Source organism: Myotis nattereri (assembly GCF_964212035.1).
Source record: "Myotis nattereri genome assembly, chromosome: 3".
NCBI lineage: Eukaryota > Metazoa > Chordata > Mammalia > Chiroptera > Vespertilionidae > Myotis > Myotis nattereri.
Genome location: NC_138077.1, coordinates 88,122,714 through 88,194,802, shown reverse-complemented (window position 1 = coordinate 88,194,802; position 72,089 = coordinate 88,122,714). Strand labels below are relative to the sequence as shown.

The window sequence follows — 72,089 nt, the reverse complement described above, 5'->3', positions numbered from 1 at the left end:
CAGTAGCAACAGTTATGAAGTAGCAACAAAAATAATTTTATGGTTGGGGGTCACCACAACATGAGGAACTGTATTAAAGGGTTGCGGCATTAGGAAGGTTGAGAACCACTGCTCTAGATAGAGGCCTATTATACAGAGTCCTGACCTAATTACGCACATATTATGGTGATATTGTGTTTATTCTAGAAGACAACGGACTCTTTCTATGTAAACATGTAAAATAGAATTAAAATCAACAACCAACGAAAACTAAAGAAATATTCCTACATAGGAAAATAGTGAAAGTAGCCCAGAAGTCTTATTTAATGGCTTAAGAAACCTGATAATAATGGAAATTCCACCCTGGCCAGCATTGCTCAGTGGTTAGAGTATAGGCCTGCACACCAGAGAGTCTTGGGGTTCACTTCCCGGTCCAGAGCTCTTGTTGGGGTTGCAGGTTTGATCCCCACCTCCAGTCAGGGCACATGTGGGAGTCAACCAATCAATCACTGTGTCTCTCACATTGAGGTTTTTCTCTCTCCTCTTTCTCTCTGCCCCCACCCCTTTCCCCCTTCCTTCCACTCTCTCTAAAAATCAATGGAAATAATATCCTCACTCCTCCGGTGAGGATTTTAAAATAACAGTAATAGAAATTCCTTTGCAATCTAAGAGATGCTGTCATTTTTACCATCAATGGCTTCAAAGGAGAAAAAGAGCAGCAGATACAGACCTTTAAATTTATAACCGTTTCCCCATAGTTTTATGCTATGGGGCCCTTGTAGCAGAAACACTCCAGGGTCTCAACTACTGTGTTTTTCAATTACTGATACTATTCTGTCCTGATAGATAAAAAGTGACAAAACAGCACGTAAGAAATCATTTTTCATAACCCTTCAGAGCCCAATCTAGCCTCAACCCTGCTTCTCTTGCCATCCTTCATGCTGTGGAAACTGAGTTTTAGTGGATTCTACAGCCTCAGAGTGGAATCACTTCACATATTTTTCAGCAGATTAGTCCCTGGAGTGTTTCTCTCTTACTCTCAGAGTCTGGTAAAACAGAGTATAGCCTATAAGCATTCCCGCGGAGAAGACATAAATATCAAACAAAATATTAAAACAACCTTGGTTTTCAATATTTCAGATAATGTATTTTCTTTTAATAAAATCCCAGCATTTTCCCAAGTAGTTGAAGAAATATGAAAAAATCAGATGAGGCATTCAGTACATAAAATCCCAATTGACTTATATACCAGAAATTATGAAGTTTCTTTGCTTAAGAGAGAGTTGAATATCCAAGAAAATTAAATTGCAACTTGCCATAAAATAATGTCCCCTTTCAAAGAAGAGGATCAATAATATATCAAATTCTTATAAATTAATGTAGTCCATTTAAATTGGCTTCACTTTTGAGGTTAATAGGTATTAACTTTCATTTTTATAAAATATTTCCATCTGAATGACTCCAAGATCTATTGTGCTAAGGATTTTCAGGAGGCACCGGAAGCGAAGGTTGAAAGCAATTAAGGGTGCGTAAATTCCTTTACAAGCCTATTATAAGCCAATATTCAATCAAAACAATCATTGCTAGCCATTTAAAAAATCTACTAAGTATCAAGGGTAATAACTCTTGCATGTTATTAATGGGAATTCTGCAAAGCAAAAGGCTTTTGTATTGGTGTTTGCAAAGACTTTAATTTATTTGACATCCTTGGGAGAGAAAAAAAAGAAACACAAAGAAGAAAAAAAAACACTGCAGTTCAACCAGAAGAAAAAAAAAGATTAGTTTTGTCCCCATTATCTCGAAACAAAAAGTGTCAGGCAGCTTCAGGCTAGAATTAACATGAGATAGGCTATTACAGTTGTAAGAGCATTTAGCAGCCTTCCCTACTGACTTCAGGGTGATAATATATTCAAGCCCTGTGTAATCTCTCTTTTGCTGCTTCTTCATTCCTCTCTCCTCCTCTCCTTTCCTAATATACATGCTTTATTGTGAAGCATGATAGGAAGTAAGCAGCAGCATTTTTCTACTAAAGTGACATTATTAGTTGGCATTTTACCCTTGGCAAAGTCATGTAAAGAATCACTGCTTTGCTTATAGGTCACCATTTTTTAAAAGCCAAACACAACATTCAAGTAAGTATAGGGATATTCCATGGCTTATGCACAGTCTAGAAAGTAAGCTATATCTGGTATTCTTTCCACTAGAAAAGTTGTTTCACATATTGTTACTTTGCACAAATAAGGGATGCAAACAGATTCAAATTAAAGTTTAAGGGAAAAAATTGTTTAAAATGTGGTATCATACCTCAAAAATAAAATGCAGTAATGTTAACAAAAGGTGAATAATGTATCTTGAAGGTTCATACTAGCTATAATTATTACTGTAAATAATAATAGCTACCTAGAACTGAATATTATCCAAAGCACATTTAAACCAAGGTAGCCCCTTTCTTGAAACATACAACTCAAAAGATATAGAAAGTGATATTTGAGCATTTCTAGTTACTGAATTTCTCCAGGTGTTTGTTTAATTTTCTTTAAATCACTATTAATCCTCTTTACATTAAAAATGCAATGCAAAATAAAAACTACACAAATATATCATTTAACATTTGTTAAAACTTGGGCATTACAAAATATAATAAACTAGAGGCCCAGTGCACGAAATTAATGTACTGGTAGGGACCCTAGCGGCTGCCGGGTGCCAGCCGAGTACTCCCTCCCTTCCCCCGGCCAGCCCACCCCCTGGTCAAACTCCCAGAAAAACTCCAGTTGAGGGGATAATTTGCATACTATGCTTTTATTATATAGGATAACTAGAGGCCGGGTGCACAAAAATTTGTGCACTCAGGGGGAGAGGCCGCCCTTGACACTCCTACTGTGTGCTCTCGCAGTCTGGGACCCCTCGGGAGATAACGACCTGCTGGCTTAGGCCTGCTCCTGGGTGGCAGAGGGCAGGCCCAATCCCTAGGTGCAGCCCCTGGTCGGGCTCAGACCAGGGCCGATTGGGGGGTTGGGGCACCGCCCCCTGTAACACTCAAGGCAGGGTCGAGGGGCAGGTTGCGGCGCCACCCCCTGTCACGCACAGAGCAGGGCCAATCAGGGGGTTGGGGCACTTCCCCCTGTCACACACAGAGCAGGGCCCATCAAGGGGGTTTGGGCTCCGTACCCTGTCACGCACAGAGCAGGATCGATCAGGGGGTTGGGAAGCTCTCCCCTGTCACCCACAGAGCAGGGCCAATCAGGGGATGAGGAACTCCCCCATGTCACTCACAGAGTAGGGCCGATAGGGGAGTTTGGGCACCGCCCCCTGTCACACACAGAGCAGGGCGGATCAGGGGGTTGGGGTGCCGCCACTGTCACACTCAGGGCAGGGCTGATGGGGAGGTTATGGCTCTACCCCATCACACACAGAGCAGAGCCCATGGGGGTACGGGTTGGGGCACCGCCCTCTATCACCCACAGAGCAGGGCCGAGTAGGAGGTTGGGGTGCCACCACTGTCACACTCAGGGCAGGGTCGATGGGGAGGTTATGGCTCTACCCCGTCACACACAGAGCAGGGCCTGTGGGGGGGGGGGGGTTGGGGTGCTGCACCCTGTCACACACAGAGCCGCAGGGCGATCAGGGGGTTGGGGAGCTCCCCCCTATCAGGCACAGAGCAGGGCTGATCAGGGGAGCAGGGCTGATCAGGGGGTCGGGGCGCCTTCCCCTGTCATGAACAGAGCAGGGCAGATAAGGAGGTTGTGGCCCCGCCCCCTGTAACACACAGAGCCGCAGAGCGATCAGGGGGTTGGGGAGCTCCCCCTATCAGGCACAGAGCAGGGCTGATCAGGGGGCTAGGGCGCCGCCCCCTGTCACACACAGAGCCGGGCTGATCAGGGTGTTGGGGCGCCGCACCCTGTCACACACAGAGCCGCAGGGCGATCAGGGGGTTAGGGAGCTCCCCCCATCAAGCACAGAGCAGGGCTGATCAGGGGGTTGGGGCGCCTTCTCCTGTCACGAACAGAGCAGGGCAGATAGGGAGGATGTGGCCCCGCCCCCTGTCACACACAGAGCTGCAGGGCAATCAAGGGGTTTGGGCGCTGCCCCCTGTCACGCTGATCCCGGTGCCAGGAGGCCTGGTGACTCTGCTGATCCTGGTGCTGGGAGGCATATTACCCTTTTACTATATAGGATAGAGGCCTGGTGCACGGGTGGGGGCTGGCTGGTTTGCCCTGAAGGGTGTCCTGGATCAGGGTGGGGGTCCCCACTGGGGTGTCTGGCCAGCCTGGATGAGGGGATGATGGCTGTTTGCAGCTGGTAACACACCCTTCAGGGTGGTGGTCCCCACTGGGGTGCCTAGCCAGTCTGGGTGAGGGGCTGAGGGCTGTTTTCAGGCTGGCGGGTGACTGAAGCTCCCAACTGCTCCTTTTTTTCTTTTGTTTTTTATTCTGGGCCAGCTTTAGCTCTGACTCCAGCTCTGAGGCCTCTGCTGCTGAAAGAAGGTATCCGGTTTGTTTGTGTTCTATAATCGAAACATTGTATCAACTCCAGCTCTGAGATCCCAGCTCGCTGAAAGCAGGTTTCTGGGGTTTTGTTTAGCTTCTATATTTGTAACTATGTTTCAAACTGCAAGCTCAGAGGCCGGCAAGGCAGGCGGGGAATGTTGGATTCCTCCGTCACTGAAGCAAGCAAGCTTCATGTTAGTTTCAAGCTGCCTGGCTGCGGACCGCCATCATGGCTGGCAGTTAATTTGCATATCCCCCTGATTAGCCAATGGGAAGGGTAGTGAATGTATGGCTAATTACCATGTTTCTCTTTTATTAGATAGGATAGGGTATAACAAGTTAGCATAAGATGAAATTTATTTTCCTACCAACATTCTTTTTAAGGCAGGTGGTTTCAAACTTGGCACTATTAACATTTAAAGCAACATAATTCTTGCCGTAGCCAGTTTTGCTCAGTGATTAGAGAGTTGGCCCGCACACTGAAGTGTCTCAGGTTTGATTGCTGGTCAATGACATGTACCTCGGTTGCAGGTCCCCCACCCCACTAGTGGTGTGTGCAGGAGGCAACTAATCAATGAGTCTTTCTCACCTCAATGTTTCTCTCTTTCTCTCTCTCTCTCTCCCTCCCTCACACACTTACACTCTCTCTAGAAATCAATTGGAAAAAGATCTTAGGGTGAGGATTAAAAATAATTATTATTATTACTTGTTACAGGGGACCATTCCCTATATTGTGGGGTGTTTAGCAGCATCCCTGGCTTCTATCCATTAGATTTTATTAGCATTGTACACCCCATCCCACCTGCACATCATGAGTTCTGGTAACCAAAATATAATCTCCTGCAGATTGGGGAGAGCTTTCTAATTGAGAACCACTGCTCTAAATAGAAGACACTCTAAATTTGGCAGTGTTTATTTACATCATTGACATTGGAAAAAGGAACCGTCAACAAAGTCTCAGTTGCAAAACTTATTTAAGAAAATCAAATACTAGCTATGGCAAGATAGAGCTGAGCTTCATGTACATTTCTTATTTGCATTCTTGGAAATTGAAATATTAAGAATCTATGAGAAGCTTAAGATTCAAAAACTGGGAAAATTGTTAAATACCATTGTCTTAGTCTGTCTGGGCTGCCATAACAAAATACCATAGACTGAGCTGTTTAAACAACAGAAATTATTTCTTGTAGTTCTGGAAGTGGAAGTTTGCGAGCCGGATGCCAGTGTGGTCAGGTTCTGGTGAGAGATCTTTTTCTGGTTTTGGATGGCAGCCTTCTCACTGTGCAACTCACCTGACCTCCTCTGCATGTACAAAGTGAGAGAGTGAAAGCAAGTTTTCTCTGGTGTCTGTTCTTATAAGAGCACTAATCCCCCCATGAGGACCTAAATCCTCAACCTCATCCAAACCTAATTACCTCATGGAGTCCCCACCCCCCAAATGCCACCACAGGGGTTAGGGCTTCAACATATGAGTTTGGGGGGTGGGGGACACAGGAACATGCAGTCCATAACAACCATTCCATTTTTAACTTTGAAACTGCTTGTTGGCTCAGATAAAATGTAAAAATATCTGTTTCTCTGTTTCTGAAAGATAAACAATTGTCAGTTATTTTTTAGTATTTTGTATATATACTCAGTCTGTGTTCAAATTAGATAAGCATTATTAACACTACTTGGCACTTTTATTGGTATTGTTTAATTTGAATTACTGTAGGTCTTGAACTTGTCATCATTTGTGTTTTATTCATACATACATAAAATAAAGAGAAAAAAATAAAAAGGTACAAATTCATTTATCCCAAAGTTACATGGAACCACAAAAACTAAATAAAGTTGTTTCATAGTATTTACTACAAAAATAATCTATAACATTAACATCTGTATGTGGTTCCTTTTGGACGAGGGGAAGGAACAGTAACTCTGAGAGGCCTTGAGGATAGGACTGAGGGGCCTCTCTGACAAGTAACAGAATGATTCTGGTGGACCATTTCATGACAAAAGCTGGGAACACTTAATGACTCATCAAGTTGAATACTTAGGAACTGTACAATTTTTATAAAGTTTATACTGTAACAAAAATGTTTAAAAGCTTGTTAAATCCTATGTAATTAAAAAATGTTTTTGAATTACATAAAATCTGAGTCACACATTTATTGTGTTTGTAGATTCAAAGGTAAATAAGACCGCCTCCATCTTCAAATGGGTAAAAGTCTAAAGAAAGATTTAGACCTGTAAACAGTGATGAATGACATATATGAGCAGAGTTGTTTCAGAACACAGACAAGGAAGTAATTAACTGTACCTGGGAAATCAGGAAAGATTTTGTAATAAGTAGCATTTGAACAGGGTCAGAATGATAAAAGCCCATATTGCTGCATATTAATTATCATAAAGTAAGCTACCTTTAATGAAAATGTATAAATACAGGTTAGCTGGTTATACATAGATTTCAGTATTCAGGTAGTTTCTATATGCTTGATTAAAACAAAAAATATGAACTTGAGCCTGCCAGAGTGGCTCAGTTGGTTGAGCATCATCCTGTGCACCAAAAGGTTGCTGGTTCAATTCCCAGTCAGGGCACATGACTGGGTTGTTGGTTCGATCCCTGTTTGGGGTACATATGGAAGGCAGCCTGTCAATGTTTCTCTCTCTCTCTCTCTCTCTCTCTCTCTCTCTCTCTCTCTCTCTTTCTCTTTAAGCATATCCTTGGATGAGGATAAGAAAAAAATACACACACACACACACACACACATACACACACACACACACACTAGAGGCCTGGTGGATGAAATTTGTGCACGGGTATGGTCCCTAGGCCTGGCCTGTAATCAGAGCCATCTTCCCCAGCTGCCTGCAGCCAGCCCTGCACCCTGCTACCACCCACCCCTGCTTCCCCGTTTGTCATCAGGCAATCAGAGCCTGACATCCAGGGGAAGGGACCAAGAGGTCAGACATTTCCACTTGCTCACCGGCCCCACCCCCACCACAGGTCACCCTCTGTGTGTGGGGCAACCAGCAGGGTGGGAGCCTTGGCCTGGTGCTACCTGCATCCCCTTCCCCACCACCCACCCCCATTTCCCTGTTCACCATCGGACAATTGGAGCCTGTCAGCCAGGGAAAGGAACTGAGAGGTGGTCAGTACGCCTCATAGTGACTGGTTAAGTGGTTGCTCTGGTCATTCTGCCGTTAGGGTCAATTTGCATATTACCCTTTTATTATATAGGATAGAGGCCCAGTGCACAGGTAGGGGCTGGCTGGCCTGCCCTGATGGGGGCCCCAGATTGGGGTGGAGGTTCCCACTGGGGGGCTGGGCTTGTCGGGGCAAGGGGCCGCAGGCAGTTTGCAGGCCAGCCACACCCCTGATCACGGTGGAGGTCATGCTGGGGGGAGGGACTGGCCACGGTCATTCTGATCTCTGGTCGTTCTGCCATTTCAGTCACTGGGTTTTTATTATATAGGATGAACTTGATGAAACTCAGACAATTCAGAAAGAAATCTCTTGCCTTATTACCCAGAACATTATTTAAATAGTAAAACAGTACAGTAGTAGGCATGGGTATTTGTTTACACTCTATTTTAGGGGGCCTTTGTCATTGAAGTAAACTTTGCTTGTTACCATGTAACAATTAAAAACAAAGGGTGAAGAAGACAATACAAGAGATGAAATAATAAAATGTCACATAAATGCTGATGGAGAACATTATGCAAATTTATACTATGCAAATGCTTAAGCATGATCTTAGTAATAAAGAGATACAAAACATGAGCAAATTGCCTAAAAAATAATTGCCAATCATCAGTGACTGATCATGAATACAAAAATTGACCCTTGAGGAAGGTTTCATTCTCATAGATTCAAGTTTTACCCTTGAGGGAATTGAAGGTTTCTAGAAGTAGAGCAGAAGCAGTAACCACATTAACCAGAACTTGGGGTCAGAGAGTTGTGAGAAAAAGAGCTAATTTTTATTTTCATGAAATCCTATGTAGGCATAGGAATTTCTGTGTTTTTGTTGCTAGTGTATTTCTGAGAATCACTTTTCTTTCAGAATTATACTTTTGACAGCCACCATTGAATGATATTGCTGGAAAATTTGCTCAACTAGGGGTAAAACTCAAATTACTTAAAATCCCTATTTACTTTACTAACATGATTTTAATTTGGTGATTTCCCTCTTCTCCTTTATGCAAAATTCTTTCAAGATGGAATAGTGGAGGTGGTCGACTCTTGGGAGTGCTTCTGAAAGCTTAAACTCTGAAAATAAGCTATTCTTCCTACAACCACATATTATTTCATATTTATCAGTCTCTTTTTCTACACTACACTTCTGCTTTAATCCCAGCTGGAAATGCTATGATTAGCCCCACCCTTCTCTAGCAGCTCTGTGTGGATTTCACCATAATAACATTTTCACCACGTTCCTGAATTATCTCATTTTCTCATCTTTCTATTTCCCCCTCTGAACCAGTCATTGTCCATGGAGCTATACAGGAACAACCTTCAGTTCTCTTTTATTATCAATGCCTAACACACTGGTAAAAGTGAATCAAGTAGCAATGTATATTGGCATCCACACAAAGTTATGGCTTCTAATTTAAACCTTACCATTAAAGTGTTTACTGTTAAAATTCTCTTTTCCAGTTCCTTCAGGCATTTGGTGTAGATGTTTATTATACTCTTTAAATGCCCAGCTATATCCTACACTGTTAGAAAAGATGCATGTCAGTCAAAAAATTCATAACTTCCCTGCCATATTCAGTTATCTATATAGAATGCTAAACGTGCTTCTTTTCTTCTGTCTTTGAGATCAGATTCCTCTTATTCCCAGAGTAAACCTCTGGCCCATGAACTGGAACTTTTATTCTCTTTCCTTCTTTGGGCTCTCATTCTACTAGTTATCCTCTTTCTCTTTTGCATTATTGAAACTCTATTTTACTTACCTAATTAAAATAATTCAAGTCTTCTTCAGTCTAAAACAATTCCACCTCCCATGCCCATTACCCTCAAAAAACTTATTTCAATATTATATTACTGCCTCCTCCAATTCCAAGCTTATCTCCTTTCCTCCACTTGGTCAAACTTCTTGAAAGAATACTTTAGACTTACATTTGTAAATATCCTAATTTTCCATTTACTTCTCATCAATCCTATATAATAAAAGGCTAATATGCAAATAGACCAAACGGCCGAATGACCAGTAGCTATGATGCGCACTGACCACCAGGGGGCAGATGCTCAACACAGGAGCTTCCCCCTGGTGGTCGTGAGCTCCCACAGTGGGAGCACCACTCAGCCAGAAGTCTGGCAAGTGCAGCAGTGGTGGCGGGAGCCTCTCTTGCCTCCACAGCAGTGCTAAGGATGTCCAACTGCCGCCTTAAGCCTGCTCCCCATGGGCCTAAGCCAGCAGTTGGACATCCTCCGAGGGTTTCAGATTGCAAGAGGGTGCAGGCCAGGCTGAGGGACCACCCTCCCCCCGCCAAGTGCACTATTTCATGCACCAGGCCTCTAGTGGAATATAAAGTAGTGTGACCTGGCTTTAAAAAGCTATATATTGTTGGGCAAGTTATATTAGCTTTTCTAAGTCTTTAAAATTTTAATACCTACTGTGAAAAGTTAGTAGGGGAAATAAATGGCATAATGTTACATAATGCTCGCACAATGCCTGGCATTGTGTAAGTGTTTCATAACTATTATCTATCATTACTCTTATTCTTTCAGATTCCTATTGTGTCTGTTGTTCTTCTCTAACCCACTATAATCCAGTTTCTCCCCATAATATCAACAATGCTAAGGAACTGCCCTTGCTAGAGTCACCAAAGACCTCCTGATTGTCAAATCTAACTATTTTAAAAGCTTTATCCTGTTTGTATATGCGTATTTGATGCTTTTCAATATTCCCGCCCCTTGAAAAACTTTTCTTACTTAATGTTACAGTGGCCTTTTAACTTAGCTCCTGTTGCTGTTTCTTTTATGCTATCCTTTATTGACTTTTTCTTAGTGAGCTCTTAATGCTGAGTCTCATCAAGGCTTCATCCTTGAAACTGTTTTCTTCAGTTCCCTGCATGTTCCTTAGGAGAGTTCACTTCAACCAGGCTAATGGCTCTAGCTCCACATCTCTGAACTCTGAACTTATTTGTCCAACTGTGTACTGGAGGGCTTCCCACAGATGTCTCATATACATAACATGTCTACAACAGAGCTCATTTGTATTTCCCTCAGATAATCCTCCTGGAAACTTTATTTTAATTGTCCTAATATACTAGTCTCCGATTCTAATTATGGCCCTATTATATCAATTGAAATGTTCAATTCATCTTTTTTTCTAGTGGTTTGCACTCCAGTTTATCTGCCACAGAATTATCCTCTCAAAAATCAAATGTTGGCCACACAACGTGAGTGTACTTGCTACTACTGAACTGTACACTTAAAAATGGTTAAAATGGTCAATTTTATCTCACTTATATTTTACCATGATAAAAAGAAATTTAAAAATCAAATGCATCATATCCTGGGAAAAATTCTTCAGTGATTCCCATCACTACAATCTCCTCATTGCAGACAAGATACTTCAAATTCTGGTTCCAATTTACCCATCTAAGTTCTTCTGCTACCAGTGTTTCTGTCACCCTGTTCTTCACACTATTTGTTGAATATTCTGGGATGCTTCATTACCACTGACATTTTGTATATACCTTTACAATAGTGCTTATCACCTTATAGTGTAATTTATTTCTATTTTTATCCCCAACTAGACTGTGAACACATTAATCATAAGACTATGCCTCATTAGCCTTTTTATCCCTAGTTTTTAGTGCAATTCCTAGAACAAAGTTGTTACTTATAATAGGTTGCACAAATGCATGAATGAATGAGAGTGCATAGGAAGAAAAGTCCATAGATATAACAGTATAAAATTCCTGTTGCAGTACTTTATTTAATCTAAGATGCCATCAATCCCCAGAAGCACCATTATGTTACATGTGAATGAGAAGAAAAAAATTCTGCCAATTAAACTATGACATAATGCTTTTCTAGAACTTATATCTTTAAGTTTTTCATATTTATTTAAAAAGCTCGTTTAGACTTATTTAGACATGCAAAAGTTATTAAATATTATTTTATGCATACATATACATATACTAGCAAACTATATCACTTTTCTATCTCAATTTATTGGTCATAGAATTCCTAAAATATATTCACTTTGAGCCCACTATTTTGAAACTTTTTATTCATCAATAACCATGTTTTCATACTAATTATCATCGTCTGTGCTAAGTATGTTGTTGATGCATAGTTATTTCTTACATCTTCACTATTTTCTTCAAGATTTTTATATAGACTTTTGACTTCGATTTGGCAATTTTTGATCTCTAGCACTTTATCAAATTTTCTAGCAGGTATCAATAGAGAGATTTCTTTCAATATGGGCTCAGGCCCTTCGTTAAATGGTGCTTAAATTGTTGGTTGCTTGAAAATTATGAGGTTGTAGCTATCCCTTCAAATAGTAGGATAGACAACTAAGTCATTATAGTTTGGGGTAAGCTTATTTTTAAACTAGTCAAGTGCATTTCCACTAACTAGAATCAAGAAGTAAAATATTGACACTTGTGAAGAAAAATTTCTAAGTGCCTCCTTTAGAACACATTTATGCAGTTAATCGGTTCAGCCATTCTTCACCGTCTGTGTGGGTATATAGTCTGTATGTGTGCGTGTATGCACATGTGCACCCATTCATGTGCACACAAACACAGAATAACATTCTGAGGAGGTATTCTTTAGAAATATATATTTTTGAGGTTAGAATTCAACATGAAGGAACCACTTGGCCATTGGTAGTCATGTGCAGCTTCATGGTGATACATTGCCTTTTTTCATTCATGTTCATGATCTTCATCTTTTTGGTGCTTTTTTATTGACAATATAATTTGGGGGCATTCAAAGAGCTCCAGGATTCCTCAGCTTATCTGACTACACCTGTATTTATTCGGTTGTTTTCAACTGAATCACTTGTTGCTGGAAGTGAAGGATTTCTGTTCAATTCACTGAAATTTTCTGACCAAAGGATGTCAAATACCTTAAAGATAATCCTATGCTACAAACATCTCAGTAATAAATATTTGCATAGCTTATATTATTGGATCTCATGAAAGCTTTTGGTTGTTTTTTCTGCAAGAAATTACAGAATCGTGTTCATCCCCCTCTGATGAATACTGGGTTCATCAATATCAAATTCATGCTCCACTGCTCTTGTTTCCATGTTTCTCAGAGTGCAAAATAACCTATTATTTCAATGTTGAATCATAGAGAAATCTTTTTATGACATTTGCAACAATGCACATAACTCAATTTAAGTGAAAATATGAATTGCCATAAGCAAGTTCCCATATGTAGCGAAAATAGAAGTTACATCAAGACTGAGCCAGCATTGATTTTAAGTTGCCATGAGCTGTTATAATGTTGAAGGGTGGGGGGGGGGGTGCCTTATAAGCAACAAAGCATGGTTGATTCCTAAGGAATTCAGCACAGTTACCATTCCAAAACGTCTTTATGTTTTCTCCACTCACAATTCCAATCATTTACTTCTTGCTCAGTACATAACCCCACTTTCTACATTACTTAGGGAAATGGGGGGTGTGATAAGTAAGCTATTTATGTGAGCACTTGTCCACTTTTCCATAAAGCTCATCCAGCTCCTTCCCCTTTGTTTAAACTCAGAGGCAAAGACATCCCTTTTCCTTTCCAAAGATGAACTCTCTTTTGCTCTATGCCTGACAAATCTGTGACAGAGATAAGTACTCCAGGTGATGTAGGTAGTCTTCAAATCGGTTTGATAAATAGTGGGCCACTGTCTTTCATCTCTACATCTCCACTGGGAGCTCTCATGTTGTTACACGTATATTCATGGGAAGGTGTTTTCTGTTCCCTTTAACATGTCCTTCCTTTAAGGTGGTCTACATTATAAAGTTATAGAGAAATGTTTGCTTTTTAGATGTTGCTGTCAAAAGAATCCAGATGCTCTAATCTATTCTAAACCGAGGACAGAATGAAACCCCAAAACAATATTAGTTGTTGACTGCAAGATACGCTATTGACCTTGATCCCTTGAAGGTGAGAATAAGGATAAAAAAAAAAGAGAAAAGCGATGAGTGATTAAAAAGGTAAAGGTGCTTGTGGGCACCCATTCAAGGCTGATAGGGCATGAAATACAGGAGGTCCTGGACAAAACATAAACACATTTCTCACCTTCTTCTATAAGCATGTTTGGGTCCAGAAATTAAAGAGTTTTCCTAGAGGTTGTATTTCAAATGTCTTGGCAATAATCTACTCCTTTTTATTTAACTCAGAATTTTAAAGTGTATTTTATACTTGCTGACTTCACTTCCTTCCTTGCCATCACTTGCTCTTCAAAGTATTTTGACCTCCTGCTTCTACACTAATGAAACTGCATTTCTGAAGGTCACTAATGATCATCACAAAATAAAATGGCCTTTCTCCCCTTTACAATTCATCCACTGTGCATGATTTTAACAATTTTGACTACTATCCATCCTTGAAATTCTCTTTCCTCCTGACTTTCCTTACATTGAACCAGAGTTCTTAACTTAATTAGCATTTTTTATTTCATTTTTCTTGTAAGAAGCTCAAATTTCATAAAAGGAAGAAGCTCAGGAAAGTTGGTAAGAGAAACTGCTATGTTGAAAGCAAAATGCTACCAGAAAGTCACATAAAGAAAGAAATTTGAAAACACAACTTCCAACTCTGCATTTCCAAACTTGGGTGTTTTTTTTTTTTTTTCTAGGAGAGTAAAGGAGTTAAGACACAAAGGTGTTTACTGGGCAATAGATGGTAGGAAATGTTCTCTTAAGCATGAAGAGAAGAAAGTGCAAGTGTTATCTTTCTCTCATATACCAAAGGATTACTAAAATTTAGTAACATGCTTTTAGAAGTCACCACCTGGCGTGCTTTCTTGGATCACATGATTTTTCTTATATCTGGTGATAGTCTGTTATTAAGCAAAAATGGGAGTTTAGTGACCACATGGGCACTCTAACCTCTCTATTCTGAATGTACCTGAATATGCAGGGGTAGACATCTGACCAAATTGGGTATAAAGATTTGGTATCCTTGGAATTCAAATTTAATTTTTGTAAATCCTCACTCGACGATATTTTTCCATTGATTTTTAGAGGAAGTGGGAGGGAAAGGGAGAGACAGAGAGAGTCATCAATGTGAGAGACACACAAGGATTGGTTGCCACCCACACGGCCAGGACCAGGGCAAGCCTGCAACTCAGGTACTTACCCTTGGTTAGAATCCAACCGGGGAACCCTCAGTCTGCAGGTTGGTGCTCTATCCACTGAGCAAAACCAGCTAGGACTAGGATTAAAATTTAGAAGGCCATTTACTTGTTTCATTTAATAGATGTCAATACCTGGAACAAAAAGGCATTCCTTTGCCTCCTAACAATTGTCCCAGTCCCTGCTCTTCAGACATAGTCTATTTTTCAATCCTTCAATTAAAGGTGTGATTTAAAATGAGAAACTAAGCAGGTTTATAGTGAGAGTCTACCATTAGCTAATCCCCTCAAGAAAGAGATACAAAACATCTAGCGTCAAGGTGTGCTTTCTCCTTTGTTATCCCTCATAGACTTTGAAGCAAAATTCTAAGTCCAAATCATGCATTTTTTGTGAATGAAATTAAGTTATATGAAAATTTTGGTAGGTAAACATTGTTAGAAAATGTGTATTGCTGTGTGTTTTTTTTAAATCAGGTTAAGTGTGATAGAGTGTTATTGGAAAGTTCAACCCATTTGCTTTGTATCTCTTAACCATTTGTTTTCCTTACAGTCTGGACTCTGAGCATGGTTGTATGTTCAGAATTACTTTTTTTGTCTTTTCTTTACAACACACCTGTGAGTTAGTGAAATAAGATTATTCATACTGTACAGATGGTGGGACTAAGGTATAATGCCATCTGAAAGCTGAATAGCTGAGTCGGAACCAGAATTTATGATTCCCCAAACCTCGTGTACAGCAGTATTTCCTGTGATATGCCTGCCCTCTCTTTAATGTTTCTGAACAAAAGGCTGCATATAATCGCAATCTCTAATCAAGATGCCAGCTTTTTCAGAATGTGTTTGGCTCTTTCACTTTAATGCAAAAATGTAGTATGTTAAAATAGAGATAATGTTAGCAGTAGTAATCAGAGATCTTACCTGGTATAGAAGTTCCAGTTTTCTAAGTTTGGTCATAAACATAATGTCAATTCATTCTCATATCATCTTATATATTTTTACAATTAGTTATTTGCCTTCTTTGAAGATTGCATCAGAAACATAAATTTTAGCTGATTTTGGAAAACATTACATTCTGTGTTATGCATAACTTTCATTTCTTCCTCATTTGATTTCTTACTTAGGGCATGTTTATTAAAGCAAGTACTGCTCTCTGGTGAAAAAAAAAAAAGTGTTGTTGAAAATAGCATGAAGCTAAGCATGCACCAGGTTTGGAAACCTGCCAGCTTAGGACAAATCACATTTATGTCAAGAAATATAAAAAGTCACACTAACCTTATTTTACTACTGGTAAAGAAAGGAAGGACAGAGAGAGAAAAATAATGTGAACTGATAAACGTTTTATATTATTTATAAAGCAGCTATCCATCAATATTTTTAAAAAAAGGTTTTTCTCCTTCTAAGTCTAGGTAAGGGAGGAAAGATATCCCCCTAACCTAGTCTGTATTTTTCCTATTCCTTTTCTTCGGGGGTAATTTTGGAGTAACTAGATTAATTGAATATGGAGGAAAATCACAATTGATTTTCTATAATGCAGAAGTCAAAATAAATGTTGATTATACTTAATATCTACATAATCTATTAAAGTTAAAATTAGTTTTAACTTTACTATTCAAGTTAAAATTTCTGAAAGGGTTTTCAAAGTTTAGTTTACCATCCATGTTATTCAGACCTTTTTTCTGTAAGTCAATGAAGCACAGTGGCTCACCCAATTCATATGATTCCCATCTGTCATCAGGCAGCAGTGAGGAAGCCAAAAATGAAATTCCATTCTTCATTTAATTCCCATAGCTTGCTATCCGCCAGGTAATCAAGCACAACTCCTGGGCTCCTGTGTTTTCAGATGCAGAAACGCAGGTCAAGTGACTTGCCCTGGGTCACACAGCAAGACATCGCAAGGACAGGGAGAAGGCCATGGCCTCGGACTTTCTCAGACATTGCCGAGACCATCGAACCATGCTACCTTCTCAGGTAATTGCCTTCTCTGATATCAAGTGGGTCAATTTTATTGCCTCTATTTTTCTTTTTTTCAACAGAATCCTTTGCTTTTTTTCCTTCTCCTTCTTCCTTCTTTTTCTTCTTTTAAACAGGCATTTAGAAATGCTATTCTCCACTTAGTGTTTCTGGTAATTATCTTCAAGGAAACCAGAATACAAATTTAAAGCACTCATTAACATGCTGATTAGAAATGTCTCTCAAAGACTCAAAAGGCTGGAAGAGACCCCCAGAGATCATCTGATCCAGCCCCTTACTTCAGGCATGTTTTACCTAAACAGTTTCCAGCAGATGGAAAACTGTATTTATGACCCCCAAGGAGAGAGTCCCCAACCTCCCTTGGTAACACAACCCTGCTCTTTGATCTGCTTTACTATGTAATGGGTAATGGGCATAATGTACAAAAAGAAAGCCCTCCCTGGCAATGTCAGTTATCGCTAAAATAACTAAGATTAACCACAATTTATATGTATATTCATTTTATTTATCTGACCAACACTTCTGATTATATTTTTAAAAGTCTTCCTTGTCACTAGGCAATCTTTTGTCATAAAACCTCTTGTAATTTATTCTTCAATTTAATACATGTCCTTTAAGATATGGCATCTCTGTAATGTTAATTGAGTTAAAACATTTGCCCTTTACATTGTTATGCTTTTTGCTTCTGCAATGCGGAATGTATCCCACAGAAATACTAGTACTTTCTCTCAATCTATACCCAACCAACCCAAATCAGGATAACCTTAGGCTGGGCTTGAGGTGACTATGAGAATTAAGAACTGTTTCTGAGCCCAGCCATTGTGGCTCAATGGTTGAGCTTCGACCTATGAACCAGGAGGTCAGGGCACATGCCAGGTTGCTGGCTCGATGACCCCAGTGGAGGGCATGCAGGAGGCAGCTGATCAATGATTCTCTCTCATTATTAATGTTTCTATCTCTTTCTCCCTCTCCCTTCCTCTCTAAAAGCAATTAAAATTTTTTTTTAAAAGAACTGTTTCTGATGGCTTAGAAATTGAGTGATGATCTAGATGCTTGTGTGCATCCTGACTTGTTCATGGGAACTGCTGTCACAGTTCTGTAAATATCACAGCTTCCTAATTTCCTTAGCAGACTGTAGATAGGGCCAGTGTGGCTCAGTAGGCTGGAGCATTCAATTACCTATCAAGATGCCTGTGGGGATGTTTTTCTCTAACACTGATGTTTCTCTCTCTCTCTCTTTCAGTCTCTTACCCTCTCTCTCTTTCTCTCCCTTCCTCTCTTTTTTCTCTCCATAAATCAATTAAAAAATAATAAAAAGTTCAAAAACATCTCAATTCCATTTTTGCATCATTCCTTTCAGGTACTGATTCTATATCTGCCCATTCATGCTTCTAACCTAAAATAATATATTTTTCTTTATTAAAATCAGAATATCTTTATAAAAATATTAATGGGTTCTCAACTGAATCTCCATATTAAATTGCAGAAATAATTTGCTGAAAGGAAACATTTCCTAGCTCAAATGTACCTAAGAGAATGAGAAGCTTATCCAAAGATTTTCCCTCTCATATTTTACAACCAGCCTCTATAAACTATAAACATAATTATATCCTGGCCAATGAAGGTGGTGGGAATATCTTGTCATTTCATCATAAGTCAAATATTTAAATGTATCAGCCATGACTGCAGATTTCTCAAAGAGTACCTTTCAGATCTACTCTCCACTTCTTTATTCTGTGTTTTTGTGTGCATTTTTGTTTGTTTTTATTAAGGCAGATCTATAGGACAGGTCAAGTATTGGTTTGAGAGTTGGGTCATTTAGGTTCCTCATTGTAGAACTTCCAGGGACCAACAGTGAGGTTCAGTAACACTTTGTCATGGGTTCTGATATGTCTATTTGTAAAATGAAGAGTTTATAATAGATAACCTCTCAGATCTCTTTCACCTCTAGATTGTAGCATAAGTGAATGAGCAAATGTAGAAATGAATGACAATAAAATTATCAAGCACTGTAATCTAGCTCTGAATAGTTTGTCCTTATAATAAAATTGAGTGATAGTTTTCAAATATGTATGTTTGAAATGTATTTAAATTCTAAGGTAAATGTTAATTGAATATTGTTGACTTAATATAACAAATATTTATTGGGCCCTATGTGTCAGATATATGTAGCGGATAAAAGAAAAAGGCAGTCAGTTATTTAAAAAATTAAATATGTTGATGGTTAATTCTTTGAATGAAGCTTGAGTCAAAAATTAAATATCAATTAAATTTTTTTATTAAATACTAATGCACTATGTTGATAGGACTGAATTTGAAACAAAGTATTAAACCAAGTCTATTTCAATGAAAAATTTCATGTCAGGATTTGTCCATGTATATTTTACTTTCTTTTCTAGAAATCTGTTAGTGCTGATGTGAAAAAACATCAAGAAGACTCTTGCCAAATGAAGGCTGGATAGGTTAGCATTTTGAACACAGGTAACCATGATGCCCAACAGTAGCAAAGAATAGCATATTCATATCAGTAAGATCAACAGTGCTTTTTGTAACATATGGGAGGTGTTAGGTGCCATTGGGAAAACAATCCACAAATGGAATAAGCCAATATTTTGTAGAACCAATGATACCTTGTTTTAAAAGTCTCCCCTGAGGTAAGCAGAATGCTATCTCCCAAAGATGTCCACATTCTAATGCCTGGGACCTGTGGAACATGGCAAAGGGGAGTTAAGATTGCAGATGAAATAAAGGCTGCTCATCAGCTGACTTTAAGATGAGGCGGGCCCAGTGTAGCAGTGACTTTAAATGTGGAGGAAGGGCAGAAGCGTGGGAGTCAAAGACAGATTTGAGGATGCCACATTGCTGGCTTTGAAAATGGAGGAAGAGCAAGGAGCCAAAGACCCCAGGCAGCCTCTAAAACCTGGAAAGGCACAAAGCAGATTTGCCCTCTGAGCTTCCAGGAGGAATACAGCCCTGATGATAGTTAAATTTTAATCCAGTGAGACCCATTTTGGATTTCTGGCCTCCATAGCTTTTAATAATACATTTGAGTTGTTTTAAGTCACCAAGTTTATGATCCCTGGTTATGGCAGCATTAGGACACTCACACCGCATCCTTCTGGTAGTAAAAGCAAGGACAGACTTCCAAGGAAGAGATCAGGAGAAAACAACTTCTGAACAGGCTCCCTTACAATTCAGTATCCTATGCCAACGAACCTCAGAATTGTGCCCTCCACATCTCCAATGGTAGCAGCTGTTGTCAGAAAAACCGTTTTAACCTATAAAGTCTCTTCTGACATAACAAATCAACCTGCTATTGTGCATGACAAATTTAAGCCTGTAATAGAAGTTACTTTGCTTGTGAGCTAGTCATCATCATCCAAAATAGAGTATTCTTAATAGGCACAGATCCTACCTTAATTCACCTTTATATCTCTTTACACCATGTATAGAATAGGCAATCACTAAACGTGATTATTGATGGTATTGTCATAAAAACTTTGTAAATGTTACCCCCCCAAAACTGGCCTAAATACACAGTATCAACAAAATTTCAGCAAACTGAATGCACAGGTCTTTATTTATAATATAAAGGTAATAGTAAAATTTTAATCTTTTTATTGTTTTGAAATGATGGTTTGTAGCCTAAATTATAATTCCCACAAATCAAGGAGAAATCAAAAGATTGAAGGTAAGCAATTCTAATATTAAATTGTGAAAATAATACAATATTCTCCCAGAGTCTGAATAATATATACATTCAGATATTATTTATCATTACTATTAAGTTTATCAATCAGTTCAGATTTATACATTTTGGAGATTTGTATATTTTTGCATCAAAAATATATAAAATTATTTTCAAGATTGTTTATATTTTTCATCCATTCTTAGGCATCTTAAGCTTCTGAATCACTTCCTTTCACATAAGAGAAACAAGTTGAAGAGTAGACATTTTTAAAGTGAGAATTTTTTCTAAATGCTATATATTGGGGTCAGTCCAACTATCTAAAAGCATCAGGTTTATAGTCATAAAGTCAATGACTTACGCAATTTTATTAGTAATCCCAAGTTTTACAGCCATATAGTGTGCCTTGTTACTTCATTTTTATATACCTCTAATGACTTTACCTGACTTTAACTTCTTTAGCTTATTTTTGCTCCCACAGAAATTACTAATTAGAATCACATATTTCATATAGGAAGTGCTCTGTAAGTATTTGTTACATGACTTAATAAAGCAATGGGAAAAAGGCCAATTAAATGCAGCTCGAAATAGATATCATTATAAAAGGGCCACTTTTTTTCTATAGAAAATGCAATGCCATTGTTTTAGTAAATTATTCATACTTAGTAATTTACCAAAATCTAACATGCAGGGCATATCTTTATTCTTATTCATTTGAAATAGAAATAAGATAGCTATTAAGGTTGCTTTTATTGAAGAACCAAATCCATTACCCATGTATTGAGGTTTATTTTTATTTTGTATGCTAGTAGTTCTGCACTCTAGAGCCCTTATTGGAATGAAAAGCGAATATATACATATGTTCTGTTGCGCCAGAGGGCACAAGCTCTGTCTTGATTTACTCATGTGCAACTACTATTAACACTGTGAGGAATTCAGGGCAAAGTTTAGTTTATTTTTCAAAAAGGATCATATTGTTACATATTCCAAATAACACATGAACTCTTTTAGACTATAAAACCAATGATGTGCAGCCACACACATTTAGGGTACTCATTTAGTTTTTTCATTGACTAAATGTCTGACTAGTCTGATTCATGCTTTATGGCTATATCTTTAAAAGCAAGATTTGACAAAGAGAGACATGAGGTGAATTTCTGGAGCATGAATGCAGAAACTGTAGTAAAAAATCTAAATTTTAACACTAAAACATGCTGAGCATGCTGAAACATGGGGAAATGTTGCATACATGATTTAGCTTGAAATGTACAAAAATTGTCCAGGAGTTTGAGATCATCTCATTTGAGTGTTATACTTGAGTCAGGTAGAGTAAGCGCTGCCTCTCTGCTCTGGATTTGGAGAAGTTGGAAGTATGAAGAAGTGTAGATGTAGGGCACTCAGAAGAGTTGGGAGCCAGGGAGGAAAGGCACAACAGGAGATCTTTCTCTAGCTTATGGTTTCCTGAAGTCAAACCTTGTATTCCACTGTGAGTGAATGTTGGAAGTAGCACCTTAGACAGTCCACACATTTTGCTGTCCTTGATGATTCAGTATGAATGAATCCATAGATAGCTACAATGTCTCAAGTGTGCTTATAATTTGCCCTAGTCGGTGTTGCTCAATGGTTAGAGCCCTGGCCTGCACAAGCAAGGGTCAAAGGTTCAATTCTTGTCAAGGGAATGTATGCATGTATCTGAGTTGCAGGTTTGTTCCCATCCAGGTTGGGGCACATGCAGGAGGCAATTAATCAATGTGTCTCTTTCACACTGACGTTTCTCTCTCTCTCTCTCTCTCTCTCTCTCTCTCTCTCTCTCTCTCTTTCTCTCTCTCTCTTTCTCTCTCTCTCTTTCACTCTCTCCCTCTCTCCCACCCTTTTCCCACTCTTCCACTCTCTCTAAAAATCAATGGAAACAATATCCTTTGATGAGGATTAACCAAAAAAAAGTGCTTATAAATTAATCAATACAAAAACGAATGGATGTCTCTAGTGATGCATGACAAGTTCTGTGTTTGAGTTAAAATTGTCTATCAATCAACTACAGAAAGGGGAAGACTGAGTAGGAATTTATATATTTTTTAAAAGTGTAAAAATTTTACTTGACTAAACATTTAGATGATTCAAAGAATATGATAATACAATCAAAGAGAGTGCTGTCAGAAATAGTGTACAGAACAAGGAAGGTAATAGAAGGCATACTTCTGTGATAAAATCTAAACAGTTATGTTCCACCTGAGACACATAATGAAGGGACATAATTAGGTGAGCAACCTGGATGGTAAAAATTTGGACATTTAATTGATGAACAACAGAAGTTTAATCTGGAGAACAGATGTGTGTGTGTATGAGTGTGCACACAGGTGTGTGTGGTCCAGACATAAGTATAGACAATATGTTGGTTTTTTTTTTTTTGAGAAACAGAATAACATGATCTGGTTCACATTTAACAGGGTTGCTCTCCTCACCAGAGTGGAGTGGGGAAAGAATGGAAGCATGAGAGGCGAGAAAGAATGATCCAGATGAGAGATAGTTACTAAATCAGGACAATTCAAAATGGTGAAATGCTATATCTTTTTGGCTTTATCATATCTTTAAAGATGAAGCCAACATGATTTGATAGTATTATCTGTAGGGTGTGAAAGGCTATACACCAAGGTATTTGGCCTGAGCTATATATATAATCATAATAAAATTCCAGACTTTAAAGGAACCTTAGAAACCTTCCAATCAAGCCTTTGACTCTTTTTTTAAAAACAATCTTTATTGTTCAAGGTATTACATATGTCTCATTTTTCCCCCATTGACCTCTCCTGGCCCACTCCCTCCCCCCAGCAAATGCCCTCACCCTCCTACTGTCTGTGTCCATTGGTTATGCTTATATGCATGCATACACGTCCTTTGGTTGATCTCTTACCTCCCCCCTGCTTTCCCTCTGAGGCTGTACAGTCTGTTCGATGCTTCCACATCTCTGGATCTATTTTTGTTCATCAGTTTATGTTGTTCATTATATCCCACAAACGAGTGATATCAAAGGAATCCTGTCTACAACAACCTGCTCCTACTTGAACTCTTTCTTGACAAGGAGCTCACTATCTCACGCAGCACACATCCCATTTAAGAATAGCTCTGGTTTTAAAAGCGCTTTTTCTTTCTCTTCAAAAGTATTATTATATTAATAATATTATTATTTTAATTGACATACAATATTATATGAGTTTCAGGCATACAACAAAGTGATTCAATATTTATATATATTGTGAAAAGGTCACCACAATAAGTCTAATTATCATCTGTCACTATCCAGGGTTAATACAGTATTATTGACTATAGTCCCCATGTTGTACATCACATCCCTGTGATTTAGTGATTTTATAACTAAACCTTTTTTTTTTTCTTACACTAAGCCAAAGCCTGCTTCTCTGTGATGGACAAGTGTAATATTGTGATTTACAATAAGAAATATACATTTGGTCTTTGTCCCCATTTCTAGCAGAGCTCCTAAAATTCTTGGAATTTCTTAAGCTATGGGAGCTATAAGGGTGCCTTGACTTCATAACAAACCCCTTTCAACCATACCTCAGGGGACTTTGTAAAGTACCTAAGGATGGGGGCTGGTCACCTGGGGAACCAATCACATGATAAGAGGGTTAGGATTCTCAGTCGCATCTCCCCATCCGCTGGAGAAGGGAGAGCAACTGCAATTCAGTTAAGACCCCACTGGCTAATGATTTAATCACTCGTGCAATGTAATGAAAACCCAAAAAACAGGGCTCCTGGAGCTTCCAGGTAGGAGAACCAGAAGGCTTCATGCGCCATCATGCCTGGGCTGCAAATTCCAAGGGACACAGAAACTCTGCATTCAGGACCTTGCCCTATGTATCTCTTTTTCTGGCTGTTGATTTTTACCCTTTAATATCTTTCGTAATAAGCCAGTAATCTAGCGAGTAAAGTGGGTTCCTGAGTTCTGTGAACTGACCTAACAAATTAATGAAAACCAAGGATGGGGTGACGGGAACCTCGGATTTATAGCCGATCTGTCAGGTGACAACCTGGACTTGCTATTGGCATCTGAAGTCGGGGGTCTTTTGGGACTTTACCTTTAACCTGCGGAATCTGAAACCATCTCCAGGTAGATAGTGTCAGAATTGATTTGAATTCTACAACACCCCACTAGGGTCTGAGATCATTTGGTGTGGGGAGATAAAAATAACACCTTGGAATTGGTGTAAGAATTGTACAAGTAAATGAGAAAAGATGAAAAGCCTGTTAGGAAGGTGGGTAAGAGAAAAAAGGGGGAAGAAACTGTATTTGTGTTTTCACTGCTATGTCCACAGAATAGCATGGTATGTGTCATTAGGTATGCAATAAATATTTTCCACTGTCTGAGCCATTTGGAAGAAGAGTGTTGGATCATAATGATGTGATCATAGTATATTAGTTAATTATTTCTTAATGAGATTTAAAAAGAGTGACATTACAATGTTTTCTCTTTCCACTATGCTTATTATGTATCTTGTTGATTTAGTGAGTTTGTATGGGCAAATGGTGATTTTAAACAAATAAAAAATATATTGTTTGTAGTTTATGGCTTCTTGGTGTCTTAAATCTCAGTTATATTTAAATGTACATGCCTTTCACATAAGAAGTGATGTACATATCAAAGATGCAGCACTGGAGTTTGGCCGACAGTCTCCGGCAGATCAGCTTAAATGTCAGCCTATTTCCAACTATGGGAGAACCAAGCTGGGTTTACACACCACATATTTCTATTTTATCTTTATTGTAATGAACAAGCCCTGTCTTTAGCTCCTGCTGTGCACTTTTGGAGGGTCTTCCATATGGTTGCTGTTAAGTATGTTGGCATTTTCCCAACTGTTACAATTGGGTCAGTGGGGGGGAATCTGTAGGAGCAATAAAACCAGGGTGACTGCAGCAGGGAGGAGTCTGATTACCACACTCACACAGCTCATCGCTGCTCAAGCATCCAAGCACAGCTCAGCGCCATCCATTACCGCAGGCAGCCAGGGAAACCGCCTTTCGGCCAGAGCTGACTCCAGGAAAGACCAGGTCTTGGGTGCCCAGATGAAGTCCCCTCAGCGTTTTCCCCGTTTCCTCACTTTTTCACCTTCCCATCGTATCTGGAATGACCTGAGGAGTAATGCAGGTTCACCTTGCCTATTATTGTCATTCTGAGCAAGTTTTTATGAGCAAACTCTTAGGTAAATTTTAGTAGGAACCGCAGGGTTGTCCGTGACCCTGAAGGCTTTCATACCTAAGGGGGGGGGGGGGGCAGGGACACGGGTAGGGGAGATTGGGAAGGGAAGTCTGAATACCACAAATACTTAAAAATCCTTGAGACACGATTCAGATAGCTAGAGGTGACTGCTAATATTGACACGATTATTGGAGTGTCTTTCCTAACAGAAAACACATCTACGTAAAAATATAGGCCATTATTATTTTTATCCTGTGGAAGGCAGTGTTGCTCAAAGCACTAATAAATACATTGGGAGGGGAAAGTTCAAAGCAAATAAGATTCTAAATAGTGAAATAATACATTAAACTGAAATATGTGTACACATCAACACACACACACACACAATGAAGTAAAACAATGACCTGAAAGACCTGATCCAAAGATTGTATTTCCCATATTTATATACACAAGGATTCTTTAAATTACTTTAACATGATGGGGGGGGGGTGCCTTTCCCCCCCCCCCCCCCACAGCAAAAACAATGTACCGTTATACGGCATTCTAATAGGTTCACATTATAGCCATGAATTTTTCTTGAGCAAACGATATATTTTTTAAAATAGGGTTGGCGGTGTTTTGTTGTTCATGTTTCCAGTTGAGAACATGAAAGTGTTGCATTGAGAAAGTTGCTCCCCAGTTCCTTCCTCCCCGCCCTCGCCCAGCCTGGAAGCCGCATCACCGGAGGCGACCCGGGTCCGAGCCCCGCGCCCAGGGCCGCCGGCTGGCGCTTCGTCCCGGCCCCGGCGGGAGCGGCTGGGCAGCTGGGGCGGAAGGGAGCGCGCGCTCCCTCCGGGGCGGACACCGCGGGGCGCACCGCAGCGTGGCCGCCGGGCCTGCCCTTAGCGCGGTGTTGACAGGACAGCTGCGGGACGACCGTAAATCCCCCGGTTCCGGACCACCCACGCGGGCCCCAGGACGGCGGGGACCCCTCCTTCCCGGCGAAGGGGCAGGGGCTGAGCAAGGCTCCTCTCTGCCGGCGCTCAGCACGGGGCCCGCGTACAAGAAGGCCCCCGAGCCGGCCCGCGGTCCCCACGATCCGCTACCTCCGCAAGCCCCCGCGGGGTCGCGGCGCCCGGACCCCGAACGCGGGAGGACCGGGCGGCAGCCGAGGTGAGGGCAGCGGCGGCGGCTTCAGGCGCCTCAGTGCGCAGGCGCGGCGGACAGCGCGCAGGCGCCGCCCAGAAGTGACTTCTCAAAAAGTGTCTTAGTTCGCAGTCACCTGAGCACCGGCGAGTCGGCGGCGGGAGGCTGCGCGGATACCGCCCTCTGCGGTCCTGCCTGGAGACCCTGCCCTCTCCTCCGGCCCTGCGGTCTTTCGGCCTCGCCTCCCCGAACCCTCCCAGGGCCTGTCCTTTCCCCTGTTCTCTCCCGGTCGCGCACCGGGCCGGGCCGAACCGGGCCGCCTGGGAGCGGTGCCTGACCATGGCGTCCTTCTTCAAGAAGAAAACCGTGGATGGTGAGTTCCGGCCGGCCCGGGGGGGCCCGGCGCAGTGTTTCCCAGGCGGGTTTGGGGGCTTCGGGCCGCGGTGCTCGCGGCAGCCCCTGGGGGCGGGGCTGGCTCCGTGGCCCCACAGGTGACCGCCCTGGTGCGTCACTTTTCTGCTTCCTCCTCCTCTCGGACGCGCACCCAGTCTCACCCCTGGGCAGCCTGGCTCCCTCCTCCTGGTGACACCGCCCCCCGCCCTGTTTTTTCCTTTAGCCGAATCCTGAGCCTTTGGAGGAGGCAGGATGCTGCTGGCTCCTGAGTGTCATTAGACTTGGTGATTTAATGAATTTCTCGTTAGTTTCGTCCGTTGGGCTCCTTCTCCAGTTTGGATTTGTACTACTTCTAGGCATGCAGACCAGAAACTTGTACCTGCGGAAGGGGAAGGGGTGTGTGTGTGTGTGTGGGGGGGGGGGCGGTAAACGGGCTCCAGTTACCAAGATGAACTTGGGTCTGGGTTGGTCTTGTCCTAAGAACACCCCATCCGTACAGATGTGAAACAGTTCTTGACTGACAGCAACAGAAAAGAGAAAAGGAACCCAAGGGAAGTGCCTGGATTTAGTTTCATAATGGATTTTTCTCCCTTGTGTTTATCTTCTGCTACCTAAAGTAAGAGATGTGGTGTCTGTTATCTACATAGAAGTTCACATTTTAAGGTACTTTCATTGTTTCAAACGTTTAGCTCAGTGTTATCCAAAGAGAAAGAAAAGTGGATGTACAGGAATGTGCAAATTGGTGTGTATAAGCAGTGTTTGTCATGTATGTTCATATCACACTGATTATGGATAGTCTTGATACTTTCATTAACGGCCACCAGGAATCAAATTCATTCATGTGTTTCTCATTGCATATTGAGTCTAGGTTGCCGCTGGTTCAACCAGAGAATCACTTCTTTGTAAGGGTCTAACTCTGCCACAAAAGGAGCAGCAGCAGCTAGACAGTGATTGGTACAAACAGGATGCTCAGCCCAGACCTGGGTAACTCCTTCATTCTTGGTATGGACTATGCCAATCCAAGCAAAATTATTTTGGGGAGGATAACAAAGACATCATTTTTACTCTGCCACTCTACCCTTCACTTCAACATGTAATGTCATCTTACCCCTAATAATAAATTTTTACTTACCATAAGTGGGTGAAAAGATATATATATATATATATATATATATATATATATATATATATATATATATATATATAATTTCTAGATTTTTTAATTAACTGAGACTTTTTATTAACCATTTACAATACCAGAGTAACTACCAAGTTGCCTTAGGATGCAATACAATGATGTGAAGTGGGTTTTATGTGTGTTACTCCTGAGAATGTTATTTATTTAATCTTTAACGTGGCACTTTATTTTTGCAGTGTTCCAGTACTACTATTGTGATGTTCAGGTATTATATAGTACTCCAGGGTAGGAAAAAAAGGTTTATTTCTTTGTTTCAGTTTTATATAGTGAGAATTTTACTAAGCAGAGGAAAGGGGTTGCATCTTTCTTACTGTGGTGTTAAAAATTAATTTTTTTTAAAAAAATTTAACATTAAAAGCCAAACTTGTTAGCTTTAATTGCTTAATATCTGTCAAATGTCAGTTCTGTATTCTCATGGCTGTGCTTCCGGGTGCTTTTAGCAATCTGATGACTATTGTGCTTGAAGTATAGTGCTGAATAAAAATAAAGACAATGAGTGTGTGCACTGAGGGTGTTTAAGTGTATCCTCACTTGCAGTTGGGTTAATTCATCCAAGAAATAATGTTTTTTGCTAATTAGACTTATTGGGGGTGGGGGAGAAAGTCTTAAAGATTTTTGCTAGAAACTATGGTACTGACTTAAAGATCTGTATATGAAATTTCTGAATGTAAATTTGCCCATCATCTGCATCTACTATAACTACCAAACTACATACTTGATGGGGTGTTTTTTTTTTAAATTATCATGTCAATTCAAATCACTTGATGACATCTTAATTCTAGAACTATACTTTTATAATTTTGATGCAGAGCTTTACTGAGGACTTTACTCCTTTTTTTATTAAATAGTTGGTTTTTTGTTTGTTTAAAAGGTGATGGTATTCTTAGCAGTAATGAGGCTATATATTATGAAATGTATTTTTATACATTTCTCCCATATTTTTGGACTTGTTGACTACTGATCATAAGATCTTTTACTATTTGCTGTCTTTTTATCTGTTTCAGCAGTAATGAAATTCTGATATATAAGGAAGTATGTAACTGCTTATAGATCTGGAAAATAATTGAATCTTTTTGTCTCCTTGGATTGGCTGGAAGAGTTGCATGCTATATCATTAAAGATTACTGCACATGTAAATTAAAAAGGGAGACAACATACAGCACTTATTACTATTCAGAGTTATGTTTAATTCATTCTTGACACAGAGATGAACAAGTCCCTGCACTGTATATTTTGTTATAGAAATTAATGAGACCTGTACCTCAGTGCCATATAAGAGAAAGATTCTTTTGAATTTGAAATTACAATTGATTCCTTGTTTTTCCTTTTCCTGATTTATAAGATATATGCAAATTTATTAGGGTAAAGTGTTTACAGTGTGTTGTTTTTCCTTAAGTAGATGAATGGTGACCTATTTATTGGAGCTAATTATGAACCTGTAAATCAGAATGCCATGAGGACTTGTCATAAATGCACAACTTAATATCCTCTTAAAAAGTGGAGTTCTTTATGCACTATGTAGTTTTTGTCTGTTATACTAAACTAGAGGCCCAGTGCACGGATTTGTGCACCAGCGAAGTCCCTTAGCCTGGCCTGTGCCCTCTCGCAATCCGGGACCCCTTGGGGGATGTAGTAGTGTGCAAAGCAGCAGGTGGCCAGGGAGGAGCCCGAGCATTCCGGCCCTGCGGCACCTGTTGCTGCAGCTCAGTAGTGCTGCCGCAAAAGCGGGAGAGATTTGTGCTGCTGCAACAGCCCTCCGCAGCCGTGAGCCTGGTGTCTGGCTCCTGTCAGTCAGCTGAGCAGCACTCCCGCTGTGGGAGCGCACTGACCACCGGGGGCAGTTCCTGTGTTGAGCATCTGCCCTCTGGTGGTCAGTGCACATCATAGTGACCGGTTGACTGGTCATTCGATCATTCAGTTGCTTAGGCTTTTATATATATACTAGAGGCCCGGTGCACAAAAATTTGTGCACTCGAGGGGGAGGGGGGGTCTCTCAGCCCGGCCTGTGCCCTCTTGCATTCTGGGACTTCACAGGGGATGACCACCTGCTGGCTTAGGCCCGCTCCCCGGGGGATTGGGCCTAAGATGGCAATCAAACATCCCTCTGGCAGCCTGGCAGCCCTCAGGGGATGTCCACTTGCCAGCAGGGAGCAGGCCTAAACTGCAGTCGGACATCCTTAGCACTGCTGAGGAGGCAGGAGAGGCTCCCACCACCACTGCTGTACTGGAAGCCATCAGCTTGGCTTGTGGCTGAGCAGAGCTCCCCCCTGTGAGAGCACACTGACCACCAGAGGGCAGCGCCTGCATTGAACGTCTGGCCCCTGGTAGTTAGTGTGTGTCATAGTGACCAGTCATTCCCAGTGGTTCTGCTGTTAGGGTCAGTTTGCATATTACCCTTTTACTATATAGGATAGAGGCCTGGTGCATGGGTGGGGGCCGGTTGGTTTGCCCTGAATGGTGTCCCGGATCAGCGTGGGGGTCCCGCTCGGGTGCCTGGCCAGCCTGGATGAGGGGATGATGGCTGTTTGCAGCTGGTTGCACCCCCTTCATGGTGGGGGTCCCCACTGGGGTGCCTGGCCAGTCTGGGTGAGGGGCTGAGGGTCGTTTTCAGGCTGGTGGGTGACTGAAGCTCCCAACCTCTCCTTTTTTTCTTTTTCTTTTTTTATTCTGGGATTTATTTACCTTCTGTGGCTGTCACTGGAGCTGAGAGTCGGCTTTAGCTCTGAGGCTCTGCTCCAGCTCTGAGACCTCGCCTGCTGAAAGCAGGTATCTGGGTTTGTTTGGCTTCTATAATTGAAACACTGTTGCAGCTCCAGCTCTGACGACTGAAAGCAGGTTTCTGGGGTTTGTTTAGCTTCTATAATTGCAACATTGTTTCTTAGAGTACAAGCTCAGAGCCCAGAAGCGGCAGGTGGGGAACCTTGGCTTCCTCCTTCACTGGAGCAAGCAAGCCTCCTGTTTGCTTTAGCTGCCTGGCTGTCGGCCGCTATCTTGGTTGGCAGTTAATTTGCATATCTCGCTGATTAGCCAATGGGAAGGGTAGCGAAGTTATGGTTAATTACCATGTTTCTCTATTATTAGATAAGGATAGATATTGACAAATTTGAGGTCCTACACTAAGCCAGCACCAAGTTAGCATTTTGTATGCAGCATCTTATAATTCTCACAACACCTGTAAGTACTGTTATTATCCCCACTTTGAAGATGAGGAAATTGAGAGGCAAAGGATGAAGTAATTTGTCCAAAGTTACACAACTACTAAGTGGCAGAGCCAGGGCCTAATCTTTTTGAATATTATCAATGTTATTTTTTTTTAATAAATAATCCTATGGCACAGTTTAATTTTGCTGTTCTTGCTAAGTAATTGGAATTCTCAACTTTTGTTAGTTATCATGTAATGTTACCTTTTGTCTGTGAGCCAGACTGTTCTCTCAGAGTGAGTGGTAGAACTTTAGTATCTAATGACGATAGAACTGGAAACAACTCTCCTTTTCCTGATTCTCTCTTGACCCAGTATTTCTTAGGCAGCATTGTCCTACCTCTTTTTGCTCTTCGTCTTAACCTCTTGCAGGAATAGTGATGGCTCCTATCTCCACCTCTTTATTTCTCAGATGCTCCCCATTTTACAGCAGTTTGCCTTACATCTCATGAAATGAGATTTTGTTAAGATCATCAGTTACTGATAGATCACCAAATCCAATAGCCATTTGTTAATGATCATCTCTTGGGCCTATGTTTTACATTTGAATCTGGTAAAAATTTCTTCCTTAAAACTCTCTTGGCTCCCATGACATAATTTTCCTCATATTCCTCTTTTTCTTTCTCCTTTCAGGTTTTTGTTTTCTTTTTCTTCCTTCTTCCCTCCCATCCCTCCCTCCCTCCCTTCTCCCTTCCTTCCTTCCTCTAACTTACTCCTTAAATGTTAGTGTTCTGTTGGTTCCACCTTGGGCTACCATTATGCTAATTGTACATTCTCTATCTGCATGATCTTATTCAGACTCTTATTATTTTAATTTTAACCTAAATCTTGATGTATCCCAAATTTGGTTTTCTAGGTATATTTTTCTAAGAGTTAGATCAAAATATGCAGTAGTGTGTGAAATTAAAGAGATCCCCAAAAGAAATCATCACCATCTCTTTTAAGCCACTTCCTTTCCTGGTTCTCCTCCTCCAGTGTTTGGGAGTTCTTGATTTTGTCCTCTGCCTTCAGTTAATTACCAAGTCTGCTCCTTTTGCTTCTTAAATATTTGACACATATGATCTTCCTCTGCATTTCTTCAAATCCTTATTGTCATTCATATCCCATTTATCCTGCACTTTACTGTGTCACCTGTTTTTCTTTGCTATAGCTTCACAGCCTTTAAATCGTTCACCTAGGATGATGGGTGTTCCCTTAGTGCTTGTTATTTTGAGTATTTAAAAACTCAGATTGTACTTTCTATTTGGCTCCTACTTCTTGGCATACTAAAATACTATTATTATTATTATTATTATTATTATTATTATTGTTATTGCTTGTGGGATTCAGGAGCACAGTACAGTCTTCCTAGCATTTTTTCTGAGCAAAGGTCTCCATGCTTTTAGAATGGATATTTCTAGAAAATGTTTCCCTGTGTATTTCTCCATCCCTATCATGATACCAAAGACTGGTATTTCTTTTCGTGCTACTATTACCTACCTTCAAGTCCAGGTGTCTGTGAGGCAGATGATCTTTCCCTCTCATTTCCCTATTTATTTAAGTTGAAAAATGACCTTGGGCCATTTTCTGAAGCTGTTCTTCTTGAAAGCAGGGCCAGAGCCTGTGTCTTTAAGAACCAAATGTAACCTATAGTTGGCCCATCTAAATACTTCCCTTCAGCTCTCCAAAAACTGATATTTTAATAATAGTAATAAATTCGTTTCAATGAATTCCTCAGGGCTTGAGTGACTTTTGAGAGTTTACTGGTGAGGGAAAAATACAACACTGTCCTTTTTACTTCCTTCTATGCCACCGTAGGGCTACATTCTCCTGTCCTCTCTTTAGTGTTGTCTTTCCAAACAAGTTCTGAGTTTTCTAACTTCAGCCTGGTTCTTAAGTGGATCCTTGACTACCTGGACCATATGTAGAGTAAAGCTGTTGGCATGATCTTCCACTGTCCTTTCTGTTTTCCATAGTTGTTTTTCTTTTTTTTTTCTTTTTTTTACCATGTATCAAAACTGGTTCATTAAGTTGATAGCATTTCTCCCTGATTTCTGAGATACCATTTCCAAAGCCTGAAAAACGAATTTACTTTGCATATGAAATTCTAATTTCTCCTCACCTACTCTCTCATTGTCATTTTCCTTCTGGCTTTGAATAAATTTGGTTCCTAGAGCCCGCATTTTGTAGGTTCTGACCTTTCTTACCCCTTACCCTTTGAGCTGGTAACATTTTTGCAGCGCCCCACCCCCCCATCTACAGAAGAAGATTGCACATCCCCACATAGTCAGGACTACTTTCTACCTTATTGTTCTTCGGTGAGCTCCACCATGCCTGTTTTTGCTGAACTCACCCTCTTGGCTCTTGTTTTTACTGTCATAATCAGGGTTTCTCAAATACTCATTATCCCACTATACGAGTGCCACTCTACCCACTATTTCCAGTGGTACCAGCTGATGCAGAGCTTGCAGATCAATCTAAAGGGGGAGTTCCCTCCCCTCTTGGGATCTGGGTACCAAAAGCCAATTAACAGAAATGGTAAAGCAGGATATGGAACATTTTGTGCTCCTATCTCAATGCATGTGATGGTTAGATTCAAGATAATTGATAGAAGTAAAGTTGCATAAATCAAAATGATTTTTCCTAAAGAATGCATTTAAAAGCAGAAAATATGATATATTAGATTTAAAAGTCTATCATGACTTTAAAGAACAACACCCAGTATGTGGTAGAGTAGATGCTGTCTAGTAGACCAGGTGACATCCCACTGAGTGGTACAATCTGCATGTCGTGCCTCATGCTCATGAGACAGTAATCCTGAACTGCCCTGCAAGCTTGAGACAGCCCCCCCCTCTCTCATAAGATAGGCACTTAAAACAATATTCTCCGCAGATTAATGAATGTCCATATTTACAGTTGATAATTACTTTTTTTTCTTTAATCCTCAAATGTGCAAATTGTATGTAAATGAGCATGGTCTAAAAGGACAGCCATAATTCAAGTTGGGCCTTGGCCTCAGACCTCACTAGGGAGGCCCTTTTAGATTTGTTTTGAATTTTCAGCTTTCTTTTTTCCTTTTCTGTAAGCAGATAGACCTTACTGACTTGGAGTCAAAGAAAGCAGAAGGACCTTATCTGTCTGTGTCTTCCTACGTCCAAAATTTAAATAAAATCTAAGACCTAATTACTCTAGTGCATGCATTTGTTATCTGGTTCAGTACTAAAAGTCTTAAAGGCTTGAGACAGGCTTTTATTGCCAAGAGTGGCCTGAGTGGTTTTCTCTAAGTGTTGTGCTGGGTATAGGTCAGAGAGGGTGGTGGTAGGGACAGCCCCAGACCCTTTTTACCTCATCAAATGGTAACAGAGAGAACACACCATAGGTGTCCTTTTGACATTTGCAGTTTAAGTTTTCTATTACGACGTACTGTGAAGTGCTTCACAACAGCCCACAAGGTGTAGATGAAGTGCTGGAGTGTAAGGATTCAGGGCATGCTCTTTTACCTGGGGAGGGAAGCAAAGGGTCAGCAGGGGAGCAGGATGGACAGGAGCCAAGCTCCTAGATGTCAGCAGTACCCTGTACATGTTGCTGTCATTGTCCGGACTCAGTGAAAAGAGGGGAAAGCATTAATTACTTAAATGCTCCATTTTTTCTGTTGTAGAACAATATCTGTCATAGTTCAGATTTACTATTAATATCAACCTTCTTCCTTGATAGCCAGTATATTTTATTATACATTTTAAAGGAATATGTTTAATTATTTTACATTTCAGTATATATGTTTATACTCCTTTAGGTCACTGTTAATTAACATATTGGGATAATAGTTGGCATGAAGTAAGGTGGAAATACAAATGGATAAATAAATAAAATACATGCATTCCCTCCTCTTAAAGAGCTTGTAATTTGGGAAAGAAATCAGACCTATTAAGAAATAAATATAGCTGAAACCGGTTTGGCTCAGTGGATAGAGCATCAGCCTGTGGACTGAAGGGTCCCAGGTTCGATTCCGGTCAAGGGCATGTACCTGGGTTGCAGGCACATTCCCAGTGGGAGGTGTGCAGGAGGCAGCTGATCGATGTTTCTCTCTCCTCGATGTTTCTAACTCTCTATCTCTCTCCCTTCCTCTCTGTAAAAAATCAATAAAATATATTTAAAAAATAAATAAATAAATATAATGGAAAATAAACTTGGCCTTAAAAACATTGAAAGTGCCTTAAAACCTTTCCTCATGTTATTCCTTCTGAATTATCTAGAAGACAAAATCATTAAATGTGGGTTTAGTATAGAGATTATTTTTTAAAAATTAAAGAGCAATTTGTTTGTTTTATAGGATATACCTATCATTTCATATGAAAATATTTTACTACCTTTTTCTACTTACCATAATGTGTTTTAAAATATTATGACTGTGTTTTAGTGTATAACATTATATGCTTTCAGTTTATAGCTTAGAAATGTTTAAATATTAATAGGTCTATTAACAATAGGCTGTGGAATTTGCAGTAGTTAATTTTCTTTATTTTCCTTCTCTAATATACAGTGACAGTTATGGTACACATATTTACATAAAATTAAGAAAGGGGAAGTAAAACTATTTGATTGAATTATGTTTTGTTAAAATTTCATGTCATGAAACTATTTTGTTTTTATTACTGACACAATAGTCCCCCATTTCCACCCCACTTTGCCCACTTCATAATACTTGGTTTTTTAACAAAGATATCTATAACCTTTACTCTGATTCTTTTTACACTAACTGGGTGTATCCAACAGTTCAGTTAAATTGTAACACTATCTATCTGGAGTTAGCAGAGACTCTACAGGTTAAGGGCTCAGTCCCACAAGACTGTCCTCACTTAATATTCCAGGAACAAGTCCCAGGTTGCTACCATTACTTCTGACCAACTTGTTATAAATTCAGGTGTCACCACAACTCCCTCCTCACATTTGAGAATCATTAGAAAAACTCTCAGAACTCAGGAAAGTGCTTTACTTACTATTACTGGTTTGTTATATGGAGAAAACTCAATAATAATTGGTCAAATGGAACGAAGGTATTGAGGGGGTGGGAGAAAGAGCTTCCATGCTCTCTCTGGGCATGCCATCTTCCCAGCCTGTCCATTTGTTTACCAACCCAGAAGCTCTACCAATCTCTTTGTTCAAGAGTTTTAATAACCCAGTCTTCACTCATTCCCATCTCCTGAGGGGTGAGACTGAAAGTTCCCATCCTCTAATCAAGTATTTGATCTGGTAACCAGCCCCATCCTGACCTTGTCTAAACCCCCCCACCCCCCACCCCTTCCTGAGTCAAAAGACATTTCTCTCACTCAGGAAATTCCAAGGATTATGTGAGCTCTGTTCCAGGAACTCAGGAGATATCTACACTAATAAAAGAGAAAAATGGTAATTGGCGTACGACGATACCCTTTTCATTGGCTAATCAGGGCTATATGCAAATTAACTGCCAACTAAGATTGGCAGTTAACTGCCAACAAGATGGCGGCTAATTTGCATATGTAGGCACAATGCAGGGAGGCGAAAGGGAAAGCAGGAAGAAGCCCCCTGCCACTGACAGTGATCGGAAACCCAGGGGGGAGCTAAGAGCTGGGGGGCAGGGCAAAGGCGGCCCTGGGGAGCTATGATCGGAGAATCAGGTGCCTTTGCCGCCCTGGCCAGTGATAGCAGGAAGTAGGGGTGGAGCCAGCGATGGGAGCTGGGCACAGTTGAAGCTGGCAGTCCCAGGAGCTAGGGGCCCCTTGCCTGGGCCTAAAGCGAAGCCCACGATTGCGGGGCCGCTGCAGCTGTGGGTCCCCGCTGCCCGGGCCGGACGCCTCAGCCAGAGGCGTCAGGCCTGGGCAAGGGGCCAATCCTGTGATTGGAGGGTGATGGGGGTCAACGCCTGAGGGCTCCCAGTATGTGAGAGGGGGCAGGCTGGGCTGAGGGACACCCCCCCACACACACACCCAGTGCACGAATTTCGTGCACCGGGCCCCTAGTATACACACACACACACACACACACACACACATAAATACATACACATCCTAGAAATGAAAAAGTATGTATTATTAGAATTCTAGATCTGAACAATCCAGGCTTCAGCAGTTGCTTTGCACCTGTGTCAATGATCTGGCCACAGTTTAACTTACTAAACTTATTAATATGGTGGATACTTTTATTGCTTAGTACTATTGTAACCTTAGACCAGTGGTTCCCAATGTGGGGCACATGCCTCACAAGGGGACAATTTGATTTTTAAGGGGGGCAATTTGAAAATGAGTTATTAACAGTGAATTTTTTGCCTTTCTTGTGGTTCTAGGGGCCTCATATACAGTATATAAATATGTGATGTATTTATGCATTTCATTTCTCTATTATATGTTTTGAAACATTGCTATTTTTTCATATCACTTAATATTATTATTTTTTTAACAGTTTCTTAGTGATTTCTTCCTCAGTATTTCAACTGTCCTTTCATTCTTTTATTTTTCTTTTCATGGATGCCATGATCTTTGGAAGCTTTAGACCAAGTTAATGGCCTTTTAGGTTTCTTGGGAATTCACTATTTGAATAATAAGAATTATATGTCATGGGGGGGGGGGGAGACATCAGGATTTTAGAGATGCTTAGGTGGGGCATGGGCCAAAAAAAGGTTGGGAGCCACTGCTTTAGACCATCATCACTATTTCAGTACTTTGTCTTATACTAAAAACTAGGGTTTTTAGTACACAAAGGGGTTATATTTCAAAAGTTCATTTGTAATTTCACAGTTTTAAATTTAGAGCATATTTTTATTGAAACACTAGGGTAAATGGTAAATGTTTTCATACCAATAAGGAAAAATTGAACAAAACTGTGAGTGTTTGAATATTAAGGCTGAAAGGCTTATGATTTTTTTGAAAGAAAAAGAAATGAGAGCTTTCTTTGCTGTTTTGTTTAGTCTATAGGTTGGACCCTTAACCCCTTTGTGACTATATTTGGAGATAAGGCCTTTTTAAAGAGGTAATTGAGATTCCATGAGGTAATGTGCTGAGCCCTAATCCAGTAGAATGGGTATCTTTATACGAGAAAGAGATACCAGGGACGGGCACACAGAGAAAAGGCCATTTGAGGATACAGCAAGAAGTCAGTTAAATACAAACCAACAAGAGAGACCTCGATAGCAATCATCTGCCAACACCTTGGTCTTGGCCTTCCAGCCTCCAGAACTGATAAAATAAATTCCTGTTGTTTAAGCCACCTAGACTGTGGGGTTTTTAATGACAGCACTAGCAAACTAATAAATCATATTGTTTTAGAATAGGATTTCAGCCAATGCTCCGTGAAACATTAGTATCTAGGAAATGTTAATGGAGATTTCTTAAAAAGGATCCTTGGTTTAATAAATGTGGAAAGTAATCTATAATATATTCTTCCCTTAAGGATTTACAATGCATATTCATGTTAAGCATACTTAGAAGTTTGAAGTAAAGAAATATGTTTATTTTTTCAACTTCAACATTTCCCAAGTATATTTGTCTACAGAATGTCCCTCTTTTTGTTGAATGAATTGTGCATTTCCCATCCAGAAGAAAGAGGTTGGGGGGAGAGACATATGCCTCTTCATCTCACTTAAAGATATAGTATGGCTTTACATTTCTATGTATAAGGAACATATAAAATGTGTTCTTAGTAAACCCTCAGCACGAGATATTTGCTGATATAACTTAGCTGAAAAGCAGAGTAAGCAAAGAAGGGGAAATGGATATCTTGTATGTAGGATATAGGAGCTCTGGCATCTTATTTTAACTTTTATTTAGAAAGTCATTGTAATTGATTAGCTTTATATAATGACTAATGTTTTTCATTTAGTTTGAAATACTGTATATTTTTATTGATATGGTTATATATTTATAAGGATTATGTCTCTGATAACTTTATTTCTTGTTTACCCAAAAGCATCACAGCAGCATAATACAGTAGTTAAAATCCCAGGCCATGGTATCAGACATATGAATCCTAGCACTTTTTCTCCCTTGGGCAGATTATCTCACCAGATATGTCCTCCTCTGAAATAAGTGTGAAAATAGTATCTAATTACCTGCTGGGGTCCAACCCCAGCAGGTCCAGGGGTCCCCGAAGGTGTGGACGGTGTCGGCGAAGAAGGAATGACACGGAGACAGTGTTTAGGTGATCAGCAGCCTAGCCAGGATCTCTAGCCAGGATCTCCAGCCAAGTTCTGGTCTGGATCTCCAGCCAAGTTCTGTTCAGGATCTCCAGCAAAGTTCTGGTTAGGATCTCCAGCCAGGTTCTGTGTCCATGTTCTCTTGCTAGGTTCTCCAGCCAGGTTCTATCCAGGTTCTCCAGCCAGGTTCAGTCACCAGGTTCTAGTGAGGTTCTCTTGCCATGTTCTATCCAGGTTCTGTAGCCAGGTTCTGTCTCTAGGTTCTTCAGCCAGGTTCTCTCGCTAGGTTCTGTCTCTAGTTTCTGTCCAGGATCTTTTGCCATGTTCTCTCCAGTGAAGTTCTTCTGTCTCTAGGTTCTGTGTAGGTTCTGTGTCTAGGTTCTGTGTCTAGGTTCTGTGTCCTGTTGTCTTGTTACATCTGTATTTATACCAGTTGATTCCAATCCTATCAATCTCTATTCCAAAGGTTAGGGTGTTTCTTATCTCCATTCCCGGGAGTAAAGATTATGTAGCTTAAGCATGATTGTTCATAGTTAAAGTGATTAATTACCCGCCTGGCACTTAGTTAAGGGGTTTTATTCCCTCCCTAACTTCAGGGGAAAATCCCTACCTGGGGAAACAATCTTTCTCAGAGAGGTGACCTTGGTTAAAACACATAGTGCCAAGAAGGTGAGCAAACATATTAAGAACAGTATGCCATATATGCCAGGTCCCTTGAAACAGCAAGGATGGACCGGCTCCTGGCAAATTCCCCCTTTTTTATTTTTTAAAAGCAGGCATTAAAAAGAAAAACCCCAAATGCTCTCTTGTATCCATTTTAAGAGTAGGATTGGCGCTTTCCGCTATTACCTGAGTCCTGATCTATCACCCCAGGGAGAGCTTGCCAATCCTGCACTTTCCCAGGGTGGAAAGGCTGCAGTGGGGTTAAGGCTCCTTGGGCCTACCTCCTCCCATGCCTTTACATTTACCTTTCCTTCCTCAGAAAAGCATGGACATACTTCTTGTATAAAACATTCTGTCTGACCGGGAGTAACCTTAATTCCTCTGCTAGCAAGCATATGTGTTAAAAGATCAATACAGAGTCTTCTTTCTTTGGACTCAGTATGGCACATCTTCTCAATCTAAGGATCAATACAGAGTCTTCTTTCTTTGGACTCAGTATGGCACATCTTCTCAATCTAAGTTCTGTACTATCCACCTTCTTACCCTACTTATCCTCTATAGGGGGGTCTGCAGTACCCTGGTGGAGTCCTATCCGTCCCGAGTGTGGGGTTCTCAATGGGGGGGGGGGTTACCTAGGGGAATCCTGTTCCAGGGGTTCCCAAAGGTGTGGATGGAGTCGGCGAAGACTATCCACCCTCTTCCTACGGTGGAGTCCTATCCATCGTGAGAGTGGGGCTTACCTAGGGGTCCCTGTTCGGGCGCCAGATGCTAGGGTCCCACCCCAGCAGGTCCAGGGGTCCCCAAAGGTGTGGACGGAGTCGGCAAAGAAGGAATGACACGGAGACAGTGTTTAGGTGATCAGCAGCCTTGCCAGGATCTCTAGCCACAATCTCCAGCCAAGTTCTGGTTCGGTTCTCTCACTAGGTTCTCCAGCCAGGTTCTCCAGGTTCTCCAGCCGGGTTCGGTCACCAGATTCTGTAGCCAGGTTCGGTTGCCAGGTTCTGTCTAGGTTCTATCCAGGTTCTTTTGCCATGTTCTCTCGCTAGGTTCTGTCTAGGTTCTGTGGCCAGTTTCTGTCCAGGATCTTTTGCCATGTTCTCTCCAGGGAAGTTCTTCTGTCTCTAGGTTCTGTGTAGGTTCTGTGTCTAGGTTCTGTGTCTAGGTTCTGTGTCCTGTTGTCTTGTTACATCTGTATTTATACCAGTTGATTCCAATCCTATCAATCTCTATTCCAAAGGTTAGGGTGTTTCTTATCTCCATTCCAGGGAGTAAAGATTATGTAGCTTAAGTATGATTGTTCGTAGTTAAAGTGATTAATTACCCGCCTGGCACTTAGTTAAGGGGTTTTATTCCCTCCCTAACTTCAGGGGAAAATCCCTACCTGGGGAAACAACCTTTCTCAGAGAGGTGACCTTGGTTAAAACACATAGTACCAAGAAAGTGAGCAAACATATTAAGAACAGTATGCCATATATGCCAGGTCCCTTGAAACAGCAAGGATGGACCGGCTCCCGGCAATTACCTTTTGGGGTTATTGTGAAGCACTTGCTATATTGTCTACTACTCAATATTATTTTTATTCTCGTAAGTTACACTACACAGAAATGTGTAAAATAGCGGTTCTCAACCTGTGGGCCGCGACCCCTTTGGGGGTCAAAGTACCCTTTCACAGGGGTCACCTCAGACCATCGGAAAACACATATATAATTACATATTGTTTTTGTGATTAATCACTATGCTTTAATTATGTTCAATTTGTAACAATGAAAATACATCCTGCATATCAAATATTTACATTACAATTCATAACAGTAGCAAAATTACAGTTATGAAGTAGCAACGAAAATAATTTTATGGTTGGGGGTCACCACAACATGAGAAACTGTATTAAAGGGTCGCGGCATTAGGAAGGTTGAGAACCACTGGTATAGAACATGAGTTGTGATGCTCCATCATTACAAAGGATAGTGGTTGCTGGCTTTGTTGCTCTGTTATTTGAGGTGAAATTCACATAATGTTAGCCATTTTAAAGTGAAAAGGTCAGTAGCATTTAATACATTCACAGTGGTGTATGACCATTACCTGTAGTTCCAAAATATTTTCATCACTTTAGAATCAAACCCTGCACCCATTAAGCAGTGACTCATCATTCCCACTCTCCCCAACCTTGGCAAATACCAATCTGTTTTTCTGTATTTATGAATTTCTCTATTCTGGGTCTTCCATATGGGTATAATCATAAAATGTGACCATTTATATCTGGCTTCTTTCACTTAGCATAGCATTTTTGAGGTTTATCTATGTTATAAAACTATCAGTACTTTGTGTCTTTTTATAATTAAACTAGTGACCCGGTACACAGATTCGTACACATTGAAAGAAAATTAATTAGAAGGTGACTGGCGGGGCGGGACTGGGAGAGACAGGCCAGACACACCCTGGAGCCAACCTCCTTTGGTCCCTCCCTGGCTTCTGCAAAGTAAGTGGGGTCCCTCCGGCAGGCGGGGTCCCTTGGCCTGGCCTGCGGGGATCAGGCCGAAATGGGCTCTTTGACATCCCCCAAGGGGTCCCAGAGTGCGAGGGGGCACTCTGCAAAGTTTCTGTCGTACAGGGTGTGGAATGCAAATACAGGAGCTGCCCCCTGGTGCTCCGTGCGCTCCCACAGGTGGAGTGCTGTTCAGCCAGAAGCTGGCTCACGACTGGCGAGTGCAGTGGTGGTGGTGGGAGCCTCTCCCACCTCCATGGCAGCACTAAGGAACAGAGAGCAGAGTGGTAAGGAGCAGCGAGCAGGCAGGCGGTAAGGAGTGAGGGCTCCTGGATATCCCTGAGAGCCCCCAGACTGCAAGAGGGCACAGGCCGGACTGATTCCCTTCCTCACCCCCCACCAATGCATAAATTTTGTGCACTGGGCCTCTAGTGTATAGATAATATTCCATTATACATATATATCACAATTTGTTTATTCAGTCATCTGTTCATGGATATACGGGTTGTTTCCACCTTTTGGCTATTGTGAATAGTACTTCTATGAACATTTATGTACAAGTATTAGTTTAAGTACCTGTTTGAATTCTTTTGGGTAAATACCTAGGAGTGGAATTGTTGGGTCATATGATAATTTTATGTTTTTTAACTTTTTGAGGAACCACCAAACTGTTATCCACAGGGGCTGAAATAATTTACATTCCTACAAGCAATGTACAAGGGTACCAATCTCTATATCTTCACCAATACTTGCCGTTTTCCCTTTTTGTTTTTGATTATAGCCATTATGGTGGATGTGAACTGGTATCTCATTTTCCTAATAGCTAATGATTGATATCGACTATCTTTTTCATGTGTTTATTGGCCTTTTGTATATTTTCAGAGAGATGTCTATTTAAATCCTTCACCCAATTTTAAGGGGGTTGTTTGTTTTTGCATTGTAAGAGTTCTTTATAAATTCTGGAAAATAGACTCTTACCATATATATAATATGCATATATTTTGTCCCATTCTGTAGGTTGTCTTTTTACTTGATAATGTCCTCTGATACACACAAGTTTTAATTTTTACAAAGTCCCATTTATCTATTTTTTCTTTTGTTGCTAATGCTTTTAGTGTCTGTTATATTTAAGAACCCATGGCCAAATACCAGATCATGCAGATTTACTCCTGTGTATTCGTCTAAGAGTCCTATGATTTTAACTCTTAAATTTGGATCATTAATCTTTTTTTTTTTTTAGTTAATTTCTAAATTAACTAAATTTGGTGTGTCGCAGGAGTCCGGTTTCATCCTTTTTCATCCAGTTTCCCATCACTATTTGCTGATAAAACTATTATTTCTGTTGTTATTGTTTTTAAATATATCTCTTCAATAAAAATTTTCTCTAGTGAAGTGATTAAGATCACTGGTTCTGGAGACAGAACACTTACGTCCAAATCCGGCATTACTGCTTATCCCCTGTGACCTTAGGCAAGTTTTGAAACTTCCTAATACTCAACTTTGTTATATACAAAATAATAGAAAATCAACTCCCTAGCATTATTATGAATATTATATTGTATAATATATGTAAAATAGTTATAAGATTCCTGACAATGATAGATCAGTTTTGGTAAGAATTACCATCCATATCTGTGATCCTTTGAAAAAAATCACTGTCCTATGTAATAAAAGGCTAATATGCAAATAAACAGCGGAACGACCGGTGGATATGACACACACTGACCACTAAGGGTCTGATGCTCAATGCAGGAGCTGTCCCCTGGTGGTCAGTGTGCTCCCACAGGGGGAGTGCCACTCAGCCAGAAGCCAGGCTTGCCAGAGAGCTTACAGCTGGCAAGCACAGCAGCGGTGGCAGGAGCCTCTCCTGCCTCCACGGCAGTGCTAGACTACGAGAGGGCGCAGGCTGGGCTGAAGGACACCCATTCCCCCGGCCGCCACACACACACACCAGTGCACAAATGTTGTGCATCGGGCCTCTAGTTTAGTAATAATTAACCCTAATTATCATCCATCGGGCCTAGATAAATACTTTAATTCTTCAAAGGGTAAGACTGATGAATTAAGATAAATTTCAGGGCATTGTGTATGTTATTTACTCTTAACAACAATCCCTATTTTATCAGAAACCTGAGATTTAGAGTGCTAACTAACTTTGCCAACAAATAATGATCAAGTGGCAGAGATGGGATTCATTGGAGCATCTGCTGCTTCACTCTGTTATGGTGATTTAGTGCAGAAAAACCTTTAGTAAACATAACCTTATTTCTTTCTGGAAGTTCATATAATACTGGAGTAGGGAAAGATGGAAAGGATGTGTGTGTATGTGTGACATATACATGTGCCATATAAAACATTGTATACTAATCAGTTCTCTACAGGAATATTTTACCGTGATTTATGTGTACTTTTGGCTAAACCTCATACTAGAGCACAGTGCACTCATTTTTATAATTCTGTATATAATCAATATAATTCAAGTTTGAATATTTGATGTTTTTAGTGGCATGAATTGAAAGAAAAAATTTATAATCAAATAAATCAATGTGCATTTTTCACTGAGATCTCTGAGCCCAGTTTTTTAAATGGTATTAAAGAAAATTTTACAACCCATACATTTAGTTTTTCTTTTGTGTGTGGTTCTCTCAGATGTAATAAAGGAACAGAATCGAGAGTTACGAGGTACACAGAGAGCTATAAGCAGAGATCGAGCAGCTTTAGAGAGACAAGAAAAACAGCTGGTAAGTAGAACATTAAATTTCAGTTTAACTTTTCAAACAAATTTGGAAATTATTGTTGGAATAATTAGCTAACTAGGAAAAAGACAGATGGTAGGTGCTAAGAGATTTGCTTTACTAATAAATGGCGTTGAACACCTTTCTGCTCTTTCTGCTTGCCTTTGTTTATTGTGTCATTCTGCTGACTTATCAGGATTCTGTGTATTCTGCTATTATAAAATCAAAGTATTCTTCAGTTTGTAAAAGTTATGAATGCCTAGGAAGAAAATATTGCTCATAACAGAGCCAAATTCTTCTCAGCTAATAACAAAGATAATGTAGTCTTCAAAAACAAGAGAGGGTTACAAGGCACTCATAGGTGTCTTACTTGATATTTGAACTTATTTGATATTTTAAGTATCATTGTGTCTGTGATAATGAGTGTATTTTTAAAAATAGATCGACTATCTTTAACTATTTTGTTATGTTTTTAAATATATGTTGCTTAAAATATTTTAATAAACAGCATGAAGTATAACTGACATGCAATAGACTGTACATATTCAAAGAATACAATTTGACACATTTTGACATACTTATTAACTACAATCTAGGTAATGACCATATCCTTCATCCCTAAATTTCCTTATTCCCTTTGTAATCCTTCCTACCCATCCCTCCCTGTCTTCCTCCTCCTCAGTCAGGCAAACACTGATCTGTCACTGCAGATTAGTTTACATTTTCTAGAACTTTATATAAATGGAATCATAGAATATGAATTCTTCATTTCATATGGCTTCTTTCACTCATAACTTTTGAGATTGATCAATTTTGTTGCATGTATCTGGATTAATTCCTTTTTATTGATGAATGTTATTCTATTGTGTGGATGTTTCACAATTTGTTTATCTGTTCACAGGCCAATGGACATTTGGGTTATTTCTAGATTTTGGCTATTTTGAATAAAGTTGCTATAAACATCCAATTGAAATCTTTTTGTGAACATATGTTTTCATTTCTCTTGGGTATATTCCTGGAAGTGGGATTGCTGGGTCATAGATTAAATGTATATTTAACTGTATAAGAATGCTCAACAGTTCTACGAAATGGCTGTGATGTTTTCTGTTCCCACCAGCTATATATGCAAGTAAAGCTGTTTCACATCCTGGCCAAGAGTTGAAGTTAACAGTCTTTTCCCCTGTAGCCATTCTAGTGGTGTGTAGCAGATTGTCATTTCAAATTGGATTTCCTAATCGCTAATGATGTTCAGCATCTTGTCATGTGCCTGTTTGCCTTTTACATATCATCTTTGCCAAAGGGTCTACTGAAATATTTTACACATTTTTTTAAAGTTGTTTTCTAATTATTTAGTTGTAAGAATTCTTTATATATTTTGGACACAAGTACTTTATTAAATATATCTTTGCAAATATTCTCCCCAGTTCTTGGCCTGGTCTTACATTTTCTTAATAGTATTTTTTGAAAAGCAGATGTTTTTATTTTTATCAAGTATAATTTATTGTTTTTCTGTTATTAGTACTATTAGTGTCCTAAGAAATCTTTGCCTAACCCAAAGTCACTAATATGTTCTCTTATATTTTCCCCTGGAAGTATTAAAGTTTTAGTTCTTACATTTAGAACTGTGAACTGCATTGAATTAAATCACTATGTTGTGAGGTAGGGTAGAGATTCACTCTTGCATATGGAAATTAAGTTATTCCAACATCATTTGTTGATAACGTCTTTCCCTGTTCAAATACCTTATCATCTTTGTAGAAAATCAATTGTCCTAATACATGTGGGCCTAATTCTGGACTCTATGCTATTCCATTAATCTGTGACTATTCTTAAGCCAATATTACACTTTTTATTAGTGTATCTTTATAGTAAGTTTTAAAGTTATATATAGTGTTAACTCTTCAACTTTGTACTTCTGTTTTCAAAATTGTTTTGGCTATTTTAGGTGCTTTGCATTTCCAAATGAACTTTCAAATAAAATTGTAAATTTCTACATAAAAGTTCTGTTTTGATTGGGATTACATTGAATAGGTAAACTAATTTGGGAAGACTTGACATCTTAATACTATTGAGTCTTACAATCCATGAACATGTTGTATCTCTTCATTTATTTAGATCTTTCAATTTTCTCAACAGTGTTTGTACTTGTAATTAGGCTCTACACTTCTCTTACCAGGTTTATCCCTAACTATTTCATATTTTTGACGCTAGATATTTTAAAAACAAATTAAATTTCTGGTTTTTTGTTGCTGTTATGTAGAAAGAAATACATTAATATTTTCAGTATTGATCTGTAATCCTGTAATCTTCCTAAACTCCCTTATTGTAGTAACCTTTATGTATAACCTATTAGATTTCTACACAGTCATGTCATCTATGGATAAATTAAACTTTTTATCTTCCTTTCCAATCTTGATGCCTTTTTTTTTTAAAGATATACCTTATTACACTGGCTAAAACTCTTAATGTTAAATAGAAGTGATTATAGCAGTCATCCTCATATTCACTGATCTTAGGAGGAAATATTCAGTCTTTCACCATAAAGTATGATATTACAATTAGGATTTTTGTAGACTTCCTTTCTCAGGTGAAGTTCCTTTTTATCTATTTTGTTGAAACTTTTTATCAGGAATAAATTTTGTCAAATGTTTCTTATTTTTATTTTTTGCATCTATTGAGATGATTATCACATAGTTTCTCTTTAGTGTATTAATTTAGTGAATTACTTTGATTTTCCAAAGTTGAATCAACCTTTTGCTCCTGGGATAAATGCCATTGGTAATGAGGGGTGTGTGTGTGTGTGTGTGTGTGTGTGTGTGTGTATTAACACACACACACATACATATACATGTATATATATGTATATGTTTATGTATGTATATATATATGTGTGTGTGTATATATATTAACTTTGTTTCAGTTTGCTGAACCTTTATTAAGAATACTTGCATTTGTGTTCCTGAAACATATTCATTTGTAGTTGTCTTTTTATGTAGTTTTTTTCTAATCTTTATTGCTGAAAATATTACATATATCTCCTTTTTTGCCCCATTGACTTGCTTTAGCCTGCCCCATCCCCAGCCCCTAGCCTTCTCTACCCTATTATCTGTGTCCATGGGTTATGCATATCTATATGTATAAAAGGCTAAGTGTCCATTCGACTAGTAGCTATGATGCGCACTGACCACCAGGGGGCAGACGCTCAACGCAGGAGCTGCCATGACGCACACTGGCCATCTAAGCTAATAAAAGAGAAACATGCAAATTGGCCGCACCTCTGCTACACACCAAGCCATGCCCACCAGCCAATCAGAGCGACTATATGCAAATTAACCCAACCAAGATGGCGGCCAGCAGCTGCAGAGCTGGAGCAAGCAGGAGGCTTGGTTGCCCCGGCGATGGAGGAAGCCAAGCTTCCGGCCTGCCCTGGCCGGCTGTGGCTTCAATTATAGAAGATAAATAAATCCCAGATACCTGCTTCCAGCCAGCCTCCACTGGGAGCTTGGGTGGCTGCGGGCCGTGGCCATCCTGCAAACAGCCATCAGCCCCTCACCCAGGATGGCCACACTCTCATGGGGTGAGAGTCCCCACTGGGGGCCTTGACCAGCCTGCAAACAGCCATTAGCCCCTCACCCAGACTGGCCAGGCACCCCAGCAGGACCCCCACCCTGAAAAGAGTTGGCCAGCCTGAAAATGGCCCTCAGCCTCTCACCCAGGCTGGCCAGGCACTCCAATGGGGACCCCCACCCTGAAGGGGTGTGTGGCCAGTCTGGAAACGGCCCTCAGACCCTCACCCAGGCTGGCCAGGCACCCCAGCAGAACCCCCACCCTGATCCGGGACACCCTTCAGGGCAAACCAGCTGGCCCCCACCCATGCACCAGGCCTCCATCCTATATAATAAAAGGGTAATATGCAAACTGACCCTAACAGCAGAAAGACTGGGAATGACTGGTCACTAAGACACATGCTGACCACCAGGGGGCAGACGCTCAATGCAGGAGCTGCCCCCTGGTGGTCGGTGTGCTCTCACAGGGGGAGCTCTGCTCCGTCACAAGACAGGCGTCATGACGGCTGCCAGTACAGCGGTGGTGATGGGAGCCTCTCCCGCCTCTTCAGCAACGCTAAGGATGTCTGACTGTAGCTTATGCCTGCTCCCCGCTGGCAAGTGGACATCCTCTGAGGGCTCCCAGGCTGCCAGAGGGATGTCTGACTGGCAGCTTAGGCCCAATTCCCCGGGGAGTGGGCCTAAGCCAGCAGGTGGTCATCCCCCGAGGGGTCCCAGACTGCGAGAGGGCACAGGCCGGGCAGAGGGACCCTCCCCCCCCCCCCTTGAGTGCACAAATTTTTGTGCATCGAGCCTCTAATTTAAAAATAAAAGCATCACAGACCTGGCACCAACAAACCAATACTCAGCTTCCCCCAAGTGGGATACCCCACTAAATTGCAGCCAACGGTGTCACAACCCCATGGCACAAAATGTGACCCACAGCCCAACCCAGCCCAGAAATGGTTGCTATGGGCGCCAGGTAATGACATCACGTAGCAGAGCCAACTTCCTCTCCCAAACCACTAGCCTCCTTGGAGTTCCTTCTGCCAAGGAACTCGACTTGCTTTATAGCCAGGTGCAAACATTTTACAGCTTAACCGAATGTCTGTGAAGCATTTTCACATTTGATCCTCATAGAAGTCCTGGAGTAGATAGATAGGAGACTCTGTAGAGTCCTATTTTCTTTTCATTAGCCAGAAAACGGAGATTTAGAAAGTTTAGAAACTTGACCTGACTGAAAAGAAGTAAGAAATGGTGGAACTTGAAAATGACTTCTGGTTTTCTCACTGTGCAGAATATAGTTGAACACTGCTACAGTTAATTGTTTCACCCTTTGTTCTCCCTGCATGATCTATAATAATAATCTGCTTCGTGTTAATATTTACTGCTGTGTTGATGACAATTACCTGAAAGAGAAGTTGGGGTGCTTCACTGGGCTGGAAAAAGTTTAGCTAAATCAGAAAGTAGGTCTAATTTAGCAAGTTTATTCTATACATATGAAAGGCTAAGTTGACATGTGTGATGCATATAAAGCTCTCACTGGCACCAATCGCACGCGTGTGTTTCGATCTCTCATTGTCGATCCTGAATTTGGTTGATATTTCTATTATAGAGAAAGGGCGGATAGCGATATTAAAATGTTTCTTCTAATTTCCTTTCAATGTGCACAAATCCATGCACTGGGACACTTGTATGCATATATGTTTTTGGTTGATCTCTTCCCACCCACCCACCCAGCCCAGCCTTCCCTCTGAGAAGTATCTTTATTTAGTTTTGACATCAGAGTAATGCTGATGGTAAAGCATGAGTTGGCAAATATCCCCTTACTTTCTCTTTTACTAAAGAGTTTGTTAGTTTATCATCAAACCCATTGGGAGTGACGTTTTCTTATGGATAAGTTTTAAACTACAAGTACATTTAAAAACTATAGATCAGGTTCTCTGTCTTTTTGACTGAGCTTTGGTTTGTGTCTCTAATTTGTCCATTTCTACCAACTTTTCAAATGTGATCACATACTATTGTTCATAAGATTCTCGTATTGTCCTTTAACATCGTTAGGATATGAAATGATGCCCCTGTTTACATTCCCAATACTTATAACTCGTGTGTTCTCTGTCTTTTTTTTTTTAATCCTCACCCGAGGATATTTTTCCATTGATTTTTAGAGAGAGTGAAAGAGAAAGGGAAAGACAGAAAGAAACATCGATGTGAGAGAAACCTATCGATTGGTTGCCTCCAGTGTGCACCCTGACCAGGGCCCAGGCCAAGGAGAAGCCTGCAACTGAGGTACGTGCCCTTGACTAGAATCAAACCTGGGACCCTTCTGTTCATAGGACGACACTCTATGCATTGAGCCAAACTGGCTAGGGCTGTTCTCTCTCCAGTTGTTTTCCCTCATCTGTCTGGCTAATAGTATATCAATTTGGTTATTTTTTTTTGCAAAAACACACACACCAAAAAAATACCTGCTTTTGACTTCATTAACTTTCTGCAATTTTTTTTACTTCTCCAGTTTATAAATTTCTTTGTTTATATTATTTCCTTTCTTTTGTTTACTTTGTTATATATTCTTTTTTGTATGTTAATGCTTTAGACATTTTTAACATAATATTTTTGCCTTTACTATTTTGTTTAATTAATTTTTATACCTATTTTTATTTCAATTACAGTTGACATTCAATATAATATTAGTTTCACATGCACAGCATAGTGGTTAGACATTTATATAACTTACAAAGTGATAATTCCAGTACCCCTCTGGCACCATACACAGTTATTACAATATTATTAATTATATTTCTTATGGTGTACTCTACATCCCCATGACCATTTTGTAACTCCCAATTAGTACTTCTTAATTCCTTCACCTTTTTTAATATAACTTTTAATGCTATAAATTTCTAAGAATCTCTTTTACTATAGTCCACACATTTTGATATGTGCTGTTTTCATTTTATTAAGTTCAAAATATTATTTCATTTCCTCCATTTTTTTAAAATCTATGACTTATTTAGAATCATTAATTTCTGCTCATTTGTGACTTTCATATTTTCCTTACTGATCTTTAGTTTAATTTTATTGTGGTTAGAGAACATACTTTGTATCAATTCAACCCTCTTAAATTTATTGAGCCTTATTTTCTGATATAGAATACTAGGGGCCTGGTGCACGAAATTCGTGCACTGGGTGTGTGTGTCTGGGGGGGGGGGGGAGTGTCCCTCAGCCCAGCCTGCCCCCTCTCACATACTGGGAGCCCTCAGGCGTTGACCCCCATCACCCTCCAATCGCAGGATTGGCCCCTTGCCCAGGCCTGAAGCCTCTGACAGAGGCTTCAGGCCTGGGCAGGGGACCCCCAGACCCCTCCGATTGCTGGCTCTGCCCCTTTGCCCAGGCCTGATGCCTCGGCCAGAGGCGTAGACCCCCATGACTCTCCGATCGCCTGATCGGCCCCTTGCCCAGGCCTGACGCCTCCGCCAGAGGTGTCAGGCTTGGACAGGGGACCCCCATCTCCCCCCGATCACTGGCTCTGGCCCCCGCCCAGGCCTGAGGCCTCTGGCCCAGGAATCATGCCTGGGCAGGGGACCCCCATCTCCCTCTGATCGCTTGCTCCACCCCCCGCCCAAGCCTGACGCCTCTGACCCAGGCTTCAGGCCTGGGCAAGGGGACCATCATATCCCCCCTATCCCCGGCTCCGCCCCCCACCCAGGCCTGATGCCTCAGCCAGAGGATTTGACCCTCATCACCCTCCGGTCACCAATCACCGGATCGGCCCCTTGACCAGGCCTGAGGCCTCCGGCAGAGGTGTCAGGCCTGGGCAGGGGACCCCCAGCTCCCCGCGGTTGCAGGCTCCGCCCCTGCCCAGGCCTAACGCCTCTGGCCTAGGCGTCCGGCCCGGGCAACGGTGACCCGCAGCTACAGTGGCCCCGCGATCGTGGGCTTCGCTTTAGGCCCAGGCAAAGGACCCCTAGCTCCTGGGACTGCCAGCTTCGACCGTGCCCAGCTCCCATCGCTGGCTCCACCCCTACTTCCTGCTATCACTGGCCAGGGCGGCAAAGGCGCCTGATTCTCCGATCATGGCCCCAGGGCCGCCTTTGCCCTGCCCCCCAGCTCTTATCTCCCCCCTGGGTTTCCGATCACTGTCAATGGCAGGGGGCTTCTTCCTGCTTTCCCTTTCGCCTCCCTGCATTGTGCCTACATATGCAAATTAGCCGCCATCTTGTTGGCAGTTAACTGCCAATCTTAGTTGGCAGTTAATTTGCATATAGCCCTGATTAGCCAATGAAAAGGGTATCGCCGTACGCCAATTACCATTTTTCTCTTTTATTAGTGTAGATGCTGTATTTTGTTGCTTCTTTTTTTTCAGTGTACGCTTGTAAATGAGTATTCTGCTGTTTTGAAGTTTTCTGTAAGTGTTGGTTAGGTCAAGTTAGTAATAGTGTTTTTTGTAAATCTTCTGTATTGTTACAGATTTTCTGCCCAGTAGTTATAACAGTTACAGCAATATACTTGTTGATATTCCCCAAGCTAATTTGTATATTTGTTTGCTTCTCATTTCACTTCTATCAGTTTTGCTTCATATATTTTTAAGCATTGTTATTACATAGACTTTTATTTGTTTTGTATCTTCGCGTATTGATTCCTTTATCATTTTGAAATGCCCCTTTTTATTTCTAGTAATATTGCTTTTTCTCAAGTTTTGTTTGCTTTATGTGATATTAATGTAGCCAGATTTCCAGATTGTAATAAGTATTTATATATAATATGTATTTTCTATTATTTTACTTAGCTTTGTGTGTTGTTAATTAAAATTTGTTTCTAAACTAGCATATATTTGGGTCTTATCCAATCTGAAAACCTGCCTTTTATTTTTTAGATGGACCTTTTCACTTAATATGTTTACATTATTAGCTTTAAATCTATCACCGTGCTCTTTTTTGCTATGTCCCACCAAACCCTTTGTTTTTTTCTTCTTCTTTCCTTCCTACTTTTGGGTTGAGTTTTTTAAATTTTCTGCTGGGCTCTATGTGCATACTGTTTTGTAGACCAGCTTTGTATTTGTAGATGAAGGCACTTGTTCTTTCCTATAGAAACATGTGGACTAAGTTGCCCTCTCAAATTACTCTTTTCTTTCTATGACTTTATGACAGCCTCTGCCTCAATTCATGATCAGGGAGAAAGGGTGTATTTTACAGGGGTGGGCAAAAGTAGGTTTACATTTGTGAGTACGTGAAACAGTTTATACTTGTAGTATTCTTTATTAATTATTGTATTTTCCATATGAACAACTCTAAAGCTACTTTTGTCCACCCATATATATATTTGACCTGTTCTTTTGAAATAAATCTTGAGGCCTACCTCTCAATGATTCTATTCCCCTCTTTTTATTTCCTCTCTTAGGAATTAGAAATTAAGAAGATGGCCAAAATTGGTAATAAAGAAGCTTGCAGAGTTTTAGCCAAACAGCTTGTACAATTACGGAAACAGAAAACAAGAACTTTTGCTGTAAGTTCAAAAGTCACTTCTATGTCCACACAAACAAAAGTGATGAACTCCCAGATGAAGATGGCTGGTGCAATGTCTACTACAGCAAAGGTTAGTAGAAGCCTTTATATCCATAGACTTGGAGTTAATCTAATATACTTAAATATCAAGATTCAAATCATATTTTAAAACACTTCCCGTCACATATGTAGTATAGAATCTGTAATTTTTAGCAAAATGAGTTATAATATTAGATAATCCAGAAAACTACTTCTAGATTCTTTATTGATTTAATAAATTTTATAAAATTTCTTGTTTTAGGACATTTTCACTGTTTCAAGGTCACATGTAGCTTCTAAATTTTTTAAACTGACTGAAAACAGTGTTTGCTTTTATCTCTTAAACTGTCAGAGATTTGTGAGTTTATTTCATTGAGCTATACGTTTTGATTGCTTTAGAGTAGTAATTTCCTCGTGATTCATTTTCATGTATGTGTCAGAAGGACACATGAATACTATTAGAAAGATTTATCAATTAATTGTAATAGGAACTTATGTTTAATTTTCAGTTTTTCTATTAAAAACTAGAGGCCCAATGCATGAAATTCGTGCAAGAGTAGGCCTTCCTTCCCCCTGCTGCCGGCACCAGCTTCCCTCTGGCACCCGGGACCCGGGCTTCCCTCCGTCTGCTGGCAGGCACTTGGGACCCAGGCTTCTCTCACAGCCCTGGCTTCGTCAGGAAGGACATCCCATCTAATTAGCATATTACGGTTCTATTATTATAGATGTTTTTACTGTAAACCTGAAAGGACTGAGCCTTTTGATTTTTTGTAAATAATGAGCTGCTTGATGCATGTGAAGGACTGTAAGGAACAAGAACTTTAAGACAAAGACTCTTCTCTCACAGATCTTACAGTTCAGTTGTGGGGAGGGTGTTAAGATATGTCTGAAAAGAAAACTGCCCCTACTCATCAGTCTGTGCTGACCTTCAGTGAATTGCACAGATCTTTGAATAGAATCATCCAAAAGACTTACATCACTGTTGTTAAATATAGAGAAGGAGGAGTATGAATATGAAGAGCAAAGCGGGAAAAGCCAGGGAGAAGAGAAAGTAAGGTTCATATGAGGAAAATGGTATATACTTTTGATTCTCATTATTTGCAATAGTTAATGTTCTTCAATGTTGGGAACACTGAATTAGTGAATATCAAACTATTGCTCTGAAGAGAAGTGTAGGGTTAGGTTCTTGTGAGCCTTTGGTTACAACATTTCTGTCAACCAGTGTATACCAAAATTTGTTTTGTGTGTGTTTCTGTTGAAAGAAACCATATTTAATTGTTGATTCATTAACGTTGAACTCATGGCAATAACACTACTCATGTGTGAACCAAGCTGATTTAACAAAGTGTGTTTTCTCCATAAGCACGTCACGGCCTTGTCGCACGGAGGAACACTAAGTGGTACTTTAGTGTTATACTTGGGGACACTTTTAAACAGCAAAATCACCAGCAAAGGCACAAGAATGTGGCAACCAATAAGCAACAGAAAGGCCGCTTGTTCAGAATAGCTGAAACAAGAATGCAGAATGCCGCCTGTTAGACCTCAGCTGGAAATGTGCAGGTTGGGCGACTAAAACTTTTGGTGCTCTCTGCATGCCCACGAATGAGCACAAAACTAAATGTTTGACTTGTTAGTGAGGAGGCAAGTTCAAAAATATGGAATCCAAAAATAATGAGGGTGTCTGAATTGGAATTTTCACTTAGATTTCTTAGAAATGTGTTAACTCAGCAAGTATTGGTTTAGATCCTAAAGGTAAGAACTATACCAAGTAATGGAGATGAAATGGAAAACAAAACCAGGCATGGGCTTTACCTGTAGTAGATTACAGTCTATTTAAAAAGCAGCCCATTTAAGAGGTAGTTTAGTGCAGTGATTAGGAACCTAAGTTCTGGAGCCAAATTACTTGGGTTCAGATCTCACTTCCACTTAACAGCTGTGTGACCAGGTCAAGTTATTTTACCTTTCTGTGCCTTCATTCCCCATTAGCAATATAGGGAAAATGGTAGAACCTGGCACATAAATATTTTTCAGATTTAAATGTCATTTAACTCTAAATATTAGTACATATAAAAATATTAGTACATATAAAGTGCTTAGAACAGTGTCTGACACATAAGTTATGTAGGCATTAACTGCTCTATTATTATAATTACTAGAGGCCCGGTGCACAAAAATTTGTGCACTCGGCGGGGAAGGACGGGTCCCTCAGCCCGGCCTGTGCCCTCTCGCAGTCTGGGACCCCTCGGGAAATAACGACCTGCTGGCTTAGGCCTGCTCACGGGTGGCAGAGGGCAGGCCCAATCCCTAGGTGCAGCCCCTGGTCGGGCTCAGAGCAGGGCCGATTGGGGAGTTGGGGCGCCACCCCCTGTCATGCACAGAGCAGGGCGGATCGGGAGGTTGCAGTGCCACCCTCAGTCACGCTCAGGGTAGGGCCGATTGGGGGGTTGGGGCACCGCCCCTGTCACACTCAAGGCAGGGTCGATGGGGAGGTTGCGGCGCCACCCTCTGTCACTCACAGAGCAGGGCCCATTAGCGGGGTTGGGGCTCCATACCCTGTCATGCACAGAGCAGGGTCGATCAGGGGGTTGGGGCTCCATACCCTGTCATGCACAGAGCAGGGCCGATCAGGGGATTGAGGAGCTCCCCCCTGTCACTCACAGAGTAGGGCCAATAGGGGAGTTGGGGCACCCCCCCCCCGTCACACACAGAGCAGGGCAGATCAGGGGGTTGGGGCGCTGCACCCTGGCTGGCAGTTAATTTGCATATCACCCTGATTAGCCAATGGGAAGGGTAGCGGAGGTATGGCTAATTACCATGTTTCTCTTTTATTAGATAGGATTCTTATTAGTGTTATTTACAATAATAATGTAAGTTGCAAGTAAAGTATTCTAATTTACACGAATAAGTATAAAACTTCATGTATACCTAGTAGGATGTAACCAACGTACATATTCTAATCTGGGATGTCAAGAGCTACTTCTTTAAGAAAGTGGTATATAAAGTGAAATCTGAAGTGTTGTTAGTAAAAGCAAATGGAGAAAGCATTCCAGGTGAGAGGGAGCATATGCAAAGGTCCTGTGACAGGAGAGAGCATGACACATTTAAGGAAGTGAAAGAGCAGTGTGACTAGAGGGCAGTAGTGCAAAATGAGACTGGCTTATTAAGTAGAGTTCAATTAATATTTGGTCTCACAGTCCAATTACAGATTTTGGCTTTTAATACTAAGAGCAATGGGAAGCCATTGGAGAATTAGGTATGTGTGGATTGGTAGGGAAGGGGGGCTATAGTGTCATACTTATAGTGTCAAGATTACTTGGGCTGCATCATTGCATACTGCTTGTCTGAGAAAAGAATGTACGCTTCACATCTTTGAAACAGTTATGCTTTATGTTGTATAGTGTCTTTTAATACTGAACTAACTATATAACATGCAGATATATTATAAACTGTATATGTATGTAAACTATTGTATCTATATTAGATGGCATTAACCTCTTTTACTGAAATAAGTTGTGAACATAAAATGTAAAAGAATTATTTTCACATATTTTTGCAAAACTCAGTGGTTTGTTTCTTCCTTTAAACCATGCTTTAAAATGTGTTAAAGGATTACGTACATAGGCTAGTGTATCCTTTTTACTTTATTTTATATATATATATATATATATATATATATATTTTATTGATTTTTTACAGAGAGGAAGGGAGAGGGATAGAGAGTTAGAAACATCGATGAGAGAGAAACATTGATCAGCTGCCTCCTGCACACCCCCTACTGGGGATGTGCCCGCAACCAAGGTACATGCCCTTGACCGGAATCGAACCTGGGACCCTTGAGTCCGCAGGCCGACGCTCTATCCACTGAGCCAGACCAGTCAGGGCTCCTTTTTACTTTAGATATTAAGTTAATGATTTATAAAAATTAAATCAAATAATTTTTAATTTGGACATTACCTACTTACCACATAATAGTCAAATGTAGTTCTCTCATCTGATAGTAATGAATTTTTTATTGACTGTTTTTTATTACATAATTTTTTGCCCACTGTTCAGATGAGGTTTTCCACACCAGTCTTTATTATATAGATGTTAAGCAGATGGTTTCCAATTGAGTATTTTATTTCTTTCTAGAATACTTAACATTTTTATGTTTGATTATGGCAGAAAGTGTATCTTGTCAAAGCCTGTGTCTATTTGATGTGCTCTCTTAGGACTTATCCACAGTAAAATTTTCATGATTATGTAGTTGACTTGGACTTCTTCATATTTTAAAGACAATGCAGGCAGTAAACAAGAAGGTGGATCCACAAAAGACATTACAGACAATGCAGAATTTCCAGAAGGAGAACATGAAAATGGAAATGACTGAAGAAATGAGTAAGTTTAATAGTTAGGAATGAAACTTAGAGTTTTCTCATGTTTGCATTAGCTAAGTCTGTTTCCTAGCAGTCTCATATTCTCATCCATGAAAGCACAAATATTGAAAAAAGAAATGGTTTATTGCCCTTCTACTAAATAGGTGTCCATATTGTCACGGTATTGTGTTTTTAAATTGGCAATCTATATGGCTCAAAGTTCTATTAATGCTTAACTGAAGGAAAAATATAAACTATGTTATGCCATATTTCTATGCCATACTGGCCCCAGCTGCTTTACTTTATTGATTAGTGGAAATAAAATTAGTGCAAATAAAATAGCTCTAATATAAATTGGGTAGTTTCAGATATGCATTGATTCTTTCATACTATTTATATTGGAGGTAGAGATAATGGAGCTTTTATATTCTTTTATTTTTCCCTCCCAAAGTTATTTAATACTTGGTTTTCTTCTTTTTTAATATAAAACAATTGCAAATTATAGTAGAACTATGAAGACTACAAAGGAATAAAGCATTTTTTAAAAATCTACCCTTTTTATTTTTTTAATTAAAATATTTTAATGTTAACATTATTGCAGGTATCCCCCTTTTCCCCTACCCTTTGCCCACATCCACCCACCCCCATACCCCCCCACATGGCCTTCACCTCACTGTTGTCTTCGTCCATGGGGTATGCATATATGCTGTTGTTGTTCTTTTCTTTTTATTTTTAATCCTTTTGCCCAAGGATATTTTTCTGTTGATTTTTAGAGAGAATGGAAGAGAGAGGGAAATATAGAGAGAAATATTGATGTGAGAAAAACACATCAATTGGTTGCCTCTTGCAAGTGCCCTGACCAGGGCCCGGGCCAAGGAGGAGCCTGCAACCAAGGTACGCGCCCTTGACCCGAAGCAAACCTGGGACCCTCCGGTCCGCAGGCCGATGCTCTATCCACTGTGCCAAACCAGCTAGGGCTTCATATATGCTCTTTAGCTAATCTCTTTACCTTCTTTATCCAGTCACCTCCAAATCTATCTTCACATTACTCAGATATAGTTACTGTTAATGTTGTACGTTTCTTTCCTATATTTTTCCATATCTTATAATAGTTATTAGATCATATTACATTTGTAATTTTGAACCTTATCCAGCATTTTAAAAACATAATAGTATAACATGTGCTTATGACCTCGAATCTCTCTGATGCCTTTTTTTAAAATGGCTTTGCCCTAGCTGGTTTGGCTCACTGGATAGAGCGTCGGCCTGGGGACTGAAGGGTCCCAGGTACGATTCCATTCAAGGGCATGTACCTTGGTTGCAGGCACATCCCCAGTAGGGGGTGTGCAGGAGGCCGCTGATTGATGTTTCTCTCTCATCGATGTTTCTAACTCTCTATCCCTCTCCCTTCCTCTCTGTAAAAAATCAATAAAATTATTTTAAATAAATAAATAAATAAATAAATAAATAAAATGGCTTTAATATTGCACAACATCAATATTAAATAACATCAACCCTAATTTATTGAATCATTCTTATAGTGGTTGATAAAATTGTTTTAAAATGTTTACTATATTTGATAATCCTTTCATAAATGTTTGTTTTATTTTTGTGTAAGTTTCTTAAATCTCCTTAGAATATTAACTTTTATAAGGCTTTTGGTTCATACTACCAAATTCTTCTCAGAAAGACTGCTAGTGTACCAGTCTCCATTTCACCAGGAATGAATGAGTGACCCTTCACAGCATCCTGGTCAGCATCGAGTTATTACTTACACATGTCAAAACTGGCATCATTGTTTTTCAAAGGTGCTTTCTAATTCTTTTACAGCTGTGTAAGGATATGCCAGTTTAGCTCAGCTAGCATTTTAATTTTACAGCATTTAGTGTATAAATAGAATCTAAATAAATTACCAAGGTTACTAAACTCACTATTGTTCTAGTATTCTATTTCACATTATCTGTTTTGCTTTTAGGATTTAATGATACTACGTGTCTATTTTTGATAGTTCAAAAAATTCTTTAGTTCTTACTTTGAATGTTTATTTGAAAAATATGATTTTTTGAAACATCATCAGTGAATTTTTAATGACTGTGAGAATTGTCATTTATATAGTGATCACAGTATCTCACATGTTTATTTGGTTTCCAATGATGCCACAGGTGTGAGCAGATCTTGTTAGAGGAATTAACTTTTCCATTAAACTATAGAGAAGGGAATTAATAAGCTCATACTTATAATTCATATATCTTACAGTTGTATTTATTTATATGTTAGTACTTTGTGAGTGAGTCTGAAATGATAGTAGTTATTGGTGGTTATTTTTTTTCTATAGCCTAATAAAGTATATCAACATTAGTTTTTTCAGCCAAAGATAAATTTAAAGTTTAAATGGAAATCTTTTTAAAATTATAGTTTCTACTATGCAGTATTGCTCTAAAACGTGTTCACATTCCAGTTTTGGAAAAAAGACCTTTGTAAAATATTAGGTCCTTGATTAATTTTGTTATACTTCTTCTGAAAACATTTTTCTCTGTTAATCCCTTATTAAAAATCCCTGGTCTTTCTCATTTGTCCCCTTCTTTCATTTTTTTCATTGAGGCCCTTATGAATTCTGACTTGGACTGCCCCTCCCCCACCCCCGCCCCGTATTACTTCCCTATCATTTGAGTACCACAATTGCTAAATTACTTTTATAGAAGCTAGAGGTAAGGTGAGTATGCTTCTTCAGTGGCTTCTTGCTGGTTACAATAAAGCCCCCACGTCATAAATCAAAAACAATTTTCAGGTCCAGTCCTGTTACTTTGCCAGTGAGAATACTGAGATCCAGACAGGTGAGGAAGTTGCATCGGTACGAAATGGTAGCATTGAGTTTAACATTCAAATGAACTGAATGTTAAACTCAATATATTTGCCTTAAGCTCTTTAGCCTTTTCCAAATTTACTTTATACCATTGAGCTAACACAAGAAGTCAAATTCTCAGTCATGCTCATACAAATCAGAGATCTTAAACAATATTAAGATTTATTAAGATGTCAAGGATACAAGCAATTAAAATGGACATGCAAAACAGGAAGAGGGCTGGGACATCTCAAATAACTCCTGAGATCTTTTCTTATTAGACACAAACTCTTTGACCCAGAATGATAGATGATGTCTGTAATGAGGTATACTTATAATCTCATGTTGAAGGAAACATTTAAGATATGAAACATCTTGAATTTATACCTTACATGGTCACTTACCATATGTGACATTTGCTAGAAAGTCATGGCTCATAAGCCCATAGATGATAGGTTTATTTACTATAGCCATCCTGAACCAAGGGCACCCTGCTGAGAGCAAGGACTCTCTTGCTAGCAGATATCTGTTTACCAGGAGCAGCATGCTTACTAGTACAGGGAGATCAGACTAGGTTACCTGACCCCTTTCCTTTGGGGACATCCCCCGGTGATCAGGAGAATGATGATAGGCCGGCTGCTTAATTGTTTCCCTCACAGCCATTTTCCATTCATGCACCTTAAATAACCAAACAGAAGAACCTACTCTTTCTTGCATGTATCCCTATTCCCTTCTAGCATGTCTTTGTTCATTGAATTCCCTCTGCTTCTGTTTGGTCAAATCCTATGCAGCCTTCAAGGACCACCTCACATGTTACTGCCTCCCAGTTGGATATAATCTCTTCCCTATTTATAATCATTCGTTTTTCTTTTTCTTTTTTCTAATTAAGTGCAAACTACCTAAGATCTTCATTTTTCTCCATTATCTATCAATTGTATTTGTACCACGTTCCAGGCACTTAGTTTCAAAGATAAATGTGACATAGTCCCAAGCTTTCAGAAATTCCTTTCCCATAGCTCCTAACATAATGCTTTCTGTACAGAAGGTTTTCCATAAATATTTTAGGAAGGGAAGGGAGAAAGGTGGAAGAGGGTATAGCAATAATAATCATTGTAGGGTTAAATTGGACATCATTCTTTGGGCAAGTTTAATAAAATATTAAATCTTATACTTTGTTAGAATATTCTACATACATCTTGAATAAAAATTTTAAAAAGGTAAAAATATAATTATAGGTATAAAAAAAGTAAATTGAATCCCAAATATTTACAGGATATTGTATGCTTGCATATTCTTTCATGGTCAGGTTTAACAGCTACCAGCTGAACAGATTCAATTTGTGAAATCTTATTTAAAAACTTTAATCCTGTACCTGTGAATATCAGATAGTCCTAGTTTATTAAAGATGAATTTTTAAAAAATCAGAGTAGACTTGTGTTATTTTAGGATAATTTGTGTTGATGTGAACATTATTCCAGACTTAGTGCCTCAAAATGTATTCATCAATGAACTTCATTGACATTTGAAAGTGACTTTTGTCATTGTTGGTTCACCTAAGTTTGTCCTTCTGTAATATAACAGTGTGTGTGTGTGTGTATTTGGGCTGCCTTCTAAAAAGTAAATGTAGCCTGAAGTCTGAAAGTAATTGCTTTTTTCTCCCCATTCTTTCAAGTCAATGATACACTTGATGACATCTTTGATGGCTCTGACGATGAAGAGGAAAGCCAAGATATTGTGAATCAGGTTCTTGATGAAATTGGAATTGAAATCTCTGGAAAGGTATGAACTTCTTCTTTTCTCAATTGGAAATAGTTCCCACTATTTTTGTCACTTAATTCTTTTAAGTTGTCTTTTACTATTAGGTGCATGTTTTTATATTCGTTTGGAAAAGAAATTAAACCTCTTTGCAACACATCCTTTATGTCATAGTCCAAATGTTCAATGAGGCACATCTTTTTTTCTTTTCTCTCTTTAATATAGATGGCCAAAGCTCCGTCAGCTGCCCGAAGCTTACCATCTGCCTCTACTTCAAAGGCTACGATCTCCGATGAAGAGATTGAACGACAACTCAAAGCTTTAGGAGTAGACTAGTCAAAAGAACTATAATACTTTGCTTATTTATAATTATTTAGTTATAATTATAAACCAGGCATATTGCCAATTCCTTTACAAAACACATTTATTTTGCAAAAATGAAGACCATGAGTGAACAGTTGTTTTCTAACCCATGGCTGTTTTGAATTTTTTGCCAAAGAATGACAACGATGCAAAATGGGAACAGTTTGGATTTTAATTAGAACAGTTTAGGAGTGATGATGTGTAAAAAGTTGAGGACTTTTCTGCATGGCATAGAGAAATTATATTCATTAATTGTGTAGTTTATGTTATAAATCCTTTTACACTGAATAAAAAAATCTTGTTAAATGCCACTAGGCACCAACTTAAAAAGTCTTGTAAAAATATTAAAAGTATGTCATTAATTCTATATCTGTTGCTTGCCTTGTAAGTGATATGTGTTATAACCATAAGCAAGTTAGTTGCCAAATTATTTTTAAATGGTCTGAAAGAAGAGTGCTATTTAAACAACCATCTTAAATAAAAACTGTCGTGAGCTTTTCTTTTATTGTTTTTTCCCCCTTCGGGAGGATATTCAAGTTAATAAGTTTATTATCTTTCAAAATGTGCTTGGCACCTGCCTTAAACAGCACAAACATTGTGCACATCTTTAAATTATTTTAACTGACAGAAAAGAAATCCATTTTAAACTAAAATTGAGACCTCTTACAAAAACTGTCCAGGCTGTCTTTTGTAAAGCTTATAGAAGTGAATTGAATATGTTAGCAAAAACAGACACTGAATTAATAATATTTTGTAGTAATAGAATGGAATATTTTGGTCTTCTAAGAAGTGAGGAGATTTTTTCCATGTGACATATACTTTAATCTCTAATTTTGAACTGTATTAATGTGTATGTTGAACCCTCTAAATTGAAACCATCATTCTCAATTAAGTAACACTACGAAAATGCTCTAGGTAAATTTTAAAATAAACATTAGCACTTTTTTCTTGATGAATAAACTACAACTTTGTCAGAAATTACTGCCTAAATGTGTGTTAATGTCTTAGCAGTATTTTTAAAGGTAAAATTGCATTAGTATTTAAAGTATGTATAGAAAGTGAGAAGAAATTAAAAAGTAGCAGATTATAGAGATAGAATTTAGAATTAGGTTAGTTTTGAAAAATGATGTAGTTATGAGTTCTAGCACATTCCACCATAAAATCCCTGGAACAGATTACATAGGTGTAACATGGTTAATTTGGGATGATGGACATTTTGGACTAATATTGACAACATAATTCATTTTAGAACTAGTATACATGTGGCATATGCATTGGTGGAAAGAATGAAAAGCTAAATAATATAGTTTATAATCTACAGTCCATTTTATAACGTTCAACAAAAGGGTTCCATTGTTAGTAGATTAAAGTTACCCTGAGCATCAATGGATCAAAAGATTTTACTGAATTATGGAATGTTAACCCAGAACTGTTTTGATTCTTGGATGTACATAATAATGCCAACTAACTTTAATTTACTTTTTTGTTTACATGTGGGGGCTTTTGTTTTTAAAAATTATTTTGTTAAAAAAAAATCCCAATAAAGATTTTTTGCTATTATGCTTTTATAAATCTCTTTTACTCTATTTTTGGCTTCTGCTAAGTTAAAGATTTTATGCATATCCGGTAATTTTTCAAAATAATGATTTTTATTTTTTTCCTGGAAAGAAAATCTGAGAACTCTGCTACTTATATTTTAACAAAAAATTATATTTTTACAAGTTAGCTGTTGGTATAGGATTGATGTTTGTGAATGTTGTAAGCCTAAGAATTACGTGATTTCACATGAAATTGAACTGATCATTCCTTTCCTAGAACTTCCAGAGGATAAACATTTTAGAATACATTTTTAAAACAGACAAGTCTTAGTGATTTCTTTTATTTCAGTCAAACGTGGCTGCCACGGGAGACTGGGAACCCAGAGGAGAAAGTAGAGTCATGATTTGGCTAAATTTATAAAATGCTCAATGGCAGTTTTCGCAAGCACTGTAAAATTATAATACCAAGGTACCCTTTACTAAAACGAAAACTTAACTTTTAGGTCCCTTAAGATTAGGAAACAAGGACATTAGAAATTAACAGAGCATGGAGGAGGTGCAGAAACTCACCAGGACAGAAAGCCCAGGATGCCTAGCAAGGGGCAAACTTGGAAAACAAGAACCTCGCCCCCAGGGTAACCTCTCCTCCCCTAGCACATCGCTGGTCATGCAGTTTGGACCCCTGATCTATCAGACTGATGGTCAGGTGGTTTAGAACCCCTGACCTTTTCCTCCCTACAGATAATATCTCGGCCTCAGTTGTAAAGGGTGTCCCAAAATTCACGCAAGAAGTAATTTTGATAGAAAACGCAGGTTTGTAATTAAAAATTGTAAATTTTTTATTGATTCATAAAGTATACAGTATAGGGTTATGTATGGAATAGCATATCGGGTAAATGGCCTCCACGGCTTTGCTGGCACATACGCACTCTTTTGTTATTGCCTGAGCAGCTGCATTTTCGAAGCAGAATGGTTTGATGATGCCTCCAGCCCAAAATCCGCACCAAACAGTGACACGTTGTGGATGCATTTGTTTCTCAACAATCACTCGTGGATTTTCTGAATCCCAAATGCGATAATTTTGTCGATTAACCAAGCCATCAAGATGAAAATGACCCTCATTGAAATTCAGCCACATTTATGCAAAATGGTCATGGAAAATTTCAACAAAAGAGTGCGTATGTGCCAGCAAAGCCGTGGAGGCCATTTACCCGATACGCTATTCCATACATAACCCTATACTATATACTTTATGAATCAATAAAAAGTTTACAATTTTTAATTATAAACCTGTGTTTTCTATCAAAACTACTTCTTGCGTGAATTTTGGAACACCCTTTATTTCAGCTCCAGGCCCAGAAAAGCAGCAAAATCAGACCGATGGCACCCTGGCTGCCTCTGGACCTGCTACATTGACTAATGACCCCCCTGCCTTGGCACCAACCAATCAGTGGATACCTGGACCCTGGAAAGCTGATGGATATTCTATTAAGACCCTCCCTCCTGTGAGACCTTCCTAAGATTTCCACCTGCAAGAGAGAGAGAAATATGATCAGGACAAAGGACCCAGGGCGCATGCTCTCTCCAAGGAGCACACCTGTGCCATTCCACCACAGGCACATGTCCCCCAACCTCTAAAGGCCCCAGGAGACTTGAAATAAGGGGAGCAATGGGTAGTGGCAGCTCATCCTGGGCTAAACTCTGAACCTGTCTACAAAGCCCCCTTTTCTCTGACTTCTCTGAATCAAAGCAGCCCAGCTGCTCCTCTATTGCTTCTTCAATGCCCTTCCTTGTTTCACTGACCTCAGTACATTTTTGCTGCCGTTATCGACCCAGTGACCCTTTGGCTCAGTGCTGTGCAGCCCTTCTCTTTGGATATCCCATCCCCACCCCCTTTCCTCAAATTCAACTTTTCTTTATCCATGATCTGAGATGGCTATTTGGCCTGCCTGTGCACCCCCACATTAACCTTTCAAAGGATTCTTATACATTGAGTTTGATGAAAATATTGACTTCTTTCAAAACTTTCCCTACTTCCCATTTTTGGCATAAGTATTTCTTTAACAACTTTTTCAAACAAGCGGTTACCCATGGAAAGAGAGCACAAGAGTATACCAGTTTGTATTACTAAAGAGGATGCAGCTCAGTGTCACTTTCTGTGGTGGCATATTTGTGGATGGAGATGTCAGAGTATCACAGTAGCAGAATGTGGTACAAGGGTGTCAATACCAATAGCACCTACTCTTTGAAAACCTAAGATGACCATCTCTCAGAGAACTGTGTTTGTAGACCCATGCCTGAGGGGAGTGCCTGCTTATTGCATGGCCTGGTGGAAAGTGGCTTAGTATTGTGACCCTATAGATGGGAGGGGGAATCTGGCAGCCAAGGGCTGTGTAGTATGTGACTTGCACAGTGACATGTATTTTATTATTTGCATCTGAACACCTTTAGGGGAAGCCTGCACTCTCGCCTTGGCCACATGCACATTCCTTTCTAGCCCAGAAGCCACACTTCTAGCCTGATCGCCTAGGCCTAATTTAAATATGTATTCCTTTCAGACACTCCCAAACTACAATGGTGTGTGTCCAGGTCTGAAAAGAGACCTATGATGACTTTCTCCTTTGATGGTATTACTCTGCATGAATAGGTGTTTGCAGCCATAGAACAACAAATCAGCTTTCAATTTCCTCTCTGTACAAGCTGGGTCCCACAGGGACTCACCTTAATTCCTCCAAGAGTCAATTGGATTGAATTTGCCTTAGAGGAAGCCTGAGGATTGTGAAGTCTGATTTTAGATACACACTCCCCTCCCCAGCCCTCCACCATCCTCCCAAAAACTTGAAAACACACACACACTCCTCCCATCCCCAAACACTGAACATATTTCTTTAACTAAATAAATCTTTCCACCATTAGAGATGAAAAGGTCAATTCTGTGAATGAGTTTGTCAGCAACTTCTACCCCGTAAAGTTGAATGTACCAATCAGTACAAATGACAAATAAATATTTCCATTTTAATGGACTACTCTACTAAATCCTGAGGATCTCCATGGAAGAGCTCACAAGAACATCAGATCAAAAGGCTGTATGGCTAAAGTAGGCTCTTGGTATTGACTCCTGAAAGAAGGAACACATAGATACTACACAGTAATTTACATTGTTATTTAATTACAGTTTAGGATTCTAAATGACATTAACACTTTTTTATTTTTAAAAAATATCAATATAGAAAATATAATTCTAAAACTAGGTAATACAAATGAGTTGATAGTAAATAGCAGTGCATTTACTAAACTAATTTTTGACTAGCTAAGTAAAGAGTATTATGCTAAGTGAAATAAGCCAGTCAGAGAAAGACAAGTATCACATGATCTCACTCAATTGTGGAATGTAATGAACAAAATAACTAGTGAACAACATAGATCCAGGGACATAGAAGCATGGAACAAACTGTTGAATCTTAGAAGGAAGGCCTTGGAGTGTGGGTGGGTGGGAAGATATTAACCAAAGAATTTGTATACATATATGCATAACCCATGGACACAGGGTGTGGTGAAGGCCTGGGGATGGGGGCAGGCTAGAAAGGGTCTATGGAGGGAAAGGGTGACATATGTAATACTTCCAACAATAAAGATAAAAAGAGAAAAAAGAATTGCTATTTCAATATTAAATACTGATTAAAAATAATTCCTTTTAGAGAGAAAAATTGGTTCCCAATGCTAGTTGTATCTAAACTTGAAAAGAGTGACCTTATGGGTGAATATTGAATAATATGGTATAAACCTATCTACACTAGTAAAAGAGAAGGATGCAAATTGACTGTACCTCCATGACACCCACCAGCCTATCAGGAGTGAGTATGCAAATTGACCCAACAAAGATGGCGGGTTAATTTGCATACACAGGTGCCAAGCAGCCAGGGGTGGGGTGGGATGCTTGCATCATCGCCATGGTGACGATGCAGGCATTCTGCACCACCCCAGCTGCTCCGGGCCTCTGGGCAGTGTGAGAAGGTGGAAAGGTGGCTCTGGGCCAGAATGAAGGCAAAAAGGCGGCTCCGGCCAGAGTGAAGGTGGTGCCAGGAGCCAGGGGAAGGAAGGCCCATTCTTGCACGAATCTTCATGCATGGGGCCTCTAGTATATGTGATAATTATCTAAGCCAGTGGTTCTCAACCTTCTCGCCCTTTAAATACAGTTCCTCATGTTGTGACCCAACCATAAAATTATTTTCGTTGCTACTTCATAACTGTAATGTTGCTACTGTTATGAATCATAATGTAAATATCTGATATGCAGGATGGTCTTAGGTGACCCCTGTGAAAGGGTCATTCGACTGCCAAAGGGGTCACAACCCACAGGTTGAGAACTGCTGATCTAAGCATATATACATACTTGTTTTTGTTATACAAAGTCAGATTAGACATTCCCAGTAGATTCATACTTAAAGTGTAAAAAAGTCACTGTCTAGATTTATATTGAATTACATTTTGTTTCTATTTGCCAGTTTCAAAGATTATATATATATATATATATATATATATATATATATATATATATATACAGGTATATATGCATATATATGCATCCCACCCTGCCTTTTTCAAACTAAAGAATCCCCTCCCCAATTTATGTTTTATGCAGGTGATCTGTCAAGAGAAGGAACTTAGACATCTACATAGAAGAATAATTTGAAATTTTCTCTTGAATAAGAAAAGCCTTTATATGTATACTAGAGGCCCAGTGCATGAAATTCATGTGGGGGGTAGGGGGGGAAGGGTTGGTTTCCTCAGCCCGGCCTGCACCCTCTCTAATCTGGGACCCATCGGGGGATGTCCAACTGCTGGTTTAGGCCCAATCCTGGAGGTAGTCAGACATCCCTCTCGCAATCCAGGACCACTGGCTCTTAACCGCTCACCTGCCCGCCTGCCTGATCACCCGTAATCCCTCTGCCTGCCTGCCTGATTGCCCCTTACCCCTCTGCCTACCTATCTGATCACCCCTAACTTCCTCTGCCTACCTGGCTGATCGCCCCTAACTACCTCTGTCTGCCAGCCTGATGCCCCTAACTGCTCCCCTGCTGACCTGATCGCCCCTAACCTCCTCTGCCTCAGCTTCTGCCACAAAGGCTTTTCTGGAAGGACGTCCAGAATGATATCTGGAAGGTCGTTCAGTCTAATTAACATATTATGCTTTTATTAGTATAGATTGTATTGAACACTTTCTGGGTGCTAGCTGTGTACTTAAGCATAAATTATCAGGCCCCTGAAAACTTTTTTTGTTAATATATCAAAGGTTTTATCATCCATTTGACAGTGATTATGTGTATACAAACATATATGACCTAAATAGACTACCTATATAATATTTGGTCTTTATTAATGTCACACAAAAATAAGAGACTAGACAGTATAATTTCATAAGCATTCTAAATAATAAAATTTGCTTTAATTGTTCCCATTTTTTCTATATAAAATAAATTAAACTTTGCCAGTAGGTTTACACTCAAAATGCAAAATGTCACTATTTGATATTGATATCACATTACAGTTTGCTTCTGCTTGAGAGTTTCAAAGCAGTACATTCTTATAGATTAAATGTTTCTTGAGCTACAGTTCTCTGAATTCAAAACCTCAATATATCAAACTATAATAAATTATATTCTAATAAGTTAAACAAAAAATGATAGTCTCTTTTTATGAGGACCCAGATGATTTTTGGGTTATGAGATTTAAAAAATAAATCACATTATTAAATTTAATCACCCTTCATGTTTGTAATCATTATTAACAGCACACCCCCCCTTCATTTAATGATGAACAAATCATTAATCAATGAAATTAAAGAATGCATTCCACTATAAGCAAATGCTTTCCAAGATGCTGGAGAAACAACAGCAAACAAGCAGACATCTCCCCTGTACCTGTGCAGCTTACAAAATAGCAGTTTGAGGCTCAAGAATCAATAAAGCATATTTTCTATAGCTATACATCAAAACAGTGTCTAGGAATAATGCAAAGGTCATAAATTAATGCTTCAACAAATCTCTATTGAAAGACTTTTTTGGGTAGTAACATGCCATAGCATGTTAGTTTCAGAGGTGTCATATTATCTACACTAATAAAAGAGAAAAATTGTAATTGGCGTACGGTGCTACCGTTTTCATTGGCTAATCAGGGCTATATGCAAATTAACTGCCAACTAAGATTGGCAGTTAACTGCCAACTAGATGGCAGTTAATTTGCATATGTAGGCACAATGCAGGGAGGCGAAAGGGAAAGCAGGAAGAAGCCCCCTGCCACTGACAGTGATCAGAAACCCAGGGGGGAGCTAAGAGCTGGGGGGCAGGGCAAAGGCGGCCCTGGGGCCGCCTTTGCCCTGCCCCCCAGCCATGATCGGAGAATCAGGCGCCTTTTCCACCCTGGCCAGTGATAGCAGGAAGTAGGGGTGGAGCTGGCGATGGGAGCTGGGCCCGGTTGAAGCTGGCAGTCCCAGGAGCTAGGGGTCCCTTGCCTGGGCCTAAAGCGAAGCCCACGATCATGGGGCCGCTGCAGCTGTGGGTCCCCGCTGCCCG

At 39.8% G+C, this 72,089-nt stretch overlaps 1 protein-coding gene across 2 annotated transcripts; it reads left to right on the top strand.

The window, feature by feature from the left end:
- Positions 1-26,440: 26,440 nt before the first annotated feature.
- On the top strand, positions 26,441-65,551 carry CHMP2B (charged multivesicular body protein 2B). Of its 2 annotated transcripts, XM_081087582.1 has the most exons (6): positions 26,441-27,133; positions 45,491-45,582; positions 54,522-54,716; positions 58,939-59,041; positions 63,534-63,640; positions 63,842-65,551. In XM_081087582.1, exons 1-6 carry the CDS (start codon positions 27,100-27,102, stop codon positions 63,950-63,952), a joined length of 642 nt encoding a protein of 213 aa, XP_080943708.1. In that variant the 5' UTR covers positions 26,441-27,099; the 3' UTR covers positions 63,953-65,551. The 2 variants fall into 2 exon arrangements, with proteins under 2 accessions (XP_080943708.1, XP_080943709.1); XM_081087583.1 differs by lacking the exon at positions 45,491-45,582 and having other exon boundaries at positions 26,474-27,133.
- The last annotated feature ends 6,538 nt before the right edge of the window (positions 65,552-72,089 follow it).

Bases quoted from the DNA above. Each gene is read 5' to 3' on its own strand.
- CHMP2B (XM_081087582.1), top strand. From the start codon at position 27,100: ATGGCGTCCTTCTTCAAGAAGAAAACCGTGGATG. The intron at 45,583-54,521 runs GTAAGTAGAACA...TTCCTCTCTTAG, and splicing joins AGAGACAAGAAAAACAGCTG to GAATTAGAAATTAAGAAGAT. The intron at 63,641-63,841 runs GTATGAACTTCT...TCTTTAATATAG, and splicing joins GAATTGAAATCTCTGGAAAG to ATGGCCAAAGCTCCGTCAGC.